Genomic DNA, 72,089 nt, shown 5'->3' with positions numbered 1-72,089 from the left:
GTCCAATTGGCCAGTTTTATTTTCTGTTCGTAAATTTCATAGAGAAGGGATTCGTGAAGATTGTCACCAAAGGTGAGGTTTATTGTAACCTTTTAATTTTTTAAAGCATGTTGTAGGTTTTTCATTTAAATGCATAATTTTTCCTTATTTTTAGTAAAATTTTGATTATGTAAAGAATTGGAATTTGAGAGATCCGCTTCTGCTCAAGGGTCCTTCAATTGGTATCAAAGTCATTAGGTTTTGATCCCAAATTTCCATTTTTTAAAATTATTTTTACAGTCATGGTGGGATTTTTAATTGCTGCATTCTGTCATAATTTATGTAATGAATGGTTGTCTGATGAATGTGGTATAATTAATGGATGTTTTTGGATAGGATACATAGTTTTATGGCTTTATTTCTATACAAATTTATTTGTAAGGGCTTATGTTTTGGGGCATAATATTTCTATTAATTATGTATTTACAAGTCCTTGAGTCATTCGTGGCGTTTTCGATGAGTTTCTGATGAAGACGGGACCAAATTTGACGAAGAATCAAGGGATTTCGCAGCAGTACAATCGGGATTGTAGCGTAGCATTGCAACGTTGGAGGAAAAACAACGTTGTGTTCTTTCCGTAGCATTGCAACGACGGGCACAACGTCGTAATGCTGCGATACACAAAGAACCAACCGGTTCTGGTCCGGTTTGGTTCGTGGCTCACTTGGTTCGACTCTAATTTAGTCATTTCTACCACAGGGACAATCTAGACTTATATAGTAAGTCAGTCTACAGAACCTAAAACATGGGCTCTGATACCAACTATAATGACCTGACCCCCTAGGACTTAGGTAATGCCGTCGCTAAAATAAATGCATGCACAGAATTTAAAACGACGCTCAGTTATTTGAAATAAATGCTAATTAAACAAGAGAAGTTCAAAAGACATTTATTAAATGCAATTGTTAAAACAAATAATAGGGTACCCAAAATTCTTAAAGACTAACAATAGTATATAAAAGAAATAATCCTTAGTAATAAATTTTTAAACAGTAAAACTAAATATTAAGAGGAAAATAAGGACTCAAATTTCAAAGTGCGGAAGTGAAAAATCTAGTCCCAGTGACACGATCATGAATTCCGCTGCGCCATTGCCGGTGCATCTTTACCTTTTCCTGAAACATCAACATAAGAAAGGATGAGTATGAAATACTTAGTAAGTAACCCCACCACTGGGGTCAGGCTAGACATCTATGTTCTCTAGATACTCACCTATGACACATAAACACATGAAACAGACAAGAGATTGAGTCCTATCCTATTATAGTTAGGTATGCCCACAAAACTGGTGAATCCCGAAGGAAACACAAACTGGTGAATCCCAGAGGAAACACAAAACTGGTGAATCCCGAAGGAAATACGAAACTGGTGAATCCCAAAGGAAACACAAAATTGGTGAATCTTGAAGGAAACACAAAGCTGGTGAATTCCGAAGGAAACACAAACTGGTGAGCATCTAATTAATCAATGAAGATATTCACACAGTCTCAACCTTAAAAGAATCAACACTGTACAATTCTAAAACATACATGAAATCCTTGGTACTATGGCTCCATCACATACACATAATCCTCAACAATATATTATACAACATTCATATAAACCTTACATCATAATTCTAAAACATACAAGTATGCCTCAACACCAGCAGATCAGACGTCGACATATGAAATCACATACCATCACATACTAACGATCAAATGCTTAAGTGTGTATTTAAACAATTCAGAACTCGTGCCAAAATATACTTTGATTCAGGTCATACTATCAATTGACATGCTAACAATTTACCATAACATACACTCACCATGCTAGCATACAACTAAAGCCTGGCTCGTGGGCAGTTCCAGTGGTAAGATTACTTACCTCGAAGTCAAAATTATGTCTAAGCGACAAGCAAATTAATCTTCCTCCTAGTTTAGATGGATCTTGAATTAGGCCTAAAAGAGCTTACCCAAAAGAGCTTAGTTCCAATAACCAAATTAACCAAACTAATTCCCAATAATCTTACCCAAAAGCTTGTCAAAACCATAACCAAAATCCTCTTGACAGCACACTTTTAACTTCAAAGCTTCTCAAAAACTTGATTTTTAAACCCAAACAAATATGTGTCAATAGGTTGAAGCAGAACACCATTAGCCAGCAAATCCAATTAAAATGACACAATCTTACCCCAAATCCACAAGTTCCGATGACCTTTATTGCTGACAGCACAAATGACGAGGAACAACAAATCTGAAACACTCTTGCGTGACTGTCTGGTTATAAATCTTCAGATCTGGGCGTGAATGATTGTAGGATCTCGAGGTTCTGGGCGACGACCTGCAATCCACGGAGACCGGCGCGGATTAGTGAGCGACACTGTCGACGATCAGAGGCGGCGACTGCTACGATACCGTCGATGATCAGAGGCAACGACTACTTCGTGGCCCAGACGACTGAAGGGAGTCGAGTCAACGTCGCTGAACAGGTGCTTGCGGTCGAAAGAGTGGGTTTGGACGGAGGCGGCATTCGTGGGAAGAAAGGAGAGGGAAAAATTTGGGCATGCGGTGCGAGGAAGAAGAAATAAAGGGTTGGTGGGGGGTTTTAAAATATAATAATAATAAGTGTATTGATGGGGGGTTTTAAAATATAATAATAATAAATGTATTGATGGGGGGTTTTAAAATATAAATATAATAAATGTATTGATGGGAGTTTTAAAATATAATAATAATAAATGTAGGATTGATGGGGGTTTTAAAATGTAATAACTAAAAAAAAGTGTAATTATAATAAATTCTTTCCGTTTCGAAAGGAAAAATTAATTCCTACCAACTTTCACATTGAAATTTAAAATTTAATCATTTTCCGCCTAACTTAAATTCCAAAAATGCCTTCTGACCAAGCAATTATTGAATTACCAAATAATAATGTTATTGAAATTACATTACTATATAAAAAAATGTGCGGGGTGTTAAATTCTTCCCTCCTCAAAGAACTTTCGTCCTCGAAAGTTAAAACACTCCGTGTGTTACATTCTTCCCTCCTCAAGGAACTTTCGCCCTCGAAAGTTCATTCTTGAAAAAGCTCTGGGTACTGAGCTTTCATCTCATCCTCTCGCTCCCAAGTGGCCTCCCTGAACTGATGGTTCTGCCACAAGACTTTCACAAAAGTAATTTTCCGGCGGCGCAATGTCTTTACTTCTCTGGCAAGGATCTCTATAGGCTCCTCCTCGTAGCTTAAGTTATCATTCAATTGCAAAGGCTCAAAGTCAACTACATGGGATGGATCTGTCACATACCTTCCTCAAAATAGAAATGTGGAAGACATTATGAACTGAAGACAGTGCTGGGGGCAATGGCAATCGGTAAGCTACGGGGCCAACTCGCTCCAAGACCTCGAAAGGTCCAATGAATCTCAGACTCAACTTCCTTTTCCTTCCAAACCTAAAACACTGTTTATAGGTGTCACCTTTAAGAACACTTTATCACTTAGTCTTAAATTTTAGGTCCTTACGTCTCACATCGACGTAGCTTTTCTGTTTACTCTGAGCTGTTTGCATATGAGCCTTGATCTTCTGTATTGTCCCATTCATGGTTTGCACTAGCTCAAGTCCTAGGAATTTCCTTTATCCTACCTTATCCCAACACACAGGAGACCTGCAGTTCTTCCCATAGAGGGCTTCAAACGGCAACATGCCAATGGTAGCCGGATAAATGTTATTATGCTAATTCCATTAAATGCAGGTGAGAGACTTATCTCCCTGAAAACTCTAACGCACAAGTGCACAACATATTCTCTAATGTCTGGTTCAAACGTTCTTTCTGACCATCAGTCTGTGGGTGAAAAGTTGTATTAAAATCTAATCGAATACCCAATGTTAAAGGAGACTCTTCCAAAAACTAGATGTAAAACGAGAGTCACTGTTTGACATAGTTGAAACTAGTATAAAAAAAAGGTGTGACAACCCCTTCCATATATAACTGTGAAACTTAAGATGCTGAAAACCAACAATACAAACATACTCAAGCTGAGAACTATGAAAACTATCGTGAGCTTAAGAAAGACTTATCCACTAAAAACATATCTGAACTTACCATTTTGTCATAGGGAAAACTTCATATGTGTAGTGAAGAAACTGGTCATGCTATATAATGTGTCATCTAAAGATACGTATCAGAACAAATTTGCTCAACTGAATACTGTTTCTGCTCTAGAAGCGCAGACTATGATGTCTCTATTAGGGTCTACATGTCTAAGAATAACTCTGTCTGATTAGATCTCACATTCATGAGAAACTCATCATGAGGCTTTATACTATCATGGGCTATAAAACTTGCTTGAGCCAATCCTCATATTATCCTTTAGCCTTAAAACAATCACATATCGTTACTCAGACCCTACTACGGTTGAATCTAAAATTCCCTATGAAAATGAGGTTTTGAAGTCCCTAGATGCTAAAGCATCGGTCAATTGATAACACATTTTCATAACCTCGTAATAACCGTAATTGATCCTTGAAATCAATTTTTTTTAACGATAAAACCTTTTTTATTCATATGTCCTAGCTTAGATTACTCGTACTCCCTAAATCTAGTTAACTCATTGCCCATGCAAGAGAATACATACTATCTTGTAATGCTCTAAACCCACTTTTAGTAACTTCTTACTATCAACTCAACTTTATTGCCAAGTCTATCCTTTATACCAATGGTTATATTGGAAGATCCAACTTACTTACTTTTGTGCATATACCATTATTGTCTACCTCGAGTTGGATTATTTTCTTTTCTCAATCAACTTGATGGTCTTTCTAGTTCATGTTTCCAACTAGCACACAAACTCAAAATCCCTTAAATCTTACTAATGCCCTCAATGATTTACCTCCTAACTAATGAAGCCTCAACATACCATGTCAATAGTTCTCGATCATCTACTGCTACTAGTAACTCCATTTTAGCTTATCCTTTCTCGACCTTCTACTTCGGCAATAGATTCTTGTGTTAAAATAAAGTTCCATACCAAATCATCTATATAAGCTATCTTTCCATCTAACACATATTGTCCTAAAGTTCCACATGATAATGAGGTATTATTCTTTTACACCAAAACAAATACCTTGTAACCCCTCTTATCAAGCCTTCAAACCATACTTAACTAGGAGTTTCGAACACATTAAATTTCTTTCTCTTTCCAAAAGAGTAAACTTTCTTGGATACTTTTCTCTCATTCACACTTATCTCTGATAAAACTACTAAATTCAAGACACCTCTTTTTTTTTTCTCCACTTTCCATGTGGAACATAATCTCTTTACTAAATTATATTTTACTTAACTCCTCCATAAATATTATCTCTCTCACTAAGAATTTCCATCTTGTAGAATTTCTCTTTGCCAATTTGCATACGTTTAAACTCCAAAAGACTTTTGTTTCTTCAAATATGTCTAACTTGGATCTCCTTAACACAATAAGGCTCTGGATTTAGTCTAGGTATACTAAAATAACCCTTCAACCTAAACAAATAACACCTTGCTTTAACCCCTTTAAGTCCAAGGTCATGTCCAACTATTTTATCTTCCTTTAATGACATCTACCTAGCTAGATATTCCAAAAGAATTCTTTATATCATTACACATACTTTACCTAGTTCATCAAGTTATAGTATTACCCAAATGATTATGACTTATGAATCCTTTCTAAAATTCTTCTCAAAATGTTGGGTTCTTAATACCTCAAAACCTTCAATAAATTTATAGACTCTTTTTCTTTTCCTAATTATTCATAAAACAACTTTTAACCTTATACTTGAGTACTGGCCTGTGTATTTATACTACTACCGATTGCACTATCCAACACATAACACTAGTCCTTGATCAATTCTTGTCTCGACAATTTTATTCATTGGCTTAAACATTTAAATACCTTCATTCCTAAATTGTCATAACTATACATAGTTTCATCAATCTTTAGCATCTCTGAACTGAGGCATATATTTGTTCGTTCCTAACATAATTTCCATGAGATAAACTAGTACCAAGTGACCTCATAATTTACTCTATTTTACTTTTCCCCTTTTGTAGTGTTGTACCTGATAATCCTCTTATAATAACTTCTAACGAGTCACTGACCTAGCATTAGAACATAACTGGTGCATTTAAGCTAAACAAATATTTTAATGCACAACTAACATAAAACTTGTAATTGATAAGATGTACTTGGCGATGACGAGGAATCCGTTCATGGGCCACAGGGACAATCTAGACTTACATACTAAGTCAGTCTACAGAACCCAAAACATGGGCTCTGATACCAACTGTAACGACCCGACCCCCTAGGACTTAAGTAAGGCCGTTACTAAAATAAATGCATGCACAGAATTTAAAACGACGCTCAGTTATTTAAAATAAATGCTAATTAAACAAGAGAAGTTCAAAAGACATTTATTAAATGCAATTGTTAAAACAAATAATAGGGCACCCAAAATTCTTAAAGACTAACAAAAGTATATAAAAGAAATAATCCTTAGTAATAAATTTTTAAACAGTAAAACTAAATATTAAGAGGAAAATAAGGACTCAAGTTTCAAGGTGCGAAAGCGAAAAATCTAGTCCTAGTGACACGATCACGAATTCTGCTACGCTATCGCCGGTACATCTTTACCTTTTCCTGAAACATCAACATAAGAAAGGATGAGTATGAAATACTCAGTAAGTAACCCCACCACTGGGGTCAGGCTAGGCATCTATGTCCTCTAGATACTCACCTATGACACATAAACACATGAAACAGACAAGAGATCGAGTCCTATCCTATTATAGTTAGGTATGCCCACAAAACTGGTGAATCCCGAAGGAAACACAAACTGGTGAATCCCAGAGGAAACACAAAACTGGTGAGTGAATCCTGAAGGAAACACAAAACTGGTGAATCCTGAAGGAAACACAAAACTGGTAAATCTCGAAGGAAACACAAAACTGGTGAATCCCGAAGGAAACACAAACTTGTGAGCATCTAACAAATCAATGAGGATATTCACACAGTCTCAATGTTCAAAGAATCAACACCGTACAATTCTAAAATATACATGAAATCCTTGGTACTATGGCTCCATCACATACACATAATCCTCAACATATTATACAACATTCATGTAAACCTTACATCATAATTCTACAACATACAAGTATGCCTCAACACCAGCAGATCAGACGTCGACATATGAAAACACATACCATCACATACTAACGATCAAGTGCTTAGGTGTGTATTTAAACAATTCAGAACTCGTGCCAGAACATACTATCAATTGACATGCTAACAATTTACTATAACATACACTCACCATGCTAGCATACAACTAAAGCTGGCTTGTGGGCAGTTCCAGTGGTAAGATTACTTATCTCGAAGTCAAAATTATGTCTAAGCGACAAGCAAATTAATCTTCCTCCTAGTTTAGATGGATCTTGAATTAGGCCTAAACATAATCCAAATTTACAATTAATAAGAAAGAACTTAGTTCCAATAACCAAATTAATCAAACTAATTCCCAATAATCTTACCAAAAAGCTTGTCGAAACCACAACTAAAATCCTCTTTACAACACACTTTTAACTTCAAAGCTTCTCAAAAACTTGATTTTTAAACCCAAATAAATATGTGTCAATAGGTTGAAGCAGAACACCATTAGCCAACAAATCCAATTAAAATGGCACAATCTTACCCCAAATCCACAAGTTCCGACGATCTTTATTGCTGACAGCACAAACGACGAGAAACAACGGATCCGAAACACCCTTGCGTGACTATCTGGTTATAAATATTCAGATCTGGGTGCGAGTGATTGTGGGATCTCGAGGTTCTGGGCGACGACCTGCAATCCATGGAGACCAGCGCAGATTAGCGAGCGACACCGTCGACGATCAGAGGCGGCGACTGCTGCGATACCATGGACGATCAGAGACGACGACTACTTCGTGACCTAGACGATTGAAGGGAGTCGAGTCGACGCCACTGAACAGGTGCTTGCAGTCCAAAGAAAAGGCGCGACGTTCGTGGGTTTGGACGGAGGCGACGTTCGTTGGAAGAGATGAGAGGGAAAAATTTAGGCATGCGGTGCGAGGAAGAAGAAAGAAAGGGTTGGTGGGGGGTTTTAAAATATAATAATAATAAATGTATTGATGGAGGGTTTTAAAATATAATAATAATAAATGTATTGATGGGGGGTTTTAAAATATAAATATAATAAATGTATTGATGGGGTTTTAAAATATAATAATAATAAATATAGGATTGATGGGGGTTTTAAAATGTAATATAAATTCTTTCCGTTTCGAAAGGAAAAATTAATTCCTGCCAATTGAAATTTAAAATTTAATCATTTTCCGCCAAACTTAAATTCCAAAAATGCCCTCTAACTAAGCAATTATTGAATTACCAAATAATAACGTTACTGAAATTACATTACTATATAAAAAAATGTGCGGGGTGTTACACTTTTCCCCATCTTTTCTCTCCACCAACATTAGTGGTGGTTGTTAATTTTTATGGCAAGGAGAATAAAAAGAAAAAAAAAATGTTTTTCTTTTTCTTCTACATTGAAGTTGGTTGAACGATTGAGAATTTTTACAGAAGTGTTTTGTGAGTTTTGTCCTAATTTTTAAGAGTTCTCAATCGTCATCCTCGACATTAAGCTTTCCCTCATAAACAAAATAGTCAGAGCCTACCACTTCTGGGTTCTCGCCCTGAGAATACCAAGGTATTTTTGTGGTAGTATCCGATTTTGGTTCGAGGTTTATCTTGAAGAAGGTCTTCAAGAAGTTTGTGATTTGTTCAAGGGAAATTGTGAAGAAAGGATCTTCAAAGGTAAAGTTTTCTTGAAACCCTTTTCTTGTAAAGCATGTTGTAATTTAGATTTAAATGCATATCTTATTGCTTATTTACTGTAAACTTTGTATTCAATAGATTATGGAATTTGGTCAATTCGCTTCTGCTCAAGGTTCTCTCATTAGAGTTCCTTCACTACTAAAGGATGACATTTTTACATGACGCTTTATTCAATCTCCAAAAATGGATAGAGTTACTTTAATTTCATGTCCCAATCAGTTTTTTCTACGGTTGGTGTTGGGAATGTCCTAGAAGTTGCAGTTCGTGTTAAACATTCTATTTATCAATAAAATATTATTGAGTAATTTATTCAATAAAGTTGTTGATTTTGCATTCTATTATGAGAATCCAATAAACATATTCATCGCTATAGTCTGAATACTTTAACTTTATGTGGTGACATAAACAGAATCAAGTTAAAGTGTATAGCTTAAATGGTCTAATAAGTATATGGATGGAACTAGATATCTCAGCCTGGTAACACTATTAGATGCGGCCCGCTCTATAGTTGTTACAAGGAGTTGTAAAGTGCTACAAATGATGTGATCCATAGATCGTTCATGTAGAGACATGCGAGTGGGGGCATCCTATGCAATGAGTTTGCATATTGACTAGACCACGAAAATAGTCACTTTTCTTTATAACGACCGTTTACTGTTAAAACTGACTATTTCATTATTTAGTAACCTAGGTTAACTCGATCTTAATTCTGAGCTAGCTATGAATTCCTATTTGTTTGAGATTATCCTTTGATCTACATGGGTGAGAGTAGTCCAACAACACTGCTCAATAAGCCTTCCATTTTGGGGATAAGACCGGATGAATAGTTGGGGACATAGCCTTGCAAGATGGAATTCACTCATACTCGATTTAGGGTTAGCAGATAGGTTGTTCTCTTAAGTACTGATTCCAGGTCTTGAATAATCGGGGCCCCGCCTTCTCTTGATAGAGAAAGGACTTGATTCATAGGTATTATGAATCAAAAATTTTCATTAGAGGGTCAGTAGGAACTTAAGGAACAAGATGTATTCACAGAGGTAAGACGGTGATCATAACCCAACTGTGATTACGAACAACCTGTGAAGGATCGACTTACTGATTATGGTTATATCAAGTGGACATAATATATCTACAGTGAGATGAGTTCAACTATGGGCTTTAGTGGAGTGATCCATTAGTTAATGAATGAGGGTTAATTCGGTATAATGAGTTTAGCCAATTAATCTCGGATAGTTAGAGCCCATGATCTATAGGTCTGCGAGGTCACTCTACTAGCTCATAAATGGATAAGTTTTAGAGTAGTAGATAAGTTAATTTGAAACGTTCAAATTAAAATGAAATGGAATATGAGAATTTATATTTAAATATAATTTAAATCTATGAAGATGGATTTGTGTAAAAATCAATTTAATATTGGATATTAAATTAAATGGAATTAATTGAATTATTTAAATAATTATTTATTAATTTTATTAGAAAAATAATTTATGAAATTAGTTTTATAAAATTAATAATATTTTCAATTTTAAAATCAAATTGACTTTGAAATCACTTGATGGAAAATTGAAAAATTAGAAAACTTACACAAAATTAAAAAAAAAAAATGAGTTTTTTCATTATCTTCTTCAACTAGCTCACAAAAAAACCATTCATATTTGTTTCATTAATTCCAAGCATGAGCTGCATCTCATGTAATTATCTTCTTTGCATGTTAACCTGTAATAAATAAAGAAGATTGGGGTGGAATTGAGGGATGCATTCAAAGAGTTATTTCAGAAAAATTCGAGCTAAAGAATTGTTCTTCAAAGTGGGTTATAGCAGTGAGCTACTCTTCTTGTTTCGGTCGTTCAAGTTGTTATTGAGTCCCACAACTCATTCTAAAGCTCCAAGAGGATGGTGAGGAATATCTTGAGGTGGTTCACGACAAGTTTTGGAGAGGACAACAACTGAGAATCAAGATCTTGAAGAGTTCTACAAAGGTATGACTTCAAACCCTCTTATGTTAGATGAACATGTTTTAGTTTCTGCTAAAATTAATGAATTAGAGTGCTTATCGATCCTTGTTATTTTCGATGCATCCTGATATACTCTTATAGTTGGCTCATTGGGATGAAACTCTAGAACCTAAAATGAGAAGTTATACTTACAAGAATTGTTATGTAAGTTAACAAATTCTGGACCAAACAATGGTGACTTTTATTTACAATGACAAGGTATTGTTTCTGTCTAATGGTTGAAAATGTCTCATTTCAGTGATGGGGTATTTGATCACCCTACGGTGACTTTTGTCCTGCCTCACTGAAACATCATTGCAAAATAAATGTCACTTAGGGTACATTAGATTATTTTGCTAAAACTGATTGGTTGTCTTAGTGGTTTAATGCAAACAAGCTAATTATAAATAATTTGTATGTTTCAGAAAATTTGTTTCAATGGCTACCACTACTTTAAATTTGCTCACTGCTGATAAATTAACCAACGAAAACTACATATCATGGAAAAATACGATCAACACAATTTTAATAATCGATGACCTTCGTTTCTTTCTGATGGAGGACTGTCCTCCCATTCTAGCTCCCAATGCTGCTCGAAATGTTTGAGAAGCATACACACAATGGACACGGACAAACGAAAAGGCCCGAGCGTTCGTGATCCATTGCGCTTTTGGAATCGATCTTGAAGATCAAGCCAAATCGCTCGAGCTCAATTAGTAAACAAAATACTTGAAGAAATTCCTCTGGAAACGGAGATCAAAACCTAGGCTATTACAACATTATTATGCTAAATCCATAAAAGTAGCAGATCACATGTAGGTTAAACAATCGATCGATCAATAAAGCCAAACTTCTTCTTAATCGAAAAGGCAAGGATTGTTGAACAAATCCATGTAACATAGTTATCATCCGTAAGAGGCTTGGTCACAAGAACTACGTTGGATGTATCAGTGTGATGCAAAACATAGGGATTGTTAGAAGAAGTAAGGAAAATGTACTGTTCGTGATGAGTAATTGAAGAATCAGTGAGTTGAACCAAAGTAGATGAAGTCAGAATGATCACTGAAAGTACAAGCAGATGAAGAAATTCAGTGGAAGTAGTGGGTGGAAAAGACGAAGGTAGGGAGTTAGACATATTTCTTCTCATTGTGTTATAGTTGGACTATAACTAATTGTTCATTAGAGGGATCAATGGTGTCATATCTCCTCCCAGATTACTCTCTTAATCCAGTAGAGAATGTGACGACAGCAGTTACCAACCTTTTATGGCACTTACTGCCTAATTAACATCCTTAACCTGCTTAGAAAACCTTAGAAATACATACTCAACATTTAATGTGCTAATAGAACCTAAAACAGCTTCAGCAACACCTGAGGTTGAACAAACAACATAATTACCACATATATACAAAAATAGAATTCAACGGGTCCCAACACTTATCACTAGTTCCTAACATGAATGCACATATGTACAGACATTTACATGTAAACACCTAAAACTTCTCTGAAACTGGAACTTTAACTGGAGTTCTTGAGTGGTGGAGCGGTAGTATGAGCGGTAGTATAGTTAACTTCTAGACAGATGACCACTACCTAGGAAGAAAGAAAACATTTAAAACAAATGAGTTACTAGCCCCGTGAGTGACCAATTAACCATAAACATCATGTTTTAAACTGAAAATTTCCAAGCAAACTCATATTTAAAACTTTAAGACATGAAACTGCTAGAAAACAGTAAAAATTTGTATCCTTAGTTGAGAGAGCCCCTTTTGCTCATTCCCTCAACGTCAATCCTTAGTTGATGTGGAGTAATCTTAACACAACCAATGTCAACCCTACCTACTTGCACGTGGTAATAGCTAAGTACCATCATACCTTAGGTACTACTACCTAGATACCTTCTCATAGTCCTTCGGTATCAACTCAACATATACATCATAAAAACTTAATCATTGAAGCATGTATACTTGGAAGAATAATAACATGAAACACGAGCTTTTAACATCTTTAACATATTAACATAAACTTCAAATGCATGCTTGTGATCATAAAGCACATAAATGCTTAGCACGTGCTTCTATAAAATTCCTTTTAAACTATCACGTGTTAATAGCCCTCTAAAACTTAGTTTGCTTGGAAATTATCTTAAACATTCCTTTAAAATAAGTAAGCATGAGTCTAAACTTTTAAGAAAAACATGGGTTACTAGAACATTTAGAAAACTCTTAGTTTTATCACTCACAGCCTTGGACGTTTCTCTTAGGCTTGATAAGCTTTTCCTATTGGTGTTAACCATGTAGACATGAATAACATGTTTAGCCAAAGCCATTGGTCTCCTTGTGAGGCTATCTCACATAAAGAAGCTTAACATTTAACTTTGAACATCACATTTTAGCTCAACGCACACCTCTTTTATGCGTTTTAACACTTAGAATTTTATTGAGTTATGATTCTAGGCTATGCGGTCACAAGACCATCCATGTGCCTATCGCATGCCTTATGCGCTCGTCCAGCTGCGCGCCAACGAATGCTCCATGTGGCCCTTGTGCCCAGCGATTTGTGCGCACACTTATGCCTCATTTTTCGCACAACTGAGTATCCTTACCCGCGTAGTGCTTTGTGTCAACTAGCCCTCGCGCGCCCACTCACTAGCGCCTCTACCTGGCTGTTCATGCTGCCTGCTTGTTCATCCTAAGAAGTTGCCAGCTTATTCAAATCTAAACCCCTCATGGTTTTTTTGAAAACCTCCAATCTTCACCACTGGCCCAGATTCAATCGAGAGCCAAACCTTCTTGGAGGAAACGTTAGATGTCACCTCGATTCCTTAATATTTCACCTCGATTCAACCGAGAGCCTGACCTTCGTACTGTTGTTTAGTTATATCCATTGGACACATAAATATTTTTGTAGTGCAAAAAGTGTACCTGTCGGTCTTCAGTGGAGTGCTTGATAGTTAACAGATGGTGAGTAATTTAATTAAAGAGTTTAATTAATTATTCACGAACCATTGAAGCTTCAAGCTACAGGTCCATGAGGTCCCCTTGGTAGCTCAACGAGGTTTAATGAGGATCAAGTTTTGGATTAATTTGAATTGTTCAAATTAATTGAGGAAATTAATTATATGTGATATAATTAAGTTTATTTAATTATATGTGATATAATTACTATAATGTATTTGATACATTATAACATAAAGTATTTGTGAGTTGAATTAAATGTTTGAATATGATTCAAATGGTAACTATATGAATTAGATTTATATATTTAAAAATTTAATGTAAATGTGATTTATATTAAATGTCATTAGTGAGAGAAAAGAAACTATAGGTTATATATTGTATATGATACAATATTAAACTATATGTTATATGTTGTATATGATATGGCATATGATTACATGAATATATAATAAATTAGTTGTTATATATTTATAATTTTAGTCATGAATTAAAATTATTTATTAATGATTAATTATTTTATTATTTAATTTTAAAATTAATTAAGAGGAGGGTGTTACAACTCTCTCCCCTCTTTTATTTCTCTCCACTACATACGTGGTTTAGTGGTAGAAGGGTCTTCATCTTCTTCTTGCAAAAACAGAGAAGAGGGTGTGAAAGATAGAATTATAGAATTCAACCGAGATCCTTTTTCCCTCTCAAATAAAAAAATTCTTTCTTCTTTTTCCCTCTTCCCAAAATCAATAAGAGTCCACCACTCTTGGGTCCATCATCTAGAGGATAGTGAGGTTTCCAAGTGGTAATGTTATTTGGGATTCCAAGGGATTCACCAGTGAAGAAAAGTCTTCAAATGTAGGTTTTCTAAAAACCTTAACTTTTTTCTTTTAATTTAAGCATGCTGTATATCTTTACAAATATATGATCTCTTCTATCTTCTTTGTAAAATTGTTTTCCAAAAGAATTAGGATTTGGGACGATCCCACTTTCGCTCATGGTCCCCTCATATGGGTTCCTTCAGGTTTAACCCTCCTAATCATGACAGCTGACCCACTCAAGTTGGTGGTTAATTTGTGATCATCTCTTAATCTCGCATGCTCACCAACTCCTTGCCATCGCACAACAACCTTGGATGCACACACCTCTCGATCAATGCACGTTAACATCTTCTTGCGCCATCGCCTAGCATGGTGGTTAGCGCATGGCCTTGTCTTGACACCTGCAGCCAACTACCTTCCATCCTGTACGTCATTGTCTCTTCAACCATCACGTAGGCTAACATCCGATGCCCAAAGCCTCATCTAGCCAACGCATAGCTTCAAGCCCAATATGCACAACATCTTCGGCCAATGCTTAGCCTCACGCCCATCAAACACCCACTTAACCTCAATGAAACATGGTTGCCGCACACCTCTTCAACGCATCAAGGCTTCCAACGCAAGACTTCCATACTTAGTCAAATTTTCCTCACTCCATGCCTACATGCTTTACTACCCGAGAGCACCGTCCTCAACACTTAGAATATTTTCTTCTTCTTAATGATCCTCAAGCTTTTCCCTACAAACATAATATTAACTTATACTTAAACTTAATTAACACACCAATTAACATAATTAAGTAGGAAAAGTAGGGTTCGAGGTTTAAAAGTGGTACTAAAGAAGCTAAATGTAACTATAGGGTCAAAACGGCAATTTGGGCCTAGCTATACTTGCGAGCAATTTGTGAAGGGTCAATGCACTGTTGATTGGTTATAACATATACGTTATATAATATAACGTATAGATTATGTGTTATATGTTATAATATATGTTATAATATATGTGATATAATAATTTAACAGTTATTGTGAAGGGAGTTATTTAATAACCCCCCTCCCCTCACTTCCCCTCTTTAACGTTGTGTATAATAGACAGAGGAGATTTATGTCACTTTTTCTTCTTCCAAGAAATATCTAAGATTCTCTCTGTGAAATTATTTGTTCTCTGATCAAAACCTTTCTCTCTCCCAACCAAGTTAATCTTACTGAAACCTACACCTCTTAGCGATTCTCATAATTGAGAATAATAAGGAGTAGCTCTTGATGGTATCCATTCTTGTTCGTGTGTTCGTGAGTTCAAGGGAGAGTTCGAATTGTTCGTACAATACACTGGGGGAGGATTCGTGAAGAACTTGGTCTTCAAGGGTAAGTGATCCTCTAATCCCTTCATCCTCTCTACTTTTTCTTTTCTACTTAATTAACATTGTTTAATCCTAGTTTCCGTCCTCTGCATTATTTATGTTCTGTAAAATTAAAATTGGAACACGATCCGTTCGCTGCGAATAGTTATCTACTCTTTCAATTGAATCATTTAAAATGAAGTTAAGCCACATGAATTAATGAAATTGCTTAATTTAGATCACATTTGATAATAATTTAGGGCCCGTTTGGTAACTATTTTATTTGGTTTTTAGTTTTTGAAAATTAAACATATTACTTCTCATTATGTTACAATGATTTGCATCTTTCTTAAGTATCATGGTTGAGTACTTAACCAAATTTCAAAAACAAAAACAAGTTTTTAAAAGCTACTTTTATAGGCTCCGTTTGGTAATTATTTGGGCCCCGTTTGGTAACCATTTCGTTTTTTATTTTTTATTTTTTAAATTAAGTCTATAGACACTACTTTCACCTCAAAATTTTTTCACTTGTTATTTACTTTGCACAAATTGTTTAAAAATCTAAGCCAAATTTTGAGAACTAAAAGAATTGCTTTCAAAAAATTGTTTTGTTTTTGGAATTTGTCAAAGAATTTGATGATTGTACTTAAGAAAGATGCAGATCTTGGTAAGAAATGTGGATGATATAAGCTTATTTTTTTTTTAATTTTTTTTAAAAAACCAAATGGGGTCTTGGTTTTTAGTTTTTGTTTTTTAAAACTAAGCCTATAGACACTTCTTACACCTTCAAATTTCTTCATTTGTTATCTACTTTTTACTAATTGTTTAAAAAATCAAGTTGAAGTTTGAAAACTAAAAAAGTAGCTTTTGAAAAACTTACTTTTGATTTTGAAATTTAGCTAAGAATTCAACCATTGTACTAAAAAGATATACAAATTATTGTAAAAAAATAGGGAGGAAATAAGTTTATTTTAAAAAACGAAATGATTACTAAACAGGGCCTTAGTTTTTACATTTTGATTTAGTTTTTTAAACTATTGACAAAAAATAAATAAAAATGGAAGAAATTCGGAGGTGAAAGTATTGTCTATATATTTAATTTTCAAAAACAAAAAACCAAAAACACTCTTGTCACTCTTCTCCTCGACTTCTATGTTTTGTTATTAAATTTCTACTCATGTTTTTATGAACCAAATCAAATTTCAAAAACTTAAAACATATATATATATATATATATATGTGTGTGTGTGTACTTATTTATATTTGATTTTTTTAAAATAATGTTTTTTTTAATAAATTATGACAAAAATAGGGTTGGAGGGAAAGTATTCCCAAAAATAGGTGTTTAAATCGTGTATCGGGTACACGAGTACCTGACCACTTGGCACGCCCAGTTTGGCGTGACAGTCATGCAAGTTTAACTGGGGGAATCGTGTACCGGGTACACGATTACCCTAAGTCGTGTACCGGGTACACGACTTCCTCGCATTAATAACTCCGCCCGCCCCTTCTTCTTCCTCACCGAAACGGTCCCTTCTTCTTCCTCACCGAAACGACCCTTCTTCTTCCTCACCGAAACCAACACTTCTTTTTTGTTTTTGCATGAACGATTTCTTCCTCTCACTGATTTTTTTGATTTCCTCTTCTATTTTGCTTTTTACTTTCCAAAATCTCGTTGATTTTCCTCACCGAGGCCTCCATTTCACCGAAATCTTCCAAAATTTTGATTTTGCTCAATTTTTAGTCCTCCATTTGATCCTCACCGAATCCTCCATTATACCATTTTGGCTGCCGATTTTTGCTCATTTATGTGGTATATTTCTTTCTCTAGTTATTTTTCAATATATTTTAAACTTAGAAATATATGTATGTTTTTGGAATTCTTTTTCTACTTTATGTATGTTTTTGGGCTAATCATATGTTTTTGCATGTTTTTGGGCTTATGTATGCTTTTTATCTATGTTTTTGGGCTGATTTAGTTTATGTATGTTTTTGGGCTGATCTAGTTTATGTATGTTATACGTATGTATATGTATGTTTTTGGGCTGATCTAGTTATGTATGTTTTTGGGTTGATCTTATATATTTTTTATTTGTTTGGGTTGATTTAAACTTAGAAATCTTATATGTATTTGTTGGGCTGATCTTATATGTATATGTTTGTAGATCTTAAATTTGTTTATTTGTTTGGATTGATTTAAATATATAATTTATAAATCTAAGATTTGGTCTGATTTAAATGTATAATATTTAGATCTTATATATATATTTTGTCAATTATAAGATTTGAAAAAAACATAATAAATATGTCGATGCGTCCTGAAGATTTAGTAATTCTTGAACCTGGAAATGATGGAGATAGTGACATTGACATTGAAGTTGATGAATTATTCGAAAACGACAGTAGTGGTGAACATGATCTTGAGTTGGTACCATCGGAAATGTTTACCCAAATAGATTGGGAAATGACAAATTCAACGTGTGAACTAGGGTCTACTTAGGAAGAAAGGAATGTAGGAGTAGATAATTGTAGTTTAATACAAAAAGGAATGTTGTTTAATACCAAAGAAGATTTACAGTAAAAAAATATTGTGTGACAGAACACTACGAAATTGTCGTAGTGGAATCAAATTAGGATCTTTGGTATGTTAAATGTAAATCATGAAGTGACAGTTGTGCTTGGAGACTACGGGCATGTCAGCGCAAAACTCATGGGATGTTCGAAATCACAAAACTTCAAGGAGAATACTCATGTTTGTTTTCAGAATTGACACAGGATCATTCACAACTGGATTCAAATTTCATGAGTATCGAAATTCAAAATTTGGTTAGAGCTGATCCTGAAATACCTGTGGCCTTACTTCAAGAAGCCATTAAAAAACAATATGGCTATAATGTCAATTATAGACGGGTGTGGCAAACCAAGAGAAAAGCGTTAATTGTTGTGTTTAGCAATTTGGAGAAATCATATTCGGAGCTTCCGTATTGGCTGAGTGCTATTGTTCATTACAATCCAAAAACACGAACAGATTGGTTTTTTCTTCCCTCTGATGTGCTAGGTACGACTATTTTTGGACGAGTTTTTTGATCTTTTGGTCCTGCAAGAGAAGGGTTTAACCATTGTAGGCCATTAATCTAGATTGATGGAACTCATCTCTATGGAAAGTATAAGGAGAAATATTAACAGCCTTATCTATTGATGCGAACGGACATATATTTTTCCTTTCTTTTGCTATCGTAGAAGATGAGAATTCGTCCAGCTGGTCATGGTTTTTGTGGGCATTGCGTGAATGTGTTACCCAAAGAGAGGGTATTTGCTTGATTTCTGACAGACATAAGGGCATTCTTGCTGCAATTAAAAATGAAGAAATTGGTTGGAGTGAACCCAGAGCGTACCACCGATATTGTCTTCGCCATGTTGCTAGTAATTTGAATACAAAATACAAATCGAAGCAACTAAAATATTTGGTGTTTAAGGCAGAAATCAACACCAAAGGCGTAAGTTCATTCGGTGCATGAAAGAATTGAAACAAATGCACCATGAATGCCTTGAATTTTTTTCAGACATTGACTTGGAAAAATGGACATAATCACATGATGGTGGGTACTACTACGGGTGGATTACCAGCAATGCAACTGAATGCATGAACAGCGTTTTCAAATGTGCTAGAATGTTACCAATTACTTCTTTGGTTAGGGTAACATTCTATTGCACAATATTGTATTTTGAACACCGGAGACAAGAAATCAGTGAAACACTTGATCGTGGGGACATATATACAGAATATGCCCTAAAGAAACTGAAGAGGTGGGAAAAACGAGCATCGACACATACAGTGACATCCATTGACAGGGAAAGTCAAACTTTTGAAGTATAAACTGGCATAAGTATGATTTCTCCCTACAAAGGACACCACACCCAAGTTTTAAGCTTGAAAGAAGGGACATATTGTTGCTATAAGTGACAATCATTCAAGATTTCATGCTCTCATGAAATTGCAGTTTGTAATTACATGCATATGACATACCTACTACTTATTGATGAATGCTACAAATTGTCCAATTTCAAGCGTTGTTATGAAGGCCGCTTCCATCCAATTCTACACCTAGATTATTGGCCAGAATTATCATTTACAGAAATTCGTAAACCAATGCGGACTTACTAAGAGAATAAGGTCGGCCAAAAAGTAAACGTGCATTCATAATGAAATGGATTGGAGAGAAGACAAAGCCAAAAAGTGCGATGTTACAATTTGTAAAAGAGAAAGACATAACAGACGCCCTTGTCCACAACCGTACACTGGGTGCTTCGTCGTTTTCGGGTCATTAGGTGTATTTTTTTTTTTACTTGTATATTTCACGTATTTGTATTCTTTATGTATTTATATTTTTTCATGTATTGTATTTTCATGTATTTGTATTTTTCATGTATTAATTTTTTTCATGTAATTTATATTTCAATGTATTATGTATCTTATGTGTTTTATAATGAATTATTTGTAATTAAATTTATTTTTATGTAATTATAATTTTTTATGTACTTATTTTATGTATGTTTTATGTCATGGATTTTATTATGTAATACATTTGAACTTTTTAGGTAATGGAGTCTGGTCCTTCTAATACATGTACAATTGTACCAACAAAACACGCATCGTTCAACAGACAGTATGAGATAGTTCTTCCACTATAGTGTTGAGTTGTCGGAGAAGGGAGGCGACTGCACAATATACTATCCCATTTGATCACCGCATTATATTCCCATATGTTCAGGAGGCAGGTTTTCTTAGGGTTGCACAGATTGGTTTCATCCAGCTTGTATTGGCACCTTATATATAAGCTTTAGTTGAGCGCTGGAGACCAGAGACCCACACATTTTCACCTGTCCTATAAATGGGGAATTGGTACGATTTACGCTGGCAGGATGTTGCAAATACAATTTGGGTTACGAGTGGATGGGCAACCACTGACAGGCTCACTATATGATGACTGGAAGAACGTTTGTGAAAGAGCTCATTAGGTGTTCAACCAGAGAATCTGAAGGGATCAAGATTGAGTATCCCTTGGTTGGCGTCCCAGTTTCCCGAATTATCTCCCGATGCCGACGACATCAGTGTACGTAGGTACGCTCGAGCATACATCCTGCAGCTTATTAGAGGATTTTTATTTGCCGACAAATCAAATACTCTGGTGCATCTCATGTTCCTCCCATTATTGTCTAATTTCGAGCACGCTGGTATGTACTCGTGGGGTGGTGCATGTCTTGCATGGTTGTATAGAGAACTTTGTCGGGCTTCCAATGGAGTCCATTGGAAATAGCGGGGCCACTGATACTATTACAAGTATGGGCTTATGATCGATTTCCAATTATAGCACCATAAGTCCAACTACAGGCCCCAGATCATCGTCCACTTAGTGCTAGATATTATTTTATTTATATATTTATTTCATTACCATTTTATGTAAGAATATAAATTAATTGTATTTTTTTATAATTTTAGATGGAGTGGTGTATTAGCTGCCTCTAAACAGTCAGCAAATATGTTGCTCGTGTACAGAAAAATATTCGACATGCTGACGTATAATCAGGTAGTAAATATGTATATAAATGAATATTTAAAATATTTTATATGTATACTTATTATTATTTTTTTGTCAGGTTATTTGGAAGCTATACACACAGATTTGGTCATCCTTACCTGATTATTGTCGTGATGGTGAACACATCTACTTGACTGTTAGCCCTCTTATATGCTTCCATATAGTAGAGTGGCATCATCCAGATCGTGTGCTGAGACAGTTCAGTATGTGACAAACGATACTTTCATTGTCCTATACACTCCCAGCACTACACCAGATCGATTTAAGAGGTAAGCACGACCAAGACTGTCGTCGAATCCACGCGTAATATTTATCCTACTGGCATGGATGACGTGATTGTTGTCCACAAGGAGAATTAACAAATGAGTCAGCTGTATCAGATGACTACTTTCCCTGATGGCGATGACTACTTTCCCTGATGGCGCTTACTATTACTACATGGTAAGAGATTTAAAATTAGACATTTTCCATATATATATGATATGAATATTGTTTAATATTTATTTATTTTTATTGTACAGAATAATTTTATTGGCGATGTTCAACAATATTCAGTGCAGAACAACTTACCAGAATTGGGTTCAATGTGTCAACAAACATTGGTCAATGTAGAAGGTATTATTCAACAAACAAGACGACTCAATGTTGCTGACACCGACGAAGACGTATTCGTCATAGACAACAGCGACAACGGGGTGAACCTAATTTAGAGGGACACGAAGACATCCCCATGAGGAGTAAGGGCCAGACGGGTCGTTTTTAATCCCATATTATATCATTTTCAAATTGTAAATTAAAGAACTAATTGTAAATATTCTTTAATATCATGGTGTTTTTTTGTTTTAATATGAGTGCAAAATGTTTTCATTGTAGATTAAATATATAATTAAGTTTAATAATGAAGGAATTAAGTTTAATAATTAAGTTTAACAATTAAAAAAATAATTATAAGCAATAATGAAGAAATTAAGTTTAATAATTAATTTAAAAAGAAAAAGAAAAAAAATTATAAGCGAATCGTGTGCCGGGTACATGAGTTCGCTTGACCGGTCAACCAGTCAGCCGACGTAGTCAGTTGACTAGATTAAATGGTACTCGTGTACCGGGTACACGAGTCAGCCATATGGAAATTGGATACTCGGTACACGATTCCACTAACCTAGTTTTATTAATACTTTCCCAAAACACCTATTCTTAGAAATTGATTCCCTCCAACCCTATTTTTGTCATTATTTATTAAAAAAATATTATTTAAAAAAAAAATCTTTATATTTCAAGAATCTATTTTTATTCTTAAAATTTGATCATAAATTCAAAAACAAACCCACATGACCGTTGAAGAATTTTTTTTTTAAAAGGGCACACCCGTAATTTCAATAGAAAGTCAATGTTTATTGGCATTTTGATCAAAGGGGTCAACCGTATAATTTCCCCGCCATTTCACTATCGTCCATTGACCTGCGATTCTTGGAGATCTGAGAAGAAAAAAATGCCGGTGAAGGTAGTGAACGCCACCGTCTCCGACTTCAATGCCAACAAATTCCGATCAGAACTGCCAAACAATAAACCTAATTTCATCCTCTTCTTGGTCAACAGAGACAAACCTTCCACCTCTCTCAGCTGCTGTCCTGGTATGTTCAAATTTTTTTGTTCTTTTTTTCCCCACTTTTCCTCTTACTTCTGAAGAATTTTTCTAGCAAATTCTTTTTCAAGGTTGATCACATTCATTTTTTTTAAAAAAAAAAATTTGGGAAATAGTAGCATTTAATTGATTGATGAAATAATTTAGGTTGAAGGATAAAGTCTGCAAGAGTATGAACTTTTTTGTAGTTTGGAATTTCTTAAACCATTCCTAGTTCACACTTTGAGCTTTACATGTTTAATGAAATGTCTAGATGGAAACATCACGATAATATTTGGTATATTGTGAGCATGGATTTAAGAATGCTTATTTAGTACATTCTGTACAATCTAACCGTCCTAATTTTCTGCTTCGTCAAGAAAAACAGAGCTTTGATTCTGTCCTTCTAACCAGAAAAAGCATGGTCCACTCAACACCGTTTCGAGCTTCTACTTGCCTTCTATTTCTTGCAATGTTCTTCGCTTCAGCCTACTCCACTCCTGACCCTGAAGACCTTCGTCTTGTTGTCTCTGAATCCACAACTATTCAATTATCTTGTGGCTTGCCTGTGAAAAATTCTTCAGGTTCTATACCTGGAACTCTGATGGTTTGTGAAAGAGTATACATCCAAGGATTATTGAGGTTCAAAAATCTTTGGAAGTTTGCACACACAGTGAAAGTGAAGGTTTCAATGAGAAATTCAAGTTCTAGGATACCAAAAGTTGAGGTTTGTTTTCATAGGAATATGTCACTTGGGATAGGAATGTGCCCTCAAAAGTCAATGGGAGAAAGCTGTCATAGGTTCTTGGGCTCAATCCATGTCATCATTTAACCACAAAATTTTAGATATTAGAACTTCTGGGTCGTCCTTGAAGAATTTTGAAGTATCAATTGAAGAAGAATTCTTTCTGTATCGCATAATCTTTTTAATCCTGGGCGTGGTATTGATGAGTTCAGCTTCCATACTGAGCAAGTCGTTGGTATCCTATTATAGCAGTTCTATGGTAATTGGAATTCTCCTTGTAGTGTTAATAATCCTTTTTCAGGGGATGAAGCTTCTTTCTACTGGTCAGAGGAGCTCACTTAGAATTTTTCTATACGCATCTGCAGTAGGTCTGGTATCTTTTTCTCTTCATTACACATTTGGATTATTGGATCAAGTACTTTTGGAAATGGTTAATCCTCTAACAATAGCAGCATTTCTGGGGGGTTTTATTTTTCTGATTGGAACATGGCTGGGCTTTTGGGTAGTCCACAAATTTGTTCATCAGGAAGATGGATCGATTGATACAAGTATACCACTTTTTGTCACATGGTCCATTCGGATTTTTGCTACTCTTCTCATTCTTCAATGTTCTTTGGATCCCTTGCTAGCAACAGGAGTTCTAATATCTGGAATAGTGGCTTCATCAATGCTGAGGAAAATCTTTAAGTACAGATTTCTTTGTCGTCGCCTATACAAGAATTTATTCAAATCTCCAAAGAAAAGTCCCATGAGATCTCAAAAGTATTATATGCTACGTTTGGATGATTCTGATGATGAATGCACGTTGAAGACTCCCCTGCTTTATGAAGACCCTAGGTTCTATAGACCTCAAAACAAAAACTTCATGCTGCAGTCCTGTCATTCTTTTAAAAGTAGTGATGTATATCCTTCAGCGTTCCATTCCACGCCTAAACGGAGAAAGTTTTCAGAGAATGAGTGGGAAAAGTTCACCAAGGACTCGACTAAAAAGGCTTTGGAAGGACTAGTTTCTTCACCGGCTTTTAGGAGGTGGCTTGTTGATCATGCAGATAGAATCGGCATAGCTTCTCGAAGCAGTTGAGAGTTGAGAAGCGTCGAAAGTGCCTCCATTGGTTCTGATTGGTTCTAGGTCGATAACGATGCTGTAAGATTTCATGAATAAAACATGCAGCTGCCTGCATAGACTTTTCTTAGACAAATTGATCACACCCTCTAATTTGTATTTCCTTGTATGCTAGATCATTACTCATCATCTATGTTTAGGATACTTCAAAAAGTGGCATTTACAAACTGTCTGGACGCCCTCGAGCCTAAGGATCTTGTTTCACAGCTTTATGTTGTAATTCTCTCCATATGCTTTATGCAATAACCTATGTCCTTAAATATATTGCAGCGAAGGCTATTTGTTAGTTTCTTTTATCTTGTAAGCTTAAAACACCACATGGCCATGCGAAAATGTTGTTGCAGCATCATCTAACTACCAATTGTGGATCACAAAAGTCAGGGAAACTTGTATGGTTTAAATTACAAGTATGGTTGATTAGACTTTCATGTTTGTTTGTGCCTAATAGACTTCCTAGACTTTCTATGATTTCGATTTTATGTTTAATAGATTCTTTTTTGTTTATAGAAAACGGAAAAATTTATTGATGAGATGAAATTACATTAGAAAAATCCTATCTAATGGATTACAAAAGTAAAACTTCTCCAATTTGATCATGAGATTAGACAAAGGAGGATTCAATTTTTTCCTACTAAGGGATAAAAAAAAAGTAGTTGATGTGAGAAATGGTAGTATTGTTCTGTATCTGAAAAGACACGTGAGTTTCTCTCAAACCAAGTAGATCACCATAAGTATGCTTGGATGAAATTTAGCGGAACCTTCATTTCCTTTTTGAAGGGATGATTGTTGAAAAAAAGATAGGGGATCTATCGAATATGTAGAGGAAGACGAAGAGGTATTTGTAAACCAACTTCACAAAAAATGATGCTCATGTTTGGAATGACTTAGAAGAAAATTATTTTTTAAAATTTATTTTTTAAAATTTATTTTTATTTAAATACTTTTCATAAAAATTCCTTATAATAAAAAAACACATGTGTTTGACTACTCATTTTCAAAAGTGTTTTCATATACAAGCTTGTTTAGTTTGATGTCAAATTATTATAAAGAATAGCTATAAAATACTATGAACTAATAATTTAAAATCATGGTCGTCAGAGTTAGTTGTATTGAGTGGACACGAGAGTTGACGGCCAGTTGTAGTGGCTGGGGTAGGACAACAACAGTTGTTGGAGTTTTCTGGCGACAGTCAAAAGTTGACGATGGTGGTGGTTGGAAGGGGTGGTCGAGGTTTGTCGGCAGTGATGGTTAGAGATTTCTAGAGGTGGCCATATGTGAAATAACCATAACTTCTAAATGTAGAGCATCGAGCATCGAGAAACGAGTATTGAGAATCGAGTAGCGAGTATATAACATAGAGCATATAACATTAAGCATCCAACATCCAATATCGAATATCAAGTATCAAGAAAACTTATAAATAGTAGCATGCGGATGATTTTCAGGGATAGATGGGTAAATTCACACGATACTGATCCAAGTAGAAGACCACTTTTCATTTAATTTTAAAAAATATCCATTTTTTGTTTGGCCCCTTCTTACAAAATACCCATCAGAGCGGCTGATTTTGCAACTTATCCAGTGCGTTGAGGAGGCTGTGCCTCAATTTCCCAACGAAGAACTTCATCTTTTTAGGATAATGGAGCGATAAAATTTTTTTGAGGGTAGTGAATGTATAAGGTTCTTGAACATGAATTTCAGCACCAAACATTAAATACTAATGTTTACAGATTTGGCAGAAAAGGCTCCATATTCCTCTGAATTTTAGCACCAAACATTTTCTTCAACTTTAAATATGTCAAATAGGTCATGAATTTTCAAATTTGTGTCAAATAGGTCCATGAGATATTCAACATTTAAAAAAAAAAAAAAATACAAGTCTACTTTACATATAATTAAATTTCATCTTATTGATCATTAAATGTGTCCAATTCTGTTCAATAGATTTGCAAATTTTATAAAATGTTTAATAGATAGTAATCTTTAGACATAAAATCACAAGATTAAGTACATATTAGATACAAAGTTGAAAGCTTAGGAACTTTTTATAGATCAAAGAATTTATTGGACTTAAAAGTGAAAGTTCATACATGTGAGAAACGTTTTAAAGTTCAAGGACCTACTTGGGACGAACTTGAAAGTTCATACTTTGGGCCATGTTTACTTCTTGTATACAATCCATCTATCTGATTATATCGAATGTTGTGAGAAGGGTTCGAGTTTGAGCATACCTGTCGGGACTCGAAAGATGGTGAACTATGCCTGAGCACGGTGAAGCCAAAAGAAACCCTGGTGGAGGCCCACAGTGATACTGACGTGCAAATCGTTCGTCTAACTTGGGTAATCGTAATGAAATGTAAGTCCCACTATGAAATCTGTTGGGACTCACTCCCTCCTTTTATCTAACTTTTCATCATTTACTATAATGTTTTAGTTAACGAGAAATATAAGAATGACATTATGGTAATCATCTATATTTCATTACGGTATCCTATCTTAAATAATACCAATGTACTTTTTTTTATTACCTTTACATCAATTTGTAGTAAACACAATAAAAAAAATCTCATTCCTTACGATTAAGGTCCATGACGATTGATACATGAATGTATACTCGTTAAGATTGTGACAATTTTAATTACAAATGAGCAAGCATGACATATTATCCATTTATATGAATAATATGTCAATTCTATGTAGGGACTATCTATGAGGCTTCTATCAAATTATAGGGGTTAAATTCTAATTATGAACCATAGAAACTAGATTCTAACTTTCTCTAAATTATTGGGACTAAATTTACAATTTAAATAATAAGGTTAAGAATAAATATCAAAATTAAAAAATTAGGAGAAAACATAAATTTTAAAAATAGAAAATAAAAACGAAAATGTTATCAAATAGAGCTTTGCAAACCTTAGGATTGAGAGGGATTTCAAATCCTATTTTAACCCAAAGAAAAAAAAAACTTTCTTACTAAAATGGTTAGATTTCCCAAGACTTCATATGGTTCAAGGGTAAACTACGAAGCACAGATACTTCATGTGAGACAAAGAATCTGTATCAGATACATTTGATGTATCTACTTTTACGCTTACTTTTTTTTAAAAAAAAAAATGACAAACAATTCATCTAATCTTTTTCAATTTAAAACTAGGCAACCTATTTTTTTAAGCAAGAGAAAAATGTACCTTCAATGTATCAGTATCCTCGTTTTTTAGAAATATATATTAAAATAATGTATAAAAAATGATGTATCATTCAACGTATTCATATCTTAGTTTTTCAGAAATTGACGAATCGCTGTATCAAATCGTGTAGTCGTATCTGTGTCTGTGCTTCATAGGGGGTAAGAATACTTATTTAAATATTTTTATCTTTCATTTCTTTTTTAGTTACCATTCAAATACAAAATTTTAAGTAAAAAACTTATAATTACTTCTCAAATTTCAAATCACAAAATTTTAAATCATGACCCTATTTAGTAACAATATGGTTTTTAGTTTTTTGTTTTTGAAAATTAAGCCTATGGAGATTATTTTCACTTTCAAATTTCTTCATTTATTATCTACTTTTTATCAATAGTTTAAAAAACAAGTCAAAATTTGAAAACTAAAAAAAGTAGTTTTTAAAAACTCGTTTTTGTTTTTGGAATTTGGTTAAGAATTCAACTATTGTACTTTAAAAAAATATGCAAATCCCGGTAAAAAAATAGGAAGAAAATAGATTTAATTTTAAAAAATAAAAAACAAAAAACAAAATAATTACTAAACGAGACTAATTTTCTTGAAATTTTCAAACCTGGATTTAACCCTTTGTTATTTGGAAACATAAATATCGAGTAATAGTAACCTATTTATTATTTTTCATTTTCTAAGAAACATTTCAAAGCTATACAAATTTAGAAAAATGTTGTTTTCAAATATAGGAAAATGAATCAAATTATTTATAAATAACACCAAAATATCACCATAGATGGACGATTATCGCTATCTATCACTGTCTATCAATGATATTTTACTATTAATTATAAATATTTTTAACAATTTTATCTTTTAAAATATTTTCTCTAAAAAAAGAGAGACGGTAGAGTACAGGACCTTTAATATTAATATTGTTGTTTTTAAAACTTATTAGAGAAATATTGTTGTTTTGAAACTTATTAGAGAAATATTGTTGTTTTGGGAGTTCGAGGCTAGAAGTCAAGGGTTGAGGATTCGGCTAATGTAGAGGTCGAATGTTGAGAACTCGACAAACAAACAAAAACTTGGAAACAATACGTAAATTAGGATTGTCGAGGGTTGAAGTTTCGACAAACAAAGAAACACTTTAGGGTTGTCGTGAAGTTTCGACATACATGGAAATCTCGCTAATTTTGTGATGAGGATCTCGCTCTAGAAGAAAATCTCGCTAATTTTGTATAGTCTTGACATACATAAGTCGAAACTTCAACCCTCAACAAGGAAGATAAGTTGGTGAAGCAAATTGTAAGAGAGAGCGAGATTGAGAGAGCAAGATTGAAAGCGAGATTGTAGGAGAGAGCGAGACTGAGAGAGTGAGATTGAAAGCGAGATTGTAGGAGAGAGCGAGATTGAAGGAGAGAACGGCCATGACTAATGCTCTTTACACAATCGGGATAAGCTTAGTCTAATTAATCCTATGCAATCATCCCATATCCTCAACATTTCTCATATATACGTTGTTAAAAGGTTTTAATTAATTTAACCATAAGAACTATCATTAATGGATGCTATGTTATCATTAATTAGTACACATTGAATTAACTCAAGATGTTACATATCTGTAAGGTAAAATGTTCAAACTTCCATCTTTTATATAATTAAACTAAAAACAAAGGTTTAGTTATGCAAGTTACTACGCTTAAGAATGGACTTTCATCTAACAAGATTTACATACAAACAAAATAACTAAAATTCTGAGAAAATAATGATAAATTCTCTTAGTAGGCAACGACTAAGATAAATTCAATGATCGAATAAAATGGCGAAAGATTGATTCTCAAAGATGGGTTTTTATATTACTTCCATTGGAGCTTCCATTCTCAGAGATTGTAGGAGAGAGCGAGATTGAGAGTATCTCGCTGAACATCTCGCTCTCTCAATCTTGCTCTCTCATATTGTATATTCAATTTTTTTATATTATAAAGTTGTACATTATTCTTTTAATTAAATTGTACATTATTATTTTAATTAAGTTGTACATTATTATTTTAATTAAGTTGTATATTATTATTTTAATTAACTTGTACATTATTCTTTTAATTAACTTGTACATAACTTTTAATTAACTTGTCTTGTACATTATTCTTCTACTTAAGTTGTATATTATTCTTCTAATTAAGTTGTACATTATTCTTCTAATTAAATTGTACATTATTCTTCTAATTAAGTTGTACATTATTCTTCTAATTAAGTTGTATATTATTCTTTGAATTAAGTTATACATTATTCTTCTAATTGAGAAACAAATATTTTTTAATTGAGAAATAAACATTTTTTTTTTTCAGATCATGGCTTTAAACCCAGGACCTGTTGATCCTAATGTTTTGTATGACCAACCCATTCATCAATCATCTGTTGTATGGTGAGATCGTACTACTGGAGAAATATCTTGCAGGTATCGAGAGGCAGTTCTCCAGCGCACTATCCCGCTTCACCCTCGAATACTACCGCTACTACGCACATTTGGATTCTATGGGGTTGCTAGATTAGTATTTATTCAGTTGGACTGGCATCTGATCACAGCCTTGGTCGAGAGATGGAGGCCCAAGATGCATACATTCCATATGTCTGTTGAAGAGTGCACTATCGCTCTACAAGACATAAAAGTGTTGTTGGGGTTATTTGTTGACGGTAAGCCAGTCACCGGAGTGATGTACGATGACTGGTTAGAAGTTTGTCAACTGTATCTTGGTGCGACCCCACCTTCCGATAAGATTAAAGGATCGAGGTTAAGTTTAATATGGTTAGAAACACAATTTCGTCAGCTCACAGATGCTGCAGATGAGGAAATCGTCATAAGATATGCGCGAGTATATATACTACAAATGATGGGTAGAAGTCTGTTTTCAGATAAATCAAGCCATTTTGTTCACTTGATGTTCTTGCCACTGTTAGCTAACCTCCATGATGCGGGGCGGTATTCGTGGGGTGGAGTATGCTTGGCATGGTTGTATAGACAACTATGCAAAGCAACAAGACCTGAGGTTCGAGAGATAGCTGAGCCTCTCATACTTTTGCAACTATGGGCTTGGGAGCGATTTCCAACAATGGCTCCACAGCTACATGTTAATGACGCTCAGTTAGTTGGACGAGTCTACGGTTCTCGGTATGTTGTTTTAATTCAATTTAATTTTTATATCACTGATCTAGTTAATTTAAATTCTAAATTATCAATTTAAAAATTTAGGTGGAGAGATAAATTTTGTGTGACTAGGACAACCACACATATAGTCAGCCAGTATAGATACATGTTTGATCTGCTTCAACCTGAACAGGTATATTACACGGAACCTAATTGATTATTTTAGACACATTTTTATTGTATTTGTCTTTAATATTCTCTAATATAATATTTTTTGTTTCAGGTTATTTAGGAGCCGTACAAAATTATTATGCATACTTTCCTAATTTTTGTACGAATGGTCAAAACATATGGTGGACGATGAGTCATCTCATATGTTTTCACATTGGTGAGTGACATCTTCCTGACAAGGTAATGAGACAATTCGGTTTTCAGCAGGATGTCCCATCGCCTTGTAATATTGAACCCGTACGGCATGATATTGACCTAAGAACTGAAGATTGGTCTGAAAAAGTTGCATATTTGGTAGTGCGATGGCACTATCGTGCAAGATTTATTGCAATGGGGGTTTCTCTTGAACAATTTGATACAGATGTCACTCTAGAATATATTCATTGGTATAATAATATCACAAGGCGCTACGTCACTCGTCCAGGAGTAGCTGTGGGTCATCTGGTAAATGAATATTATCTAATTATTTTTAATTTTATTTTATTTGAAATATTATCTAATTGTTTTATAATTCACAGAGATCGAACAACCGTAGACTCCGTGAGGTTGCGAATGATCCGAACCAGGTTCTTGCTATATGTAGTGACAACCAAAGCTATATGGAGGAAATTCATTATATGTACGATATACCTATTGTTCCTCCACCAGCTCCTAGACGTAGAGGACCTGTTCGGGAAGAGGATGAGTTTGATGAGGTTGCACATAATGTGGAAGAGTTGCCCCCTATGATACGGACGGAGAGTCAAACTGATTATGTTAGTCCGATGATGATGATGCCAGCATTTGGTTCAGGACATTATGACTCAAAGGCTGGTCCTTCGTCTTCATACGTGCATGGACATGGCCGGGGTCGTGGAGAGTATAATGAATATTTATATTATGAAGCGCCTGCAGAGGTACCAGAGCAACATCAAGAAGAATCCGAGCAACCTCAAGTTCGAAGTCGACGACGACAACCAGCTCAAAATTGACGACGTCCGCCTTGTGGGACACATTGATTTTTGTAATTATTTTTATATAAATGAAGATATTTAAAATATATATTTTATTTTTATGAGATATACTTTTTTAATTTATTCTTTTTTATTATTATGAATAGTAAATATTTTGATTATAAAGCTTTAAATGTCACTGACATAAATAATAATATCGATAGTCTAAATCTAAAAAGTTTAGTTAAAAAAACTTCAATATTCAAATTTACATATTTTAGATAATAATTTGGGAACATAATAATATAAATCAAACACTCAAAACCTCACAATGCAAATCTATAAATAAGACTATTTATTGATATAGACACAGAAATTTTAATCACCGTAGTGTGGTCAATAAGTTAAAAAAGATTTTAACAAATAATGATCTTGAATTCCTTTTGTACATTTGGTACCAAGATTTCGATTAGTTTTTTTTTTCTTTTTCTTTTTAAATTATAAATATAATAAAATATTTTTAGGAAACTATTTTATAAAATAAAAAATTAAAAAAAAAAAGAAAGAAAGAAAGGTGGAATGGGGAATTAAATAAAGGAAAAAAAAAGGAAAATTTATACGGATATCTCACTCTCTGCTCTCGTTCTTCAGGATCTCGCTCTTTCAAACTCTCGCTTCTTCTCAAAATCTCGCTCTCTCTTTACTTTCCATCTTTCGTTCTCTCCCAATACAAAATTATTTATAACATATTAAATAATTATGAGTGTTATGAGGAAGGTTTTTCGTTCTCTCCACGTCAAATCACTTGAGATGAAAAAAATACCCTTCATAAAGTTTCCAAAAAAAATCAGACCAAAAAAAAAAAAATCTGGAACTCCCAAGTTAAGAAGCTTCGTGCCAGATATGCACCAATGAAATGGATTAGAAAGAATAACATATCAAGCTGGAAACTCCCAAGTTAAAAAAGAAAAAACTGGAAACTCTTCTCTCTCAAAATCTCGCTTTTCAATCTCGGTCTCTCTCAATATCTCCTCTCTCTCTTACTCTTCCCTCTTTCGTTCTCTCCCAATACAAAATTATTTTTAACACATCAAATAATTATGAGTGTTATGAAGGAAGGTCTTTCGTTCTCTCCACATCAAATAATTATGAGGAAGGTCTCCGGAATGATAATTGAACAGACTCAATAATAATGTTAGGGCAAGGTCGAGGATTCAAAGTTCGACGTACAAAAATACGAAAGGGAAGGTCGAGGGTTCAAAATTCGATCTATGTAGGTTGAATTTTCAACCCTTGACTTATTAAAAAAAAAAAAACAACAAATTTTTATAAATATATTTAAAAATAATAATATTTTTTTAAATAGTTTCTAAAAGGATAACATCCTTCTAATTTTTCTGTAGAGTACATATTGATATTTGTACCTCGAAGGAAAAATATTATAATTTGGTTTGATGAACATGAAAGGAAAAAATTAATGAATTACCAAATTGAAAACTAAAGGAAAAAAAAAGTAAAGTAAAGAAAATATAGATATTGATTTTTTATCTTTGCCCTAAAAACTTATCTCATTGGGCATTTCGCTCAATTTCCCACCAAATTCACACTCTGCTATCTCACAATCGTGCTTTGAACAGTAATTCTTCGCAATCTGAGAAGAAAAAAATGCCGGTGAAGGTAGTAGACGCCACCGTCTCCGACTTCAATGCTGTATTTGAAAAATTCCGATCAGAACTGCCAAACTATAAAGCTAATTTGATCCTCTTCTTGGCCGACAAAGACCCTTCCACTTCTCTCAGCTGGTGTCCTGGTATGTTCAACGTCTTTGTTTTTCCCCCGCTTTTCCTGCTACTTCTGAAGAAATTTTGGGATTCTGTGATTACCCATCTCGAGAGGAAAATGATTATCGTAAATGTTACGCTATTGCTGTTTTCTTGCGGTTTTTTTAAATGGAAATTTGTTCTGATTCTGGTTCTGCCATTACTCCTCATTGCGATTGCTCATGTTTTCCCTTTCAATATTGAGTAAATGATTGTAAAATTTGTTTGAATTCCTCAAGTTTTCCCAATCATTTGAAGGGGGATAATGTCATGACTATATGCCCAACAGTCTATCTGTGAAATTATATTTTTCTTCCCATGCAATGAAGAATATTTGAAGTCGGAATTAATTAATTGAAGAAATTAATCTAGACAAAATGGGTTCTGTATTTGAGTTATGAGATTCTTAGGTTTAAGGATAGAGTCTCCAAGAGTATGAAATTTTTGTAGTTTGGGATTTCTTAGATCATTTCTAGTTCCCACTTTGAACTTTACATGTATGATGCAAAGTCCAGATGGAAACATCACTAAGAATGCTTATTTTGTTCATTTGGTCTTAAGTGGCATGTACAAACTAACCGTCCTACTTTTCTGCTTCGTCAAGAAAAAGAGAGCTTCAGTTCTGTCCTTCGAACCACAAAAAGCATGGTCCATTCAACGCTGTTTCGAGCTTCTACTTGCCTTCTATTTCTTGCAGTGTTCTTCGCTTCAGCCTACTCTACTTCTGACCCTGAGGAGCTTCGTCTTGTTGTCTCCAAATCCACGACTATACAACTATCTGGTGGCTTCCCTGTAAAAAGTTCTCCTGGTTCCAGGCCTGGAACTGTGGTGGTTTGTGAAAGAGTATACATCCAAGGATTGCCGAGGTTTAAAAATCTTAGGAAGGTTGCACACACAGTGAAAGTGAAGGTTTCAATGAGAAATTCAAGTTCTCGGATACCAAATGTTGAGGTTTGTTTTCACAGGAATATGTCACTTGGGATGGGAATGTGCCCTCAAAGTCAGTGGCAGAAAGTTGCCAAAGGTTCTTGGGTTCAATCCATGTCACCGTTTGACCACAAGCTTTTAGATATTAGAACATCTGGGTTATCCTTGGAAAGTTTTGAAGTATCAATTGAAGAAGAATTCTTTCTATATCGCATAATCTTTTTAATCTTGGGCATGGTGTTGATGAGTTCAGCTTCCATACTGAGCAAGTCGTTGGTATTCTATTATGGCAGTGCTATGGCAATTGGAATTCTCCTTGTAGTGTTAATGATCCTTTTTCAGGGGATGAAGCTTCTTCCTACTGGTCGGAAGAGCTCACTTGCAATTTTTCTATACGCATCCGCTGTTGGTCTGGGATCCTTTTTCCTCCGTTACATACCTGGATTATTACATCAAATACTTTTGGAAATGGGTATAAGTGAGGACATGTATAATCCTCTAGCAGCATTTCTGCTTGCTTTTATTTTTCTGATTGGAGCTTGGTTGGGCTTTTGGGTAGTCCACAAATTTGTCCTTGACAAAGATGGATCAATTGATACAAGTACATCACTTTTCGTCACATGGTCCATTCGAATTGTGGCTACTCTTCTTATTCTTCAGTGTTCCTTGGATCCCTTGCTGTCAACAGGAGTTTTAATATGTGGAATAGTGGCTTCATCAATGCTGAGGAAGATCTTTAAGTTCAGATTTCTTCGTCGCCTATATAAGAATTTATTCAAATCTCCAAAGAAAACACTGAAGAGGAGATCTCATATTTCTGATATGCCACGTTTAGAAGATCCTGACGATGAATGCATGTTGAAGACTCCCCCGCTTTATGAAGACCCCAGGTTCTATAGCTCTCAATACAGAAACTTCTCGCTTCAGTCCTGCAGTTCTTCTAAACGTGGTGATGTATATCCTTCAACCTTCCATTCCACACCTGAAAGGAGAAAATTTTCAAAGGAAGAGTGGGAAAAGTTCACCAAGGACTCAACTAAAAAGGCTTTGGAAGGACTAGTTTCTTCACCAGATTTCAGCAGGTGGCTTGTTGATAGTGCAGATAGAATCAGCATAACTCCTCAAAACAGTAGAGCTGAGAACCGTCGAAAGTGGCTCCGTTGGTTCTGATTTGTTCTAGGTTGATTACAATGCTGTAAGAAATAAAGATTACATGAGTAAAACATGCGGTTGCCTGCATAGTTAGCATGACTTTTCTGGAAAATAGTAGGATCAGGATGTGTTTAGACAAGTTGATCACACCCACTTGTATTTCCGTGTATATTAGATCATTGTTCATCACCTAGGCTTAGGGTACTAAGAGACGTATAGGTTGGTGTAGATTTGCACGTATTTAGCCATTTAATGGAAGAAGCATGTCAGCACTTCAAAAAGTGGCATTTACAAACTGTCGGATGCCCTCGAGCCTAAGGATCTTGTTTCACAGCATTTATGTGGTCATTCTCTCCATATACTTTATGCAATAGCCTATGTCCTTAAGTATATTTCAGCAAAGGCTATTTGTTAGTTTCTTTTATTTGTTTAATATCTTGAAAGCTTAAAGGTAGTGACATGAATCTGTGATATTCCCCCTACTCTCCACCCAACCCCTCCCCACCATACCATACGGCCATGCGAAAACGTTGTTGCAGCATCATTTAACTACCAATCATGGATCACAGAGATCAATGAAACTTATAATTTTTTTTAGGTTAAATTACAAGTTTGGCTTCTGAACTTTCATATTTGTGTCTGATAGGACTCCTAAGTTTTCAATTTTGTCTAATAGGTTCTTTTTTGTTTATAGAAAACATAAACTTTCATTGATGAATGAAATTACAAGAGGAAAAATCCTATCTAGTGGACACACACACACACACACAAATTCCAACTAATCATGAGATTGGGTAAACTATAACTAGAAAATGGAGGATTCAATTTACATCTACCAACTGAGAAATAAAAAAGTAGTAGATGTGAGAAAGGTTTGGTAGTACTTTTCCTCATCTGGAAAGACACGGAGTTTTTCTCAAGCCAAGTAGTTATTGTTAATTTGGGTAGTATATGTGGGATATTCCTTTCTTTCACAATTTGAGTCTACTTCATCTAGTCAATTAAGAATTCTCATATTGTACTAGTGCTTGTGAGTACAGGATGCAATCATCAATTCTCTAAAAGAGATGTTAACTGTTTGGTTTTTGTGTTAGATTGTGTGAGAACTGAACCAGTTATCTACAAAAAACTGGAAACAGCATCAGATGATATCGCACTTTTGAGAGCCTATGTTGGAGATAGACCAACATGGAGGAATCCCCAGCATCCATGGAGAGTGGATTCTAGGTTCAAGCTTACCGGAGTTCCAACCCTGGTCCGATGGGAGGAGAACGATAAAATCAGTGGTCGCCTTGAAGACCATGAAGCTCATGTGGAGAACAAAATTGATGCCCTTATTGGTGGTAAATAATTGTTACGTTATTGTCTGTTCGTTAAGACATGTGGGAAGTACCTTCCCCATAATATGCATTATCTTTTACTGTTCTTGAGGAACTTTTGTGTGATATCTATGTTTGATTGGTTGACGATTATATAGTTATCTCATACATAAAAGCTAATGAAGAGTATCAACACTGTTATAATTTGACAGCCATAGCCATTTACTCTGGAAAAAACAGAAGGAAAAACTCTCTTTCTTCCCTTTTGAATTCATCTCTTCTAGTTGTAAAAAAATGTGATGGTGGACAGGAGATTCTTGCTTGCCGTTAGGAGGTAAACTATTATTCCGGATAATTTTCCATAAGTTTCTTAACGAAGTCTTGTAGCTTTGTTGAACCACTTCTTAGTTCTTAATATTCTCCAATTTTTCTAATACATTAGTGTTAGATTTTGGATTTACGGTATGTTTCAATTAAGTCTCTAGACTTGAACTTTTGAACTTTGAAGTTACAATTCAAACTAAGATTATTATCACTATTTATTTCAACTCAAAAGCTATCATTCACATCATTTTTAACATTGGTCACAAAATTAATTGTTGCACAACTCCTATGTCAAGTTATATGAATAATGCCGTAAATGTTGTTACGGCAATTCTAATACAAGTTTAACTCGTTATGAAATTTGTACTTGACATTAAATGTCTGAACATATATACATTTTCAGTGATCGACACTCTTTCATCTTTTTTTTTTTTTTTTTTTTAATTATTTATTGAAAAGATGTTAGTTGTAACCATGACTAACTAACAATATATTCCTTTCTTTTTCGATCTGCATGCACAAAATAAAATATCAAAGTTAACTTCTGCATCCGTCGACTAATCTTATGTGATAACTCACTTGGGATAATATGTTTAGGTATCAAGGAATCTTGTAAGATGTTAAATCTTAGAGAGGAGACCACCATGGATTGAGCTCATTCCTTCAAGGCCTTTTATAAATTCATATTTTTTATGTAACATTTGATCAACCCACGATGATTTACATAATAGAAATATGACTTTCAGTTCGTTTACAAATTACATTCAACTTACAAAGATAAACAAATTTACTAACCAAAATAATTTTTTTTTAAAAAAAAAGACTCTAAAACCTTAAAATTACTTGTTGAGTCTATGTATTCAATTTTATGAATTGTTAAATTATGGTGAATACATGATCTCGATATTTCAAAAAGTAATTAAGATGAGAACAATGTATAGGATTTGCAATGGAAACTATTGTATTGGAATACATTGGACAAAGCTACTGTATTATGGCAAGAAGGAATTGGTCAAGCCATAGAAAATTTAACCATATTTTCCATTTGTTCCATCAAATTTTACCTTCTTGAGTTGTAAAAATTAGCTAACAGAATAGTATTAGCATGACTCCATTCTTAGGGTCAGAGGTTCATTCCTCATCTCATAATTGTTATACTAAAAATGTTGTAAACAATAAACATTAGTTTTTTTTGCAAATCTAAACAGATAACCTTTATGAAACCCACAATTCAACAATAAAATTCCTTTTAACTCTCAAGAATATTGAAAACACAAACATTTTCATTACAAAATGCACTAAAAATCAGGTAGGAAAAATGTTTAAAAAAAAGAAAAAGAAAAAAGCAGATAGGAAAGTTTTCTAACCACAACATTGAAAATCAAGTACGATGAGGGTTTTGGTGAAAATCTCAGCAGCGATATATATAGAGAGAGAGAGAGTATTGAGGATGGAGTGTTGAGGATTGGCATTAATCTAATTAGGATGTAATGGTTCCGGTGAAATTTTTGAAAATCTTAGGCTCCGTTTGATTACCATTTATTTATTTATTTATTTTAATTTTTGTTTTTAAAATTAAGTCTATAAACATTATTTTCACCTCTAAATTTCTTCTTTAGTTATCAACTTTTTACCAATGATTTAAAAAACCAAACCAAACCAAAATTTGAAAACTAAAAAAAATTATAAAACATTATTTTTGTTTTTGGAATTTGACTTATGGGTATTCAAAAAATCCGATGATCCGAAAAAACCGATCAACCCAGCCCAATCCGTGCGGATTGGGTTGGATTATCAACTCATTTGGATTGAGTTGGATTTGAATAAATGAAAATTTTATGAGTTGGGTTGGTTTATAGGTTCACCTAATATAACCCAAACCAACCTGAATTTATTATTGACTTTAAAATATATTTTTTATTACTTATAACACAATTATTTATACATATGTTGATTTTAATTTTATTTAATTCTAATATTTTTTTGAATAATTTATTATTTAACAACTCTTAAAAGTAGATTTTTTGTACTTTAGAAAGAAAATTTTCACTATATAACTTGAAATTGAGTTGTTAATCTTAATTCAATAAATGAAAATAATCAAATTAGATTTTTACATATTTACGTTTTGCTTCTTTTTAGAACAAAATTTTAAATAAATTACCCGATCAACCAGAACCAACTCAACCCAAATATTTCGTGATTGGGTTGGGTTGGGTTCATTTTTTAATATGGGTTATTTGGATTGAAAAAAATTACCATCCGAACAATTAGATTTAGTCTAAAAAGTGTTTCAATCCAACCTAATCCAATCATGAACATCCCTAATTGTAATAATGTTTTAATATATGATTCTTTTTTAATGACTTTCACTAGTTTTCTTTTTTTTCCTAACCAAACACTTAAAAACCAGCTTTCAATCACGAAAACAAATTTTTAAAACTACTTTTATTTAATGTTCAAGACATGACTTAGATTTTCAAAGCATTCCTCAAAAGTAGGTAATTAAAAAAAAAAAAAACTATTAGTAGAAGCAATGTTTATCTTTATAAGTTTACCTTTTAAAAAAATTAAAATTAAATAGTATCAAAATTTTATTATTGATAGAGACTGATAAAAGTCTTTATCAATTATAGAAATTAATAAAAGTCTATCATTGATACTATCAGTAATAGAAATCGATATAAATCTATCATTGATAGAGATTGATAAAAGTCATTGATAGAGATTGATAAAAGTCTATCAATATCTATCAATATTTTTATTGTTATTTATATAAATAGTTTGACATTTTTTTTTTTTTGCTATACGTCAAAATTTTTCCATAGAGACGAATATTTGGTAAAGTGAATTTAAGGTATAAAAGTAACATATAAATTATCAAAATGGTCTTTTTACCTAAAAGGTTCGAAACTAAAATATACATTCTGAAAATTCATAACCTAAAATAGAAAAAACTTAAAAGTTTAAAATCCAAGACAAGTTTAAACTTTCAATTTTACCAAATTACACCTCAGACTCAAATATATGTTAGCAATTTTCAATATCTTTAATTTTCACCAATATTACAACTAATATTAACAAATTCAATGTGTGTATATAAACACTAATATAACGAACTAAATTATAAAACTTACCCCTAAAATTTGTCATTTATGTTTAAAAAAATACTTTTATTTGTTTCAACATTGGAATAATACTCTTTTAACTTTTTATAAATTGTAACTACATTTTTTTTAGAATTTTGGATGAACACCGTGACCTAAAACAATTTGGTAGTGACCATAAAAGGTGTGATAGTCTCAATTTTCATTCAAACCACCGCCACACGTTTTTAAGTTCCAATCTTCGTCAAACATTTTAATTTCAAGGATAGTCTTGAAACAATTATGAAACGTCATATTACAACATTTCACATCGTATAAGTTTTTCGTAATGAAGTGCAAAACTAAGGGTATAGTTTAAAAAATAAGTTTAGCCCATTTGAATAAAATTAAGTTTGGTACAAATTTTAGGTGGAGTAATGCACAAATCAACTATCGAATATCTAAGTTTTAACAAAAGAGTCAAAATGAGTATAGCTCAACTAATATAGTGTTTGTAATATCAATTTCGAAGTTAGAGGTTTGATTCTTCCACATATTGTTTAAAAAAAAGCTTTAACAAAATATTAGACTCTTATTTTGACCCTAATTTTTTTCCAAAAATTAAAAATCAGGTCATTGCAATGGACTTCTATTAGCTATATGGTCTACCATTGATAAATATTCGAGAGTTAGATATAAATTTTACTATATTTACAAATTATTCTGCATTGTGCTGTATCTACAAATATTTTGTGTATCTGCAAATATTTTGTGTATCTGCAAATATTTTGAGTCCGATTACTCTATTTCTAGTGCCCTTTAAAAGTTTAAACATATGATAAAATATCTTTTTGGTCCTTAGATCTTGGGTGTAGTTTCTATTTGGTTTCTAGGTTTTCAAATGTTACACATTTGGTTCTTAAGTTTTGAGTTTTATTTCAATTTAGTCCATAAGTTTCAAAATGTTATAATTTTACCTGTGAGATTTATCATTTTTTCTATTTGGTCCACAGGTTTCAAATTTTACATTTTTAACCTCAATTTTCATTAAATACTCACTTTCAATCATTGATGTCAGTTTCTATTAATTAATTATAAATAATTATGAAGAGAAATTTTGAATTTAATTTTAAAAGTGATAAAAAATAGTGAAATTTAATTAATTATAATTCTTTCAATGATTTTTAATTTATTAACACAAATTAATACTAAAGACAAAATGGGTATTTAGTGAATAATCGAATTTAAAAGTGTGAATATTAAAATATATAGACTAAATTGAAGGAAAACTCAAATGTTAAGGGTAAAATTGAACATTTTAAAAAGACTCAATTAAAAAATCAAACTCGAAACTTAAGAACTAAATGTGTAATATTGTAAAACTTAGAGACTAAATAGAAACTAGACCAAAAACCTAGGGATTGAAAAAATATTTTTTCATAAATATTATAAATATTATAGAAAATAGATGGTCATTAGATGCTCATGCTTAGTATCTATTGACCATGTGTCATGTCCCAATTTTCCAAAATATTATCCACATGTCTTGTAAATACTCATTCTTAGTGTTCATCCTACTTGCCAAATTGCCTATAAATAGGAGCTTTTGGTGGGTTTTGAAAGACACACATTGGACAAATTTCATACAAATTAGAGAAAGTGGAGAAATTTGAGAATTTTCTCATTTTTATTTGGTTTATTTATTTTATTTATTATGTTTTATTTATTTTATTATTATATTATATTTATTTTAATATTATATTTTATCACTATCCGTGTTCCCGTTGTGTTCCTCAAATTCGCAACACGTTATCAGCACGAGCTCCTGTCATTTTTCCCGTTAAAGGTAGGTCCTAAAAGTATGTCGGTTTTTCCCTCTTCGTTATAATTAATAAATTTAATGTTATTTTGCATATTCAATATCTATTAAATTTCTACCATATGTACAATATTTTATGATAATGTTGTCATGACAAATCTCATAAAATTAGAATTTTTCACCCTTGATTTTAACGACAATAATTATTTGTCATAGGTACTTGATGCCGAAATCCACATGGATTCTATGAATCTTGCAGAGACTATTAAAAAAGAAAATACGACATCCAGTCAGGACAAAGCAAAAACTATGATTTTCCTTCGTCATCATCTCCACGAGGGATTGAAAATAATGTATCTTACAAAAAAGATCACCGTAACTTGTGAAAAAAAATTGAAAGAGATGTATGATCATAAAAAACAGTAACTCTTCTTAAAGCTCGTTATGAGTGGATGCACTTAAGGCTACAAGATTTTAAATCAGTAAGTGATAACAATTCCACATTATTTAAAATTAGTTCAAAGTTGTTGTTATGCAGAGAGAAAATTATTGATGTTGATATGTTAGAGAAGATATTTTTTACATTTCATGTCTCGAATATGCTCCTACAGTAGCAATATTGAAAGAAATGTTTTAAACAGTATTTTGAATTAATTTCATGTCTTCTCGTGGCCGAACAAAATAACGAATTATTGATGAAAAATCATGAATTTTGACTAATCGGAATGACACCATTCCCTGAAGTAAATACTATGAATGTTAATAATCATAGTCGAGGTCGTAATCGTGGTCGTGGTCGAGGTCATGACCGTGGTAGAGGAAGAAATAATTATTATTTTTGTGGTGGTCACTTTAATAATTCAAATTTCAAAAGAACCATGCAAAATGATGATCACAAAGAAAAAACTCCACAAGATAGAGTTCAAAGAGTGTTGAAAATAACTGCTTCCGATGCGAAATGACTGGGCATTTATCGTACGTCAAAACACTTAGTTGACCTCTATCAAGCCTCCCTAAAGGAAAAAGAGAAAAATATGGAAGAAAAATTTGCATACCAGGATATGATATATTTGACCTATCCCATATGACAAATTTGGATGTGGCAGACTTCTTTGAATCTCCTTAAGAGAAGATTGGTGTAGTTGATGGAACATCAAATGTTTCTTTTGATTTTGAAAATATCTAAACTTAATGTTGTTGTTGTTGTTGTTGTTTTTATCTATCTCATTTTTTTAGTAACATTTGTATATTTTAAGTATTGTTTTTATGATTGTAATTATTTTATTTTAATGAAGAAACCTGGATCATTTTCATAGGTTGAGTGACTAAAAAATGAGTAAAGAAAATCTATGTTTGACAGACAGTGCAACTACACATACAATACTTACAATAAAAAATATTTTTTCAAACTGACAATGTTGGAAACAAAAGTCAATACGATATCAAGTTCTGCAAACCTTATCGAAGGTTTTGGAAAAGCAAATATTATTTTGCCTAGAGGAAAAAAATTTACAATTGACAATGCATTGTTCTCTAGTCAATCAAAGAGAATTCTTCTAAGTTTTAAAGATATACGTTGCAATGCTTATCATATTGAGACTGATAGTAAGAATAACATGGAATATCTATATATCATATCCACTGTCTCAAATGAAAAATGTATATTGGAAGAATTACCTGTTTTATCTTTTGGATTATATTATACTCGTATACGAGTAATTGAAACATATGTAACAATGAAACTAAAGTTCATGAATCCAGACATATTTACAATTTGGCATCACCGATTGGGTCATTTAGGATCTATAACGATGAGAAGAATTATTGAGAATTCAAATGGACATCCATTGAAGAGCCAGAAGATTCTTCAATATAATGAATTATCATGTGATGCTTGCTCTAAGGAAAATTGATAATTAGACCATCACCAGTTAAAGTGGGGACTGAATCACCTGCATTTTTAAAACGAATTCATGGTGATAAATGTGGACCTATTAACCCACCAAGTTGACCATTTAGATATTTTATGATATTAATAGATGCATCAAGTATATGGTTACACGTGTGCTTATTATCAAGTCAAAATCTTGCATTTGCAAGATTACTTGCATAAATAATTAAGTTAAGAGTAAAATTTCCTCATTATACAATTAAGACAATTCGTCTTGATAATGTTGGTGAATTTACATTCCAAGCTTTTGATAATTATTGTATGTCAATTGGGATAAGTATTGAACATCTTGTAGCTCATGTTCATACACAAAATGGTTAAGCAGAATCATTTATAAAACGTTTGCAATTAATATGGTCAGAGCTAAGCTTCCTTCATATATATATGGGGACAAGCTATTTTGCATGCAGCGTCACTTGTACACATTAGACCAATAGCTTATCATAAGTACTCGCCATTACAATTAGTTTATGGTCATGAGCCAAATATTTTCCATACGAGAATTTTTGGACGTGCAGTATATGTTTCAATTGCTCCACCACAATGCATAAGATGGGTCCTCAAAGGAGGTTAGAGATATATGTTGGATATGATTCCTCATCAATTATTAAATATCTTGAACCCCTGACAGGTGATGTATTTACTGCACGATTTGCTGATTATCATTTTAATGAGACAAATTTTCCAACATTAGGGAGAAGAATTAAGAAATTGGAAAAATGAATTACATGGAATGTATCGTTATTGTCTCATTCAGATTTTCGTACAGATCATTGTGAACTTGAAGTTCAGAAAATAATTCATTTGCAAAATATAGCAAATCAATTACCAGATGCATTTATGATGCAAAGAAAATAACTAAGTCACTTATATCAGCTGCAAATGTTCCATTAAAAATTGATATCCCAACATAACAAGTTGTCACTAATGAGTCTGGAACACGCCAGAAGCATGGTAGACTAGTGGATTCCAAAGATATAAATCCTCAAAAACGAAAAATAATTAATAGTGAAAAAGACTTGGTTGATGATGTAAATACCCATGAAGAAATCCTTGACATGACTAGTGAGGAAGGTGAAATACCTAAAGATAATAATGAGATTTCAATAAACTATGTCATGACAGAAAAAAGATTGAATCAAACTAATGTAATTATTGACAACACTTTGCATATAATGTTGCTCTTGATATTATATCTGAAAATGAGAATCTTGAACCAAAATTAGTTGAAGTATGTTGACATAAAAAAGATTGACTTAAGTGGAAAGAAGCAATCGAGGCAGAATTAAACTCACTTTCAAAATGTCAGGTTTTTTTTTAACAATAGTCCTAACATCAGAAGATGTTAAACCTATGGGATACAAATGGGTATTTGTGAGGAAAAGAAATTAAAATAATGAGGTCACAAGATATAAAGCAAGACTAGTTGCACAAGGTTTTTCAAAAAGACCTAATATTGATTTTGAGGAGACGTATTATCCGGTGGTGGATGCAATTACATTAAGATATTTAATTGGCTTGACTGTGTATGAAAGTCTGGATATACATCTTATGGGTGTAGTCACAACATATTTATATGATCTCTTGATAATGATATTTATATGAGAATCCTAGAAGGATTTAAGGTACTTGAAACATATACATCAAATTTATGGGAATGATATTCAATAAAATTACAGATATCACTATATGGATTGAAAATCAGAACATAATCGCCTGAGTGGATATTTATTGAAAGAAGGATATCAAAATAATCTAATATGTTTGTGTGTTTTTATAAAGAAACCACAGAATTTGTTATTGTAATTATATATGTTGATGACTTGAATATAAATGAAACCCATGAATAGCGCAATAGAATATCTTAAAGAAATAATTTGAGATGAAAGATCTCAGAAAAATAAAAATTTTCCTTAGTTTGCAAATTAAGCATTTAGTATATGAACTATTTATTCATCACTTATACAAGAAAAATCTTGAAAATATTTTATATGGACAAAACACATCAATTAAATATTCCAATGGAAGTTCGTTCATTGGATATAAAGAAAAATATATTTCAACCTCGAGAAGATAATGAAAACTTCTTGGTCCTAAAGTACTATATCTTAGTGTAATTGGTGCACTTATGTATCTTGCTAATAATACAAGACCAAATATTGTATTTTCAGTAAATTTATTGTCAACATATAGTTCTTCTCTAACAAAAAGACATTGAAATGGATCAAGCGTATACTTCGCTATCTCTAAGGAACGATTGATATGAGTTTATTTTATTCAAATAAATCTATATCTCAAACAGATATAGGTTTAGTTGGTTGTGCAGATCCTAGATATTTATCTGATCCACACAAACTATATCTCAAACATGTTATCTATTCACATATGGAGGAACTACTATATCATGGCGATCAGTGAAATAGACCATAACGGCCACTTCCTCAAATCATGCTGAAATTCTTGCAATTCACGAGGCTAGTTGAAAATGTGTATGACTAAGGTCAATGACTCAGCAAATTCGTGAAACATGTGGCTTGTCTTCAAATAAAAATCTCCCAACAATATTATACGAAGACAACACAGTTTGTATAGCTCAAATCAAATGAGGATATATTAAAGGAGATAAAATAAAACATATTTCACCAAAGTTTTTCTACACTCATGATCTTGAAGAAAATGGTGACAACACTGTACAACAAATTTGTTCGAAGGATAACCTGACAGACTTATTTACAAATGCATTACCAACTGCAACTTTTGAAAAATTAGTGTACAACATTGGAATGCGGCGACTCAGAGATCTTAAGTGATATTTTCGTGAGAGGGAGCAAATAGATTGTATTTTTTTAGAAGTATGTATATATGAAACATGTACTATTTTTCCTTTACTAGGATTTTTTTCCCATTAGGTTCTTTCAAGTAAGGTTTTAACTAGGCATATTTCATATATATATATAATGGGCATCTAAGAGGAAGTATTATAAATATTATAGAAAATAGATGCCCATTAGATGCTCATGCTTAGTCCATTGACCATGTGTCATGCTCCCATTTTTCAAAGTATGATCCACGTGTCTTGTAAATACTCATTCTTAGTGTCTATGTAATCTACCCCTACTTGCCAAATTGCCTATAAATAGTGGTCGTTGGTGAGTTTTGAAAGATATACATTGGACAAATTTCATACAAATTGGAGAAAGTGGATAAATTTGACAATTCTCTCCTTTCTTATTTTATTATTTATTTTATTATCATATTATATTTTATTATCATATGTGTTTATGAAACAAGAATAAGGCCTGAAAACATTAAAGGCCCCTTTTTTTTTTGTTAAGTAGAAGAAAGCCCAATGATTTTAGAATATATATATATTATTATCATAGCCTAGAGTGTCTTGGCGAGTGGAACAGAGGAGACGACGCTGCCAAATTCTCAGAAATTCATCAATGGCTCCGAAGAAACCAAGAGTTAGCCGAAACCCCGATCTCATTCGAGGGGTTGGCAAATACTCGAGGTCCAAGATGTACCACAAGCGAGGTCTCTGGGCAATCAAGGCCAAAAATGGAGGTGTCTTCCCTCGCCACGATGCCAAACCTAAGCCCGACGCCCCAGCTGAGAAGCCGCCGAAATTTTACCCTGCCGACGATGTCAAGAAACCCCTTGTCAACAAGCGCAAGGCTAAGCCCACTAAACTTAGGTAGATCTCTCTCAATGTTCTTTCTTTGCCTGTTCTTCTAACTGCACGTCTTGGAACTTATATTGTTTGCTGTTTGTTCAACTTTGGTATGGCTGGGAAACCGAGGAATTGGAGTAAATTGTGGGATTAACAAAGTAAAATCTCGATATGGGTATTTTTTTTTTCTCCTGATTAGACGAGGGACCCTTCATGCCGTAGCTATGAAAAAGGGGTATTTTTACACCTGGGTGAACAATGAAAACTGGGTTTATTTTACACTTTATTTGAGTTTTCGGTTTTGAATTGCGTGAACAGAAGTGATATTGTTCATTTTCCAAAATAATAAACATTGGGTCCTGTTCAATTAAATTATTCCATTTGCAGGTCTAGCATTACTCCTGGAACTGTGCTTATCATTCTTACTGGAAGGTTCAAGGGAAAGAGAGTTGTGTTCTTGAAGCAACTTCCATCTGGGTTGCTTCTAGTGACGGGTGACGATTTTCTCTAATTGTCGTTGTTTGTAAATTTTGATGTACTATCACCTCGTGTTGGGGGTTGGGAGGTTTTATTACCTGTTCATGGGGATTGAGTTTTCTTTTCTTTTCTTTACATTCATTGTATACTTTGTGTTAGATTTGCATTGGAAGTCTCCTTTGTGATATCTTAACATCTTAACAATTGTTTGGTTTAGGTTTACATGTTATCTTAAACGTGTTGCCTGCATATTGTTTACCTTTGAGAAATAAGTAGGATTATTTGGGTTTTACATTTTGGTAGTATCAATAGTTTTAGCTCGCAACCAATTAATATTGAAATATCTCATGCCTTGCATTCTGCCCTGCCAATGATCTTTACATACCACTGAATGTTTATGACTCCTATTTGACTATATGCTCTGCTATTGGTCTTTACATGTCTTGAGTTAGAGGTTAAACTATTAATACAACCAAAATGTCGGATGAAAGTGAGATTCTTTATTTGGCAAGTTCTACACAGTAGACAGGGCAAGTAAACAATTTGGACTGGGTTTCAAGGCGGATGCCTTTGTTGGTGGGTCCTTTTTGTTGTATTTTGTTGGAAGGTAGAGGATGACCTCGATTACATCCTATGGAGATTTGTGTTTGTGCACTTTATTTCTGTTTGGAATTTGTTCTTCCAGACATTTGGTTTTGTGCTCACCGCTCACTACATTAGTGTTGATTAGGGAGTTCCTACTTCTTTTGGCCTTTCCTGAGAAAGATCGCTTCTTGTGGTTGGTGAGGGTGTGTACTCTCATATGGAATCTTTATGGGGATTGGGGAAAGGAACAACCAAGTGTTTAGTGGGTTGGATAAGGAGTGTAATGATCTTTCAGGCCTTATTAGGTTTTATGTTTTCCTTTGTAATTATTCTATAAGCATTATTTTGATTGATTGACCGGCCCTGTTTCTTTAATGGGGTTCAATGTTTTAAAAAACCCTCTTGGGTGCGTTCCTAGGCTCAAGGTGTAGGTCTGGCCCTTGCCTCGAAAAGGCAAGCCTAAAAAATAAGGCGCGCATCAAGCGCGTGTCTTTTGTGAAGCTTCAAGGTCCAAGACTTTGAGCCTAAAAAGAAGTAATAATTAGAGGTCTTCCTTCATTATTAACTAAAAAAATCAAGTTTACTAAATGCAAAATTTATTGTGTTTGGTGTTTTTTTCTTCCATATTTCCACTTCAACTATGCTTTCTCTTTTTAATGTATTATATATAATGCGCACACCGAAAAAAGCCCGCTCCTTTTTCTGCTGTGTTTAAGCTCTAGGTGACTATTGCGCGTTATTGCGCCTTGAGCTTTAAAAAGCACTGATAGGGTTCTTTTTTCAGGTGCTTTAATTTCTTTTATGTCCTTGTATTCTTTAGTTTTTTCTCGATGAAAGTGGTTGAAAAAAGTCTTAATTCTCTAAGCTTCATGTACAATATCAGGTAGGGGTTGGCTTGGTAATGTGGATAGTAGTGTATGTTTGGGAGAAGGAATGCATATGAAGTAGTGATTAGATGTGGTCTTTGATTTTAAATCTGCAATTCTTGCACCTGCTAGGGATTATCTGAATTTAAAGTTTGTCTTTTTAGGTCCATTCAAGGTCAATGGTGTACCTTTGAGGCGTGTGAATCAGTCATACGTGATTGCGACCTCCACCAAGGTGGATGTTGCAGGAGTTAATGTGGAGAAGTTTGATGACAAATATTTCTCCAAGGAAGTTCAGAAGAAGAAAAAGAAGGGAGAAGGAGAATTTTTCGAGGAAGAGAAGGAGGTTCGTAGTTTTCTTTTTTCTAATCTTTTTTTCCCTTTCAAATACTAAGTTTTATCATTTCTTTGTCCTAACTTCTGGTTACCCTTGTTACATGTAGGAAAAAAGTGCACTTCCACAAGACAAAAAAGATGATCAGAAGGCCGTGGACTCAGCTCTCCTAAAGTCCATTGAGGCCGTCTCAGAGTTGAAGACCTACTTAGCTGCAAGGTTCTCTCTAAAGGCAGGCATGAAGCCGCACGAACTTGTTTTCTAGATATTTTCTTCTTTGGTGCTGATACTTTTCTCGTGGAATTTGATCCCTACAATCTTCTTGTTCTTTTTTTGTTACAAGGATTCTAGATTTGAAATTATGTGTCCGAATGAATTTTCCAGTGAACATTCATCAAATTTTGCGTTATGTAGCTTCCTTTGACTACTGATAGTGAGAAGATATGTACTTCTTCTTCAATTGTATCATTGTCTTCTAGCTGATGAAATACATGAGAGAATCATTTGAAAAGAAGCCATGGTGCATAGCCATATTTGATTAATTTGCATTTGCAACGAGTTACAATCAGAGTACTGTATGCTTGAGTCTCAAATATTTGTGGTTTCTTTTTCAATTTGGTTAATGATCTTTTCAAGGTCTCATTGGTTTTTCAATTTTTTTTTTGGTATCAAACAATAAAATGTTAAAATCATACATTAAAATGATTTGCACATGTCAACATGAGTCTAGCTTAACTGACATAAAGTTTATATTATTGACCTTGAGGTCAAAGGTTCGATTCCTACACCACATAATAAAGTTCTTGTCATACGGCTATTATTAGATTGAAAGTTTACCTTAATACTTTGATGATATAGCAATATTAATGATGAAATTGAAATATATATTAGACCAAATTGGAAAAGTTCTTTGGTGCTAAGTTCAATTATATATTGCCAAACAAGTTAAATTCATAATTCTATTGCAAATTTTAGTTCTTTATGATTTATGACCGTACTCTAACATAAGCAAGCATGGCCATGAATTTTGAACCCTATTATTATGACAAAAGAAACAAGTTTCAATCTGGAAGGAAAATACATTTGACTTAAGTATTGACACAATTGACCTTGTAACTCATAGCAAACTGTCTGTTTGAGGAGGCAATCTCTTGAAAAAATTGCCAGGTACTGATGGTAGCTTGCTGCGAAACTTTGGATGTCTCAAACAATATAAACCTGCAACCAAAGCCACCACTTTGAAAGGTGTAGCATATAGCACAGCAGCAGCACAAAGACAAAATACTATGAAAAGGCTGGTGGCTCTAGGGTCCCTCCAGCTGAGGAGAGACTGAACTCTTTCTCCTTGTGTTGCTATGTCCCCTACAACTGTCTGGATCCTCCCTGCAACACTTCTCAACCTGTCATACCTTAGGCGAACCAAGTCGTTCGATTTGGAAGTTGGGAATGTATCAAATTCCTCGTCGAGCTCATCAGGGTTCACTGCTTCGGCCCAGGAGAGCTTAGTGTCCATGTGAGGTGGGTGCCTTGGCCTAAACCTGTAGTTCCATAGGCCAATGAGGAACATATATAGAAAAATAGTGGGAAGTATTAATTCTGGATACCAAATCAAGATAAGGAACAAAATGTGCACAAGCACAGATGTGATGGGGTTCCTCCAGTTGCAAACTTCACGAAACCATCGAGTGACTGAAATCATTCCCGAAAGCAATGACATGATTCGGAAGAAGTTAGCTTTGCTTCTTCTCATGCTCCATATGTGTGAATCAACATCTAACATGTACTCAATGACTTCTTTTCTTAGAGGCGGTTCAGCTCGACTGAGCCTTGTTGCTACTATGTTCATAGCTTGATACCTTAAATTTTCTATTTGGTTCACCGTGAAAGGTTGAAGGTAGTGCATCTTTGGAAGCAATGGATTTCCATAGATGTATATCATGTTTGCCAAAGATAGGGTGGTGAAGCGAACTGCAAGTTGAAGCTCTCCCATCTTCTTTACTCCATTGGGGTGCAAAACCAGAAGTGGATAAGAATGAGTGTAGATTTTGTGAGCTTCGAGTGTCGATAGTCGAATTCGAACTTTTCCAATCCTTGAATCTCTTGCTCCATTGCTTCCATTATGTTTTTCACCTCCCCCTAAATGGCAATTGTCAAAAACTCCCAAAGTAATCACTGTACATGGATCATAGACTTCCCATGTGTATTGCTCATTCCATTTGGGACTGAAAGTGTTGAGAATTGTTCTAGTTCGAACCCATTTTTGACCATACTTGGCAATACAATAAGCATCTGTGCTTCCTCTCCCATCCTTCATCTTCATTGGAAGTAGTCCTTGAGCACTTAAAATTCCAACCTCCAATATTCCTACTGGTTGTTTCCACAGCTGTTTTGCAGTTGGTCGTTGGTCACTGATGTATAAAGTTGATTCATCTAGTACATGATATCCACCTTCAAGAGAAGCTCTCAAGTGAATCCTGCTTGAAAACTTGAGTTCCTTCCGCCTATCTGCTTCTAGGACTCCAAAACCGTACTTTTGAAGATTGAACCAACGTGAATGGACTGGTCTATGATCGAGCCGCTTGTCAAACATGTCGAGAGGGAGACTGATCTGCCCCAAGACATCTTCTTTTGAAGGGTGTACTCTGTCCTCAATAGTGATTAGCACTTGTTCTTCAAAAGGCTCAGCTACCACAAATACCAAATCTTCATTCCAAAATGGATTGTTGGTGCTTGTTGAACTGATCTTTGTTCTGAGTACCTGATTTCCAACCTGTACTTTGACAAAAACATCTGGAAGACGGTTTCTGTCATTGGGGATTACATCTTGAGCTTCAATCACATTTAACCTTAGGTACCATAGCTTTGGAGAGACATAAACCTTTGATCTTACATTATGAACACCCTCTCCAAATACTGAGGCTGCATCAGAATGCCATGCCTCTGGGAAGGCTTCGTCAGCTTGTGTTCCCATCCAAACTGCAACCATGATTTCTCCCCTTACCTTGCCGGTTCCACGCCGGTCCTCCAATCTGTACCATTGAGGAGCCAATGGACTATCTGGGGGAACTCGAGTAGGAACCTCATTCAAGTCAAACACCACACGGCCAAGGTAATCATCTCTTCCGAGCATTTCTTTGTCCTTCACAAAAACTTCAAGTGCAGAGGACTGTATGCGTTCTTTTGAGAAAGCAAAAACCTGATTCCATTCTGGATTTTGCTTCTTGTCAAAATGCCTCGTTCTCCCCTTATAGTTTCCAAGCTTCACTTCCACATAAGGATCACAACCTCCAGTGATGGAACTGGGAGGTAGATCCCTTGCTTTCATTACTCGTACGTAGAGATAGAACATTTGCTCGACAAGATCATAAGTGCTTGTGTGTCGCTCACCACTTAGCCAACCTCTTCCACCATACGCTCCTCCATTCAGCCATTGCTCGCCGAGTTGAGGATTGGTGTCCCTGATCTCATAGGCATCTTGGTTGCTTAGATTAGCTTCTGAATTGCTTGTACTCATTGTAGGTGGAATGCTTCTGTTCATTGAAGATGGAGCGCCTTGTGGTCGTCTCTGTACTACAATTCGAGGCCGCTGCATTGTTTGCTGCTTGTGTAGTTGTGTTGTCTCTTGTCTTGCTTGAATCGGTTCTTCGATCTCTGCCTTTGGCTCTTTAGCAGTATCTCTGATAGGAAACTCAGCTACAGGAAGAGTTGAGTTAGAATATTTAGATGGTGAGATTTTCAAAACATCTTTCTTTGGTTCTCCTTGGATATCACTAACAGGAACAGCTTCTGGTTCAGTTACTGCAGCTAATGCTGTAGTAATAGGAGGATTTGAAACCTCTCTGGTGGGAGGAGGATCAGAGATTGGGGACTCTTTTGGAATTATAGGAGATTTTTTTGGTGGTGAAACATAGATTTTTAAGCCAATCTCACCTTTGACAGCTGAAAAAAACCACTTGTTTTCTAAGTGGAATATCTGGTAAGTTTCCTCACCTTCCTTAGCAATATTTGAGCAAGAAATTCTAACTCTTCCAAGAAAGCTTCTGCCTTCAATCAATCTCTTTTCATGGTAAACAGAGATATCAATGGTTTGGTACTGATGGTTTTGGGTTTCGTCGAAATTGAAAGACAGTTTCTGATTCCAAATTGGATTGAGGCTTTTTGGAACTGTTTTCGTGCGACTTATATGGTTTTGAAAATCAACTTCTACAAATGGACTTGCAGATCCTTCACCATCTTTGGGCATAAGATCATGAGCATCTATTACTTCCACCACCAGCTGCTTCATAATCCTTCTATTTCTTCTTCAGCTGCTGCAAAAAAATGTATGGTAATCACTGACCACAAGCAATCTGGAAACTCCATCCAGAAGCAAAGAAGTTCCACTTTAGAAGGCATAAAAAACTAAAGATGAAAGAGTTATAAGCTCTCTCTCACTTTCTAGCAAGTGTTTTTTTGTCATGATACTTGTGAAGAAAGGAATGGTTTGATGAAGAAGCTGGAGTGAGCTTTGTAAAAAACCAAAGATGGAAGGAAAGCAAAATCTTTTTCAAACAGCATTAAGGCATAATTTTCCATGAACTCAACAGTACTTGTTTCTCAATTTTGCCAAAAGACTCTAAAAAGATGAATAAGAATTATTATTATTATTTGAAGTTTAAATAGTGAGAGATTCGAATCTTTGATCTCATGATCGAGAAATGATGTCTAACTCGATAAGCTATATTCAAGTCAACAAAAATATGAGTACGATTAGTTTCATGTTCGATGTCAAGCTGTTAAGTTCCAAACCGGCCTTTTCTTTTCAATTGGTACAGTGATAATTCCATCAAATGTTGTTGAAGATTGAAAATTTTGATTGAATGACATTTTTATTCCTTATTTCCAATATAATGATACTGTCTCATATCAAACTTGAAAGAAAAATAGGAAAAGATGCAATACTAGGTAAACTAATTTGAAGATGCTACCAAAAAGGGCAACAAAAGGGAGTAACTATGATGGGTGAGTTTGATATACCTTTTAATTCTTGTGTATAATCATAGTTTGTTTTTTTCTTAAAAAAATATTTTATTCACAAGTTTATTTGGTTTACATTTCCGCTACATCTAGTAATTATGAAATGTTGAATTATGATAAAATGATTCTTAGATCAATCATTTTAGAATAATGTTTTTTGGAGAATCAACTTTTAAGTGATTCTTTTAAAAAATTATTGAACTTAATCATTTCAAAAGTAATTTTCATTATTACCAAACACACTAGATTTGAGGGGGAAAAAGCTTTTGTCTATTCAAAATCGCTTATAGAAAGTTAATCCAATCACAAGAGAGACCGAACCCAAAGTGCTTTGAGAGATCTCACTTTTTTTTACCAATAATAGCTCTACTATACAAAATATGTAAGGAAAGTTATACCTTGTGTAAGTATAAAATGTTTGATAATCATTTGATTTTTTTTTAATCTTTTATTTGTACAAAATTAAGCTTATAAATACTACTTCCACCTATGAGTTTCTTTGTTTGTCAACTTTTTAGGAATGTTATCAAAATTTAAACCAAGATTTGAAAATTAAAAATATACATAGTTTTTAAACATTTGTTTGTTTTTGGAATTTAGTAAATAATTCAAATGTATAGTCTAAAGATGGAAATCGTTTTAAAAAAATTGAGAATAAAAGAAAATTTAAAAAATCAAGGAACAAATAAGATCAAACAAAACTATAGACGATATAAATTTGTTCTTTCATTTCTTTAGTTACATCTTTATCAAACTTTTTTCTAGGTATACTTCATTTTTTTACCGTACATGGACGGAGAAGATCGAATCTCGAACCTTGAGGTTGATAGTAGTACAAGTTTATATTAGTTGAACTATATTCATGTTCGCATATAAACTTCATGCTAGAACATCTAGTTAAGATATGGTTTATCTTAACGAATTTTTAAAGTTGTTTTTATATATTTTTTAGCACTTTTTTTCCTCAACTTCTTTTGTTAAATGTAGATTGTTTAGTGAAATAAAGATAGATTCCTATTTTCAACTGATTTAAGTGAAATGATACTTTAGAAATACAAAGGTCTTTTTTTTTATATATATATAAGAATACCAAGATTCTTGTTATACATAGTAAGAGATATTCTTTGCTTTTTTTCATATTTAAATTTTGTTACTCATAAATAAATTGACAATCGCTCCTTTAATGATATGTTTAAAATCAAATGGTAAATAGTTTCTTATCTCTTGTATACAACCAAAAGCCTAATAAAACATCTGAATCGATCTATACCAATTTTGAAAAGCAAGTTTTTAAAATTTGGTTCGATAATTTTGAAAGCACTATTCACAATTTTTTTTTAAGAAAATTAAGGGAATAATAACTTTTTGGTTCCTAGGTTTTGTCTCTAGTTTCTATTCGGTCTCTAGGTTTTAGAATGTTATATATTTAGTTCTTAAGTTTTGAGTTTTATTTCAATTAGTCCCCAAATTTCAAAATGTTACAATTTTACTCTTGAGTTTTGAGTTTTGTTTCAATTTGGTCTATGGATTTCAAGATTTTACATTTTTAATCTCAATTTTTCATTAAGTACTTACTTTCAATCATTGACGTCAATTTTTGTTAATTAATTAAAAATAATCAGAAGTGAAATTTTAAATTTAATTTTAAAAGTGATAAAAACAGTGAAACTTAATTAATTATAATTTTTTAAACGATTTTTAATTTATTTACATAAATTAACTCTAAAAAACGGAAAGTGAGTATTTAGTGAAAAATTGAGATTAAAAGTGTAAACCTCGAGACATATGGACCAAATTGAAGAAAAATTCAAATGTCAATGGTGCATTTTGAAATCTAGGAGCTAAATTAAAACCAAACTCTAAACTTACTAAGGTTCTGTTTGATAACTATTTTTTTTTTGTCTTTGTTTTTTAAAATTAAGCTTATGGATATTACACCCACCTCCAAATTTCTTCATTTGTTATCTACCTTTTACCAATGGTTTAAAACACTAAGCCAAATTTTGAGAACTAACAAAAGTAGTTTTTGTTTTTATAATTTGGCTAAGAATTCAACTATTTTACTTAAGAAAGATGTAAATTATTGTAAAAAAATGTGGATGAAATAGACTAAAAACCAAATGGTTATTGAACAAGACCTAGATGTGTAACAATTTGAAACCTATGAATTAAATAGAAACTAGATTCAAAACCTAGAGACCAAAAAATTATTTTTTTTCAAAAATTAAAAATAGGCTTAATTATTTTTTTCAATTATAAGTTAAGAAACATGTGAACTTATAGAAACTAAAACAACTTAATATAATTTAACATGTAAAGGCTAATCACTTAAGTTGTCCCTTTCTTGGGAAGGCAGCAAAGCCAATGTGTCTTAAAGTACTTGATTTACAACAACAAGTAGTTAAAAAGCCAAATTTGGATCTAAAACAAAGCAAAATAAGTAAATAAATAAATATAAATAGATTAAGGGCTTGCAACCTTAACCAATAGGACCTTTTTTTTTTTGGGGGTCACTTTATTCCTTGCTTGCTTTGCCTTTCACCAATTTCCTCACCATTCATCTCTTCCAAAGTTAAAAATTTATGAAACTTCATCCTCTAGAACTGCTCAATGTCTTTGTAAAGTTATCTTTTGTTTGGCTAGAAACTTGAACATCTTTCTTAAGCTTCCTTTGCCATGTTATTTTTAGAGCTAAATTATAAGTTTAATTTACAAATTAATGTTTATTTAGTTCCTAAACTTTCAAAAGTGTATAATAAATTGTTTAGTATTGTTTTTAATAAGTCCCTAAAATTTTAATTTCGTATCTAATAAGTCCATGAATTTGTAATGATAATATATTCACTTCTTAAAAAAAATTGATAATTGATCTATTAAATATAAAATTAAATTTTATATCTAATAGAACTATAAAATTTTAATTTTATGTTTAGTAGATATGTGAATCTTAGAATATATAAAAATGGATCATAAGGAAGAATCATTACATATCCATTTTACCTTTTATTTTAATATACCTATTTTAACCTAAACTTTGAGAATTAGTTATTAATAGTCAATTTTGCCCTTTTCTTTTTAAGTCTATTTATTGATTATTTATTTATTTATTTTTTACAAAAAATTTTCACCGATAGAAAAAAATGTCAAACTATTTATAGAAATAACAAAAAAAAACTTCTATTAGCATCTTTTCGTGATATACTTATATCAATTTCTATCAGTATTGATAAACATTGATAGACTTCTATCAGCCTATATTAAAAAAGATTAAGAATTTTATTATTTTATGTAAATATATATATATATATTTTTTACATTATAGTTCTATTTTTGACAATATAATTAATTATCGCGTCGTATGCCTTTTGCTTTTTTAGTAATATCTAAATTTATTCATTTAATTATTCTAGAATATGAGGTTGAGTTAAAGTTTCAGGAGAAAACACTCATATGTTCTCTCTTTCCTAGTTTAGTGCAATTTCGTAAATTTTGAGTTTGGTTCAAGTTTAATTTTTAAAAGTGAAATATTGAACATCGTGAAATAAGCCCTTTTTTTTTTGTAAGTATTAAAATGGTGACTTCAAAAAGATATATATCATAACAAAAATATTAATTTTCTTTCATTAGATATAAAATATATAAACATTAAGACCATGTTTACTTTACTAAAAACATAATAATCAATCGTAATGTAAAAAGTAGATCCTAAATGATTATCTTTGATGTTGTTTATTTATATGCTACACGACATTTGGAGCTTACTTTCAAATATGTAATTAAAAAACGCAAACTGATTGACGAGTGGAGGGTGCTTAATCTGACTGCTACAGGAAATTATATCATTATTACTGTTACTTGTTACCATTCTTGTTACTGTTCCAAAGAAAAAAATTATGACACATTTACTATTACCGTTATGATTACTCTTTGACCCTCGGAGGTAAAGTAACAGTAAATATGATATAATTCATAATTCTAAGTAAATAAGATCAAAATCAATCCAATTACATATGTGATTTTGGCCCATTACCAGTGATTTATCAATAGAATTCTATTATATTACACCAATTTTCATTATGAATTGGTAAACGTGGCCTAAAATTTTTTTAATATTGCATAATACGAACTAAAAACAATTCATAGCACACACAGTCATGAACCTATTAGATACATTTTTTTTTTTTTAATGAAAGTTCCATAAAATTGAAAGTTTAATAACACTTTTTAAAGTATAGAGACCAAGGAGACAAACCTAAAAATTTCACGACTAAATTTATAATTCAACTTATTTTTTAAATGATATAATATCAATAGACAAAATTCTCCTCTAGAGTTGGAACCTATTTTTGTTTAGTGTATATTATGAATATACTTTTTCAATTATTTTATCAAGACAACATTACACTCTTCGTATTAATGGTTAAAGTTGTTTATCATGCTTGGGAGTCGGTATATTTACATATTATAATGTGAGTGAAATTTTAAAATTCACTAGGGCTATATATTTAGAAAGGTTTAGGGAATTGACCCATTTCACAACTAATATTTCACAAATGTCCAAAATTTTAATCATATTTTATAACTAGATTTTTGCATAAATTAGGACAATTTTAACTTGCAGTACATTTTCTCTCATATTAAATTTTTGTATTATTTTATAATTAAAATATTAAAAAATTCAAAACGAAATTAACATTAATTATTTAGAGATTTTTTAAAATAATAATTAATTACTCTATATATCACCATTAATTTTGATTTTTTATTTAATGATTTCTTATTTTATTTATTAACTAATATGGTATATAACTAATATGATATATTCCTTAAATTTTATGAATATGACATGTAGTTACGTTGAAGGCTTTCGTCCATTAGTGTACATAATGATTGTTAGATGTGTGAATATGGTATATTTATTTCCCAGTGTCTTTTCTTATTTCTATTTTTTTCTTATTATTATTTTTAAAATATTTGAAATTCTTTTTTTTTTTTTTCCATATGAATATGGAAAAAATTATTTAAGACGTGCAAATATAGTTTTTTTTCCATGTGTCTTTTCTTATTTCTATTTTTTCTTATTATTATTTTTCAAAATGTTTAAAGGTGATATAAAAGTTTGGACTAAATTTTTGGGAAATTATAATAGATATTACCAGGTAAAAAAACTAGAGATATAGTCCATCTTTAAAACATTTGCAGATATATTACAAATTGACCAATCAACTTTTAATTTTTTTTAAATATTACAAAGTTTGCCCTTTTGTCTCCCTAGCTTCTCTCACCGATTTTATCTCCTTCGCTTTTCCTCTCACTCTAAATTTTATCTCATTCTCATTATTTTTTTTAAAAAAAATAGATGAATTTGAGTCTTGAATCTAAGATTTGAGAATGTATAATCAATTTCACAATTGCCTTAACACCAACGAGCCAATTATCAATTTTTATAATTAGAACAAATATTTAAATATAAATACCAAATGAAAACGGATTTGAAAAAAAACTACTTTTTTAGTTATCAAATTTGCAAATCTTATAGAAATGCTTTTTAAAATTTAGAAATAAGAAACAAAATAATATTTATCAAACAAGTTTGTTTCTCAAAAAATAAGAAATGAGAACATTATCAAATGGGCCCATAATTTTTATTTTATTTTTCTAATTGTAGGACTTTAAAAGTATGAAGTCTATTAGTTATAAATTACTATCATTGATTGCCTATGATATCAGTGATAGATTAAGTCATCGTCTATCGATGATAGGCTTCTATCACTGACAAACCACTTCAATTAATGGTAGAAGTCTATTACTTATAGACTTATATAACTAATGTATAATAATTTATTAATAAATACTGATCAAACTAAAAGTCTAAAACTTATAAAATCTGGTAGTAGCAATGAGTGATATACTTCTATTAATATGACATAATAATATAAATCTATCAGTGATAGGCATTGATATATTAGTGTCCTATTTAAAACGTGAAAAATATGAATTTGAAAATTCTAATGTCTAAAATCGATGATATTAGAGATATAACTTAGGTAAATATCAATGATATTCGTATATTAGTGATTTGACTTAGATAGATATTAGTAACATCAATGATATGAAAAGAATTCCCCTTGCAGTTCATTAATCACCGGTGGAAACGAAGCACCAAACAAGTAGTAAACCTGGCAGAACGGCGGCCTGACCACAACAACCGTATTAATGAAATTTTCGGGTCTAAACTCTCGGGCAATCGGGGTTCAAACTTCTCTGAAGCCAGATTACACCAGTTTCTCCCATGGTGGATTTAATTTCTTAAAATGAATGCCAACGGATAAAACATAAAATCAATCAAGTGCCGACGAAAGGATTATTTTTGGAAGGAAAAAACCCTAATTAATTCCAATGGACAAAATCAAACAAAGAAGAAGGGTTTGGTTTGGCTGTTCGTTGTTTGCTGTTTTTACGGAAGTATCTTTGAGAGGTATTGAAAAGAAAAGGGACCGTATGAATGTTTAAAAAGGACAAGGAAAGGGACAATAAGGTGGTCAGTAGTTATCACTGATAGAAGCTACCATTGATAGCATGTTATCGGTGATAGAAGCTAACACTGATAGCACGTTATCGATGATAGAAGCTAGCACTAATAACACGTTATCGATAATAGAAGCTACCACTGATAGCATGTTATCGGTAATGGAGAGCTATCACTAATAGCATGATATCAGTGATATCATTGATAGCATCTTATCAGTGATGATATCGGTGAAAAAATCTATCACTGATAACCATGATATGAGTGATATTAGTAATATTGGTGATAGAACTTAGGTGATATCTATATATCGAGTTTCTTTCAAAGTTTATAACCAGTTATAGGCGTCTATCATTACTAGCATTGAGTGTTAATATTTCACGATTGATTCTAATTGATGAAAGTCTATCAATGATAGTGACTGTTCGCTACTATCAGTGATAACCATGATAAAAGACTATTAGTGATAGTTACTCTGCTAATCTTTCAAAGGTGATAGTCATTTATGAAAGTCTATCACTAATAGCCACTAACAGTTTTTCATCACTGGTATAGCTCAATCTTTCAAAGTTGTTGGTTTTCTTTCAGTGTTGATAATTACTTATAAAAGTCTATCATTGATAGCCACTGATAGCCTTAAGTATTAATATTTCAAGGTTGATTTCAATTAATAAAAGTGTATCAATGATATCACTGATAACTGATAGCAAATTGAAAGCTACGATTTCAAAGATTGTATTAATATTTCTTAAATTGAATGCTACCATTAATAGCAACTTTTGAAATTAGGGTGTTAGTCCTAGGGGTGGTTTTGTCTTTTCACTATACCCTAGAGTTTCTCTTTTTTCTATTTAAGCATGTAGTCTCTGTGTATCTTATGTATTAAATTATAATAAGAAAAATTTTGTATCATGGTTTTTTCTCCTTGTATTAAGGTTTTCACGTATACCTGTGTATGCTTTTCTTCTTCTTTCTCTTTTTACTTTTCATCATGGTATCAGAGCAAGGAGATGAAACCCTGGCCACCATCGAGGAAAATCAAATAGGGGAATCACAAATGCCATCTGGCACCACGAATATTGCAACTATTGTACAAACAACCATAGAACGATACTTCCAGACCATGTTACCACACCTTCATCAGTCGATTGGAGTATCCCAACCCGGAGGACAGGTAGCCAACTGGGTAAAAAATCAACCAACCCAGCCGGTTGATTGGGTCGACCACCAGACAGGACAGATCAGAAACCAGTTGGAAATCAGATGGGTTCGTGTCGGCCATTCCATGAGCAGCAGCTATCAACCCGTTTGCGCTGATCCCTCCACGAGTAGCAGCCACTCGATATATGAAACCCAACCAAGTGGCGCTTTCTGGGTTGATTCCAACCAAGTGCAGCAACCCGTTCGACCCCAGCTACCGCTCGGCTCCGACGCAGATGCCCACGTGTAAGCCGCTAGAGCAGTCGATTCCAACCTTACAATCCCATCCAACTGAACCGCTTTAGACCCGGGCCATCCTGTCTTCCCAGCCGCGCTTGCAAATGCTTCGTTTCCAACAGTTTCCTCCTTCCAGCCAAGAAATGATTTCAGCCAAAGACCTCCCATTGGTGACAGATTGGAGATGAGTGGATCATCCTCATATCTAGAACAGAAATTTGATTATATTCAGGAACAGTTTGCTCAACTTCAACTTCAGATCAAACAGAAGAATGAGTCAGTACAATTGGGGTTGATGCCCTAAAGTATCGTGTCCTGTAGTTTGTAAACAGTTTGTACGAACGCTTGTGATGTATAATATGTTGGATCGATATGGAAACCCTAGAGGGGGGTGAATAGGGTTTAATTAAATTTTTTTTTTCTAAATTAACCCAATTAAACTAATTAATACACTTTTTATAAATAATTAGAAAAATTCAATTTATGCAATAAATAAGATGACAAAAATGTGATAATTTAATTCTATCAAATTTTAGCAAATAAATAAGAAAAAACTAAAACATACAATAAATTGCTTAAATTAATTGCAAAAATAAAAAGGAAAGAGTTAGAGAAGAAGACACCGTAATTTTTATAGTGGTTCGGTCAAACTTGACCTACTCCACTCCCCAAGCGCCTTTTGGGATTTTGAATAAAATCTTTCTGACTCTTTCTACGGATTAGAGCCCAACCATTACACCACCGCTCATTTTACGAGTTCAAGAGCAAACCCGATCCTTTCCACGGTTTAGGATCAAACCATTACAAATGTTAGAATTTTTTAAGAATACAATACAACTCTCACTAGAGTGGATTTACAAGTTTAAGCACTCAACAAGTTTATCCTCACAATACAATAACACTCTCTCAAGAATAAGATGAAAAGAAAAAAAAAATTGGGAACTTAGAGAGAGCAACAATGGAACTTTTGAGTTTTTTAGGATTATGAAATGTAAAATTTGTTGGTTTAAAATTTGGAAGAGGAAGATGGTTTATATAGAGATGGAAAATTTTTTAGAAACGCAATTAATTTGGACCATTGGATTTTGGAAAAGAAAAATCAATGGTGGAGATTTTAAACTAAACTAGTCGTTAGATACAAAACAAATATAATTATTAAATTTCTTTTCTTTTGAAATTCATTTTCTTTTTAAAATTAATCCAAAAAATAAAAAACATACCATGTGTCAAAAACTAGCCGTTAGACACAAACATAAAATAATATTAAATTCATTTTCCTTTTAATTTATTTTCTTTCTAAATTCATTCTTTTAAAGTCAATCCAAAAATAAAAAAACATACATGTGTAAAAACTAGCCGTTAGACACAACATAAAATAATATTAAATTTATTTTCCTTTTAAATTTCTTTTTAATTTAATTTTTTATATTTTAAAATCAATCCAAAAATAAAAAATCCATCATATGTTAATCTCTTAATGTCCACCATTCAACCAATATGTTGCCACATGTCTACATGCAAATGGTCTAGTTATGCCACGTCATCCACCACTGTATTTTCTCTATAGACTTATTTTCGGTCATATCGTCTTCGTTTTAGCCCGATTTGAGTGATTCAAGAGGTGTTGGAATCATTATTCCGAGCTCTACGCTATGGACATATTAAAAATACTAAGATTTTTCAGTAATTAAAAATTGAGTTTGTTACCATCAAAACATTGATTAATTAATTAATTAAAATTAATTCATTTGAGATTAAGGGCCAAAAAGCCAACAATCTCCCTTTTTTTATGATGACAAATCATTAAAAAAAATAGTTTTGAAATACATGTAAACCATAATGTAGCACATAATAAAATTCAACATATCACCATAAAAGATCATTCTTGAAATTCACTCAAAAAAGAAAAATTCTCCCCCTATTAATACAATCAAAATCATAACAAATTTATAGCATATTTTTTCTTAAACTTCCTCTCCTTTGGAATCATAAAAAAGAATAACTAAGAAAAATTTAGAACTACATAAATGTTTCCCATAAAAATATGAACATAAATTTAGCACAACTTCTCCTAAGAATATTAACACATACTTTCCATATCTCCCCCTATCAAAATGCTTCTAAAGATTTAACAAGTAAAATTATAAAATCAAGAGGCATCACAATGAATAATACTGAGCTCAAGCCTATTTTTACAAAAGTTTTCTTCATTCAAAGGCTTGGGTAAAAATATCCACTAATTGATTATTAGAAGCCTACAAATTCAAGAGGTAATATTATCATTTTGCACATACTCTCTAATAAAGTGATGCCTAATATCAATATGCTTAGTCCTAGAATGATGTATAGATTTTTAGTCAAATTAATAGCACTAATATTATCATAAAATATAGGCACATTATCAAACTTTAATCCAAAATCATAAAGAGTTCTAAAAGATTTAACAAGTAAAATTATAAAATCAAGAGACATCAACAATGAATAATACTGAGCTCAAGCTATTTTTACAAAATTTTTCTTCATTCAAAGGCTTGGTAAAAATATCCGCTAATTGATTATTAGAGCCTACAAATTCAAGAGTAATATTATCATTTTGCACATACTCTCTAATAAAGTGATGCCTAATATCAATATGCTTAGTCCTAGAATGATGTATAGGATTTTTAGACAAATTAATAACACTAATATTAATCAAACAAATATAGGCACATTATCAAACTTTAATCCAAAATCATAAAGAGTTTGTTTCATCCAAAGAATTTGAGCACAAACAACTAGCAACTGCAATATATTCCGCTTCGATAGTGGATAAGGCAACTGAATTTTGCTTTTTACTAAACCAAAAACTAAGGAACTATCAAGAAATTAACAAGTCTCACTAGTACTCTTATAGTCAAGTAAACTAACCTGCAAAATCCGCATCGGAAATATCCTACCAAATTAAATTCAACATTTCTAGGATACATAAGCCTAAATCAATAGTACCAAGTAATATTTAAAAATTATTTTAACGGCATGTAAATGTAATTCCTTAGGAACAAGATTGAAATCTAGCATAAAGACATACACTAAACATATATCAGGGTCTACTAGCGGTTAAATAAAGTAAATATCCAATCATACCTCAAGTTTTATATCCACACACTTACCTTTTTCAATCCTTGTCAAGCTTAGTGGATGTGCTCATAGGAGTTTTTGCAATTTTACCTTAATTGAATTTGAACTTTTGAGCAAATCCCTTGTGTATTTTTCTTGACTTATAAAAATACCATCCTTGAAGTTGTTTGATTTGGAGTCCAAGGAAGAAGCCTAAGTTCTCCATACATACTCATCTCAAATTCACTAATGCATACACTTAGAAAATTCTTCACATAAGATGGATTAGTAAGAACCAAAAATAATATCATCCACATATATTTGTAACTAAAAGCACTCATTTTCTTTAGTCTGTAATAAAAAGAGTAGTATCAATTTTTACCTATTTTAAATCCATTCTCCAAGTAAGAATTACTAAGTCTATCATACCAAGCTCTTGGGAGCCTGTTTTAAGCCATAAAGAACCTTTTTCAACTTATAGACATGATTAGGAAATCAAAATTTTTTAACCGCCGGAGGTTGTTCTACATAAACTTCCTCCATGATATAACCATTTAAAAAAGCACTTTTCACATCCATTTGAATACAAAATGAAATTCTTATAAAGAAGCAAAAGCAAGCAACATTCTAATAGCTTCTAATCTAGCAACGGGTGCAAAAGTTCTTCATAATCTATTCCTTCCTCTTGACAATAACCTTGAGCTAAAGTCTAGCTTTATTTCTAATGATATTTCCATTTTCATTCATTTTATTTCTAAGACCCATTTAGTTTCCAATTATAGAAGCATGAGAGGGCCTTGGGACTAATTCCCAAACTTTATTCCTTTCAAATTGATTTAATTTCTTCTTGCATAGCTAAATCCTAAAATTCATCATTTTCGGCATCTTTAAAAATTTTTTGTTCAATTTGAGAAACAAAAGCAAGATTATTAAACATATTAAGAGAAGGAACGAGTTTTCACAACCTTGTTTGGGATCAACCAAAGAATTAATTCTTTGGGATGGGGAAGGAGCATACCTCCACTCTTTAGGCATGGATGAAGAACCAACTTCGTTCTTTTCGATTAAGCCCACTCTTTGCTTACTTGAAACAATTTGCTTTTCCTTTGTCACTAACAAGTAATCTCCAAAATTTCCTTCTAAAAATCATAATAAATAGGCTCATTAGAAATAACATTGCAAGATTCATCAAATACTACATGCATAGATTCCTCAATTACTAAAGTTCTTTTATTGAAAACATTATAAGTTTTATTAGTAGAGGAATAGCCAAGGAAAATACCAACATCTGTCTTAGAATCAAAATTTCCAAGTTTTTCTTTGTTTATTCAAAATAAAACATTTGCAACCAAAACTTTGAAATACCCAATATTTGGGAATTTTTGTTATGCCAAGTTCATAAGGAATTTAATCCAAAGAAGGTCTAATTAAAATCTATTTAAAATATAACAAGCGGTGTTAACGGCTTCTGCTCAAAAGTATGTAGGTAAACCATACTCATGCAACATTGATCTAGCAAATTCTTGCAAAGTCGATTTTTCTTTCAACTACTGCACCGTATTTGTATGTGTTAGAGTGGATATCTTAGGAAGGCGTTTGGAAAAAATTTTGGAAATGAAAGTAAAATTCAACAATACCAATATATTCTTTATGGCAGTTCACTATATGAGTTTTCCCAATGAAGAGCGCAGTATGTGAGCTAAACAAATTTCCTGGCCCTCATCATAGGTCACTCACCTAAATTTTAGAACATCTTTGAAAACTTTTTTGTGAAGAAAATGGTTTTTCTTCATATTTTTCAACGTCAAACCATTATGGATTAACTCTTACTTCTATCTAATGAACCACTCTGGTTGTTGGTGACAAAAGAGACCACTAAATAAAAGGTCAATCTTTGCGGACAAGCATCTTGAATCCTAGATCAATAGTGTTTTTGGGCAATAGCATCGTAATACCCAAGTAAATCTTGGATAAAAATCAAATCCAACTTTTATCACCATAGAGCATTTATGTAGGTCTTACGTCCAAACTAGCAAGGTATCACTACCGAAGGGTTGCAAATATTAGTTCAATGTGTAATAGTTGAAGGGGTCTAGTTGTTAGAGATTTTAACATTTTATAGATTTGGAAATAAGAAAGTTTGTACTTTAGAAATATTGCTTTTACTTCAGATCTTGATCAACGTCTATTACGAGAACTTGTTTCTTATTCTTACACAAATTTATTATTTTATTATGTGAAGACCTTAACGCAAAGAACCATTTTGTGAAATAGCTATGGAGACAATTAAACCGCTGACAATGCTAAGCTTATTGGCGGGCGATTAGTTCTTTCTATCTATAAGCTCATTATGGAGCGCGAAGATTATGCATGCTATTTTTTTATAGACATATAAGCGCAGAATTTAAACAAAGTATAAATAACATTTAGGAGAAAATTAGGATCTATTTAGTACTATTCTCTAAAGACAGGGATTGTCAAGTGATTATTTTGTATTCACCTTAGACATTAATTCATTCTCTACTTATCTCTCAAAAAAATATAAAACCTTTTTAACTAAATCGACTTTAATCTATCAAAATACAATGAAAATCGTCAATTCTTTATAAAGTCTATAATACGAGGGAATTCTCTATAGAAGTCTCATTTAATCTAGAACAACATATTTTGAGACTAGGTACAATCTTAAGTAAAATCAGTATGGCTTTCAAACTCATACTTAACCTACAAGAAGTAACAGTCTCTTTTAATAATAATTAGAGGATGATTGCATTTGTTACTCTATATCTACCAAGAATTTACGCATAGATTAATTTTTGGATGTTCTCCTTACTCTTTTGGTTAGTGTCCGAACAAGGTTGACAAAACAGCAACACTATTCTGCCTTTTGCAAAGTAAGACACAAAGCACTATGGAGATGAGGTCTCAGTGGGCCCGCTCCTATGTGACATCTCGAGCAATCGACAAACTGATCCAAATAAAACCAACAACTGTGTATAAGTTTGTTTCTGGTCTATGTAGGTCCTCTCATCCATCAGACACAAATCACTAGCAACACAAGAATGTTCAAGTATAGTTGATATCGTTCTGTATCTCCATCCCAAAGAATTAATTCTTGGTGAATCCAACACACCAACTCTCGTTATGGTCGAGTGATGAGTACATCGGCAATTTCGACATAACTTCATATGTGAATTGTTTTCACACATATATCATTTTTGTCCTATTAGTGCATTTTTTCTTCAAGGATTTGAGATTATCATAACAAGTATAACAAGAATATAGTTGGTATAATCACGAGACTTGCCTACGACTCGACGCCAGAAGACACCACTACATAATGGTAATATTGATTTTATCATATCTATACTAATCAAAAGGTTCTTAATATAGCATACGGATAGCTTTATCTATTAGAGATATATTATTCCTTGGAGCATTTTGTGAACTATATGGCATTATTGAAAGAAATTTGCTTCTGTGAGAGTAAGTAAATGATTAGCATTTCTTAATTATAAGGCACACTACTATATCTTCCCTAAATATGGCATTCAACGACCACACTAATTATTATGGAGAGTATAGTGACAATAGTTAGAATATTTACATATTAAGAACAATCTTAGGGACATAGTAATACTATATATGGCAGTGAATATAATTGAGATGCATCTTTAACTAAAGAAATATTATTTAGAGACGCTAGGTGAAGGATGTAGTAGTACGTTCATCAATATAGGTCCTATAAACCTCTTGTTTACCTCACTAAAGTGCTGGACCTGAACTTTATCAATGTACATTGAGATCCTATATCTTTGTATGAACCCACCGTTTATTGTCGTCACAATGTATTAGAGACCTATGAAATATGGAATAGTTTGTACCGCTCTTAGCTTCAATGGGTCTTCTTGCAAAAAGACACTAAATTAGAATTTCACTTTTAAGATATATTTTAGATAATCAATCAAATAATGCGTTTTACTCGAAACAGACTGTATGCATCTGGCTCATAGTAAATTTTAACACTTGTTGTTCAGTACATCAGAAGCATTTGTGAATCTCAATAACACAGATTCAATTAAAGGTTCACAGATAGCAATTGTCCACAAGCACGAAGGGAGTGTTAACATTACAATTCAAATATTGAATTAGCTACCATTGACACTCACTATTGTCTCTTTATAACAGGTAATTTTGATCTATAAAAAAGGTGGATATAGATTCTTTATTTTTTAGCGTGAGCTAATAAAACACACATTGATAGTGTTCTTCCAAATTGTAAGACGAAACATCTACTGTGAGAACTAAGTTTATAGTTACCTAATATCATTCTTGAATCATTTTTTGCGAGAAAGGCTGATCGATTAAAATAGAGAATTTAATCATATATTAAGGAAAAGACCATGGTTATCACGAGTTACCCTCCTCATTCTATTTATTAGTATCTACACAGATAACCCTGCTATTGTTCAGTCCTCTTGCACTGATAATGCTTGAGCAAAATTGGCAAGCTTTTTCATTAATCACTCACATTTCGTTTTTCTTCGCTATCATCCCAAGTAGCTTTTATTATTGCTTTCTTCTGTGGATTTCTTGGATGATTTGAGAAAAGGACAATCGGTTTCTAATATACCCAGCTTCTTGCATTCATAGTACATTTACACTATCATCCACTTTTGCTCTTTTCACCTTTTTGACTCTTTTTTTATTACAGAAGATTGCTTCTTGAATTGCTTCTTTTCTCTTGATGAAATTTCTGTAAACTTAACGTGAAAAGATAGAGCCAACATCATCTTCATCAAGGTCATCTTCATCTGGTGGAGAGTCACTTTTAAAGAGATGGTCTTTAAAGCTATACTCTTTTTCTTTCTTTTTCTTTCTCATCTCCATGTTTATCTTGATCTTTGATCTCATGCGTCAACAACGAGCCCATGAGTTCATCAATGGAAGAGAGATTTGAGAGATCCTTTGCCTCTTGAATGGCGGTGGACTTTAAGGCTCCCATTGTTCTAGGCAAAGATCAACAATACTTCTTTATTCTCTCAAGATTTGAGTCTAATATTTCCCAATGTCCTCTCTAAAGCATTGAACAT

General features: G+C 32.9%; 4 protein-coding genes and 1 long non-coding RNA gene across 5 annotated transcripts; 3 read left to right on the top strand and 2 right to left on the bottom strand.

Annotated features, from left to right (window-relative positions):
* Positions 1 to 902: 902 nt before the first annotated feature.
* On the bottom strand, positions 903 to 8,160 carry LOC120090272. Its single transcript, XR_005485494.1, has 2 exons — positions 7,742 to 8,160; positions 903 to 1,154 (listed from the first exon to the last, which is right to left on the bottom strand). It is a non-coding gene; the product is annotated as an uncharacterized LOC120090272 (long non-coding RNA).
* Positions 8,161 to 23,074: 14,914 nt separating this feature from the next.
* Positions 23,075 to 25,449, top strand: LOC120091886. The gene is given in 3 exon segments (XM_039050044.1): positions 23,075 to 23,240; positions 23,611 to 24,005; positions 24,007 to 25,449. Coding segments are annotated over 3 exon segments (1,587 nt in total). The 5' UTR covers positions 23,075 to 23,098; the 3' UTR covers positions 25,057 to 25,449.
* Positions 25,450 to 34,133: 8,684 nt separating this feature from the next.
* Positions 34,134 to 36,876, top strand: LOC120091936. The gene is made up of 2 exons (XM_039050107.1): positions 34,134 to 34,395; positions 35,010 to 36,876. The coding sequence occupies exons 1-2, from the start codon at positions 34,251 to 34,253 to the stop codon at positions 36,500 to 36,502; spliced, it is 1,638 nt and encodes a 545-aa protein (XP_038906035.1). The 5' UTR covers positions 34,134 to 34,250; the 3' UTR covers positions 36,503 to 36,876.
* Positions 36,877 to 48,361: 11,485 nt separating this feature from the next.
* LOC120091987 (60S ribosomal protein L6-1-like) lies at positions 48,362 to 51,460 on the top strand. The gene is made up of 4 exons (XM_039050171.1): positions 48,362 to 48,680; positions 49,044 to 49,150; positions 50,749 to 50,930; positions 51,028 to 51,460. The coding sequence occupies exons 1-4, from the start codon at positions 48,430 to 48,432 to the stop codon at positions 51,181 to 51,183; spliced, it is 696 nt and encodes a 231-aa protein (XP_038906099.1). The 5' UTR covers positions 48,362 to 48,429; the 3' UTR covers positions 51,184 to 51,460.
* A 379-nt stretch (positions 51,461 to 51,839) lies between these two features.
* On the bottom strand, positions 51,840 to 55,421 carry LOC120090002 (FT-interacting protein 1). The gene has a single exon (XM_039047473.1). It carries the CDS (start codon positions 55,201 to 55,203, stop codon positions 52,036 to 52,038), a length of 3,168 nt encoding a protein of 1,055 aa, XP_038903401.1. The 5' UTR covers positions 55,204 to 55,421; the 3' UTR covers positions 51,840 to 52,035.
* Between the last annotated feature and the right edge of the window lie 16,668 nt (positions 55,422 to 72,089).

The sequence above is a fragment of the Benincasa hispida genome, chromosome 11 (assembly GCF_009727055.1).
Source record: "Benincasa hispida cultivar B227 chromosome 11, ASM972705v1, whole genome shotgun sequence".
Lineage (NCBI taxonomy): Eukaryota > Viridiplantae > Streptophyta > Magnoliopsida > Cucurbitales > Cucurbitaceae > Benincasa > Benincasa hispida.
Note: the sequence above shows the minus strand (reverse complement) of the source record. Positions and strands in the feature narration are given on the sequence as shown.

Coding starts and splice junctions, on each gene's coding strand:
- LOC120091936 (XM_039050107.1), top strand. CDS start 34,251: ATGCCGGTGAAGGTAGTAGACGCCACCGTCTCCGACTTCAATGCTGTA. Junction 34,396..35,009: donor TTCTCTCAGCTGGTGTCCTG/GTATGTTCAACG, acceptor TGCTTCGTCAAG/AAAAAGAGAGCTTCAGTTCT.
- LOC120091987 (XM_039050171.1), top strand. CDS start 48,430: ATGGCTCCGAAGAAACCAAGAGTTAGCCGAAACCCCGATCTCATTCGA. Junction 49,151..50,748: donor TGGGTTGCTTCTAGTGACGG/GTGACGATTTTC, acceptor TTGTCTTTTTAG/GTCCATTCAAGGTCAATGGT. Junction 50,931..51,027: donor TTTTCGAGGAAGAGAAGGAG/GTTCGTAGTTTT, acceptor TGTTACATGTAG/GAAAAAAGTGCACTTCCACA.
- LOC120090002 (XM_039047473.1), bottom strand. CDS start 55,203: ATGAAGCAGCTGGTGGTGGAAGTAATAGATGCTCATGATCTTATGCCC.